This window comes from Mesoplodon mirus, assembly GCF_964341445.2.
Source record: "Mesoplodon mirus genome assembly, chromosome: 3".
Lineage (NCBI taxonomy): Eukaryota > Metazoa > Chordata > Mammalia > Artiodactyla > Ziphiidae > Mesoplodon > Mesoplodon mirus.
Window position 1 is genome coordinate 198,171,198 of NC_138978.1, and position 69,241 is coordinate 198,240,438.

The following is a 69,241-nucleotide window of genomic DNA, read 5'->3' on the forward strand; positions in this document are numbered from 1 at the left end:
ACTATTTCTATTGAATCCACGATGTGCTTTACAATTTTCCTCTCTGCACGTGGCTCCCAGGAATGCATTACGGAGAACAGCTGCGCTCCTGCATATAACATCCACATCTCAGGAAGCGAGCGAGTGCCCATCATGTGGTCCCTGAGACCATCCCTGGGCTTCTCAACTCTACCTCACAGAATTCCCGACGAGCATAGATTCTGAGGGTCCCTTCCTCTGCAGAGCAGAAGGGCAAGCTGAAAGTGAAGGGTGTGAGCTGTGAGTGCCAACTGCCAAGGACAGCAGAGGTGATGGCTGGAGGAGCCCGGAACACAAAGAAGCTGACCGGACTGCACTGTCAGTTCAGCACTGGATGTCCAGCATGGGAACCCTGAGTTGTCAAGAAGTGCATAAATGTGCTCAGGGTCTTTTGCTAAAGGGGGAAAGGCAGGGGTGTGCTGCCCTTAGAAAGATTTCCATCAACATGGTTTAAAATATTCAGTTCCTGTTACACACCAGATTCCCTGGCGCGGGCTACCTGGGCGGCATTGCCTGAGGACAATGCTACAAGAATGAAGCATCAGTACACACGCCCCAGGGAGTATGGGAGAATGCACACAACGTCCTAGGATAATAAGTCCACAGCCGGATAGTTTTAAGGGGTAGGCTACCTTACGGTTTTTCAGTAAGGATCTGGGTAGGATTCAAATAAGACTTAATTTACCTTAAATTAGCTAGTCTTCATTTATTCATCCATTAAAACATATTTTTTATTGAGCCCCGAAGATGTACCAGGCACCCATTTTAGGGGCTAAGTCTGGAGTTTCAGAGACATCCACTGTTCACCTGGTGTTTCCCCTGGCGTGCCCATGCCCTGGGGGGCGGGTACTGCTTTGTGGTTCTGCATCTCAAGTCTCATCCTGGTGTGGGCTTCAGGTCCTCAGCCCCTCCCTGCAGGTTGGAAGCTGTCTTGGAGCAGAACCTTTGGACCGGGCTGTGCTCCTTGCCGTCAACCTGGGAGCCCCCATCCCCAGGGCTGGTCTCCGCAGTGACCTCTGCACGGAGGCAGACGGGCATCTGGCTGTGCAGGGTCCCAGTCGAGAAAGACTCCTATTTCCTAGAGAGAAGTCTCCCTCAGTCCCGAGCTGAGCACGCACTCTATCCCTGAGCGCGCAGGACCGGGACAGAGGTCGGCTCCCCGGCGGAGGCCTCCCCTCGGCAGGTCGCGGGGAGAGGGAAGGGGGACAAAGGAAGAGAGAGCACGGTCCAGGCTCGGGCCTTGAAGCCCTGCCCCCAGAGCGCCCGGCCCGCAGCTCAGCGCCCCGGGCTCCGCTGGAGCGGCCGCGCGGCGGGGAGGGGGCGGCGCCGGGCGGGGCGGTATATCCAGTCCGGCGGAGGGCGGGCCCGCCAGTGCCTGGACCAGGACGCGCCGGGTGGAAGCGTCGGGAGCAGCAGCCAGGAGCCGTCTGGCGCGTGGCTGTCGCTCTGTGGGCACAGGGAGCCTCTGAGCACGAGAACAGCCCGCAGCCGCTGCCGCCCGCACGTCGCGAGCCCCGCACCTCGCACCTTGCCGCTCGCTCCCCGGGCCCGCGCCCCGCGCCCCGCGCCGCCATGAACAACTCGCCGCTCAAGACCGCCCTGGCCTACGAATGCTTCCAGGACCAGGACAACTCGACGCTGGCTCTGCCGTCTGACCAGAAGATAAAGACCGGTACGTCGGGCCAGCAGCGCGTGCAGGAGCAGGTGATGATGACCGTCAAGCGGCAGAAGTCCAGGACTTCCCAGTCGTCCACCCTGAGCCACTCCAACCGAGGTAAAGGCCGGATGCGCGCGTGGCCGGGCGGCGGGGCGCGTGGGGCGCGCGGGGCGCGCGCAGACCCCAGCAGCGCTCCCTCCCGCCGCCGGGTCCACTGAGCAGCCGCGGCCCGAGCCGCTCCGCGGCGCGCTCACGGTGTTGGGGGGTGGGGGCGCGGTGGGAGACGCAATCAGGGCCGTTCTCGGGGCCCAGGGCTTTCTGTTCCCCGGCCTGCTCCGGGGAACTGTCTCCGCGTCCTGTCTTACCCGGTCACCCGGGGTCGTGCGCCTCCCTCACCCTGCCCCATCTTGCCCGGACTTAGCTGCGGGATCCCAGTGGCTGGGGGGGTCCGGGAGGAGGGCGGTGCGTGGCTGCCGGGCGGGCAGGGAGTCACGGAGACCCGAGTGGAGGCCCAGGAGGGGCGGGGGGCCGGGAAGGTGGCGCAGGGAGCGGACAAGCCCGGGTGACTGCGCAGCGTGGGTAGCGGGAGCCTCGCACCTGGAAGAGGCATGTGTGGTTTCAAGGTTGCCCCGGGCCAGTGCGGACCCTGGGGACTGAGGCCGGGAAGGGGTCCAGGATGCCCTCTTGCCCGTGGCTGAGAGAAACCCACTTTCCCACGGGATTCGCCCTGACCCACTCAGCTTGCCTAGAAACAAGTGCCTTAGGGGCAAGTAGGGAATTCGGTGGGCAAGGTTGGGAATCCCTCGACCCCGACCCCCGGCTTGCTGGGCCCTCGTGGTGGGCACCTGTCCATCTAGGTGCCGGCCTGGCCAGCCCTCTGCCCTCCACGGTAAGGTCCCCCACCTGGGGGCGGCCAGGAGAAAGGGGTAGGACCCCTGAAACGCAAGGAGGAAGGTATGATACCTGACAGGGCCCTTTGCGGAGGATTTTTAGACCAAACGCTTTCATACAAAGCATTCCCAGTGAGAATTACACACAAATCAGGGCACCTTCTATTTATTTATTTAAATGCTAATAAAGACGCTGCAGACTGCAAACCAGTACAGGTCATCCAAGATTTATTTATTGAAAAAAAGAGATATATTGATCAAGTCAGGTGTTCATGAGAGAGCGGGGAGAATGGGGGTAGTAAAGAGGGGGGGACAAAGGAGATGAATCCTCACTGATTCTCCCACACACGTGTGTGTATGCGCGCACGTGCACACAAACACACACACACACACACACACCAGCTCACGATTTCAACCTCTGTGCCCCCGCCCAAGTGGCCCCTGTGTAGAGCTGAGGGGGAGAAAATGGCTGGCGGAGGACTCCCCTGCACCCCAAACCCAAAGGTCTGTGCGGCTGTGCCCCTTACCCTGGCCTGGGGCCCCTACTCCTCTCCTGCCAGACCCCCACTCAAGGTCACAGCCTCCAGAGCGCTTGCCCCCTTCCCTTTTGTTTGGTGCCTTGGTAGCTGCTTCCAGCCTTTTTTGGAAGTAGGTTTGGGAAACAAAGTGCCCCTCCTTTTGGCCACAGCCCAGTCACAGCTCAACCCAACCTCCTCTCTCCCTTGCTGAAGACTCACCTGTCCCCATCCCACTCCCGCTCCGTCTCTCGCCTGAGCTTGAGGCTCACAGCTCCAGAAAAGTCTCAGACCAGCCCCGGTGCCCCAGACACCCCCTCTAATTCCCCCCGATGGGGCGCTGGCTGAGCACTGTGCCCCTGGCCTCTCTCTTTGTGGGTGACATCCATCTCTCTTCTCTCCACTTCTCCATCCCAAGGTCCTCCGGGGGCAGCAGGCAGGGGTGGACTCTGATGGCTAGTGTGTCCCTCTCTGAGAGCTGACCCTGTAAGCATGTCCCCTCTACCCTTGGCTCTGACCAGTTTCCCCAGCGGCACTGTAGCTGGGAGAGGCGCCGTCAGGCCACCTGCAGCTGGTGTTTCTGGTTTATCTGGCTTTGTCTCTTCGACAGCGCCACCCAAGCGTCCCCCGGTTTGCTCTGTGACTGCCTCTCCCCGCTTTGGTCCCTCTTTGTCCTGTTGGTTTCACTCCATGTGTCTGGAGGGGTGATTGGCGGCTGTGAAAGGACCACGCCCCAGGCCATCCCCTTCGCCCCCTGGACAGACTCGAATTCTCTTTCAGTTGCCTGAGAGAGAAGAGCAGGTTTCTCTGGGGTCTTTGATTCTCCTGGCCCCCCGCCCTGAAGAAGGCCAGGTGTGCCCCACTGCCCGCAGAGGAGCTGCCTCTCTCTGTAGCCCACAGAGTACAGTCAGGAATCAGCCACCCAAGATCCTGGCAGTAGGAGTGTCTTTTGTTTGGAGCCGGCCCGTAGGGCTGCTTTCCATCCTGTCAGGGAGGGGCCTTGAGCCGCCGAGGGCTGCGTGTGGGACCGCATGGGAGAAGCCTGGCATGAACACCCGTCTCTGCCGTGCCCTCCCCAAAACCCGGGCCCAGACACATGGCCTACCCTGTCAGGCAGTCCCCGGTTAGGGAGGGGTTCTCTGGGGCCTGGAGACCCTGCAGGAGGAGGCTGCTCGGGACCTGCCCACCCATCTTTTCCTGAATGGGGCCCCTGAGCATTGCTGCCCACGCTTCCCGAGGATCCCCGTGGGCAGCGGGTGTAAGACCACGTGGGAAGCGGGAGGAACCCGGGGACGTGGCTGCCCAGCCGGAGATCGGGGCTGGGAAACATGACCTCCTTGCGGCGGGCGGGGAGCCCCTGCGGGGTGGACCGTGGGGTGAGGGACTGGTGCACTGTCATCTGGCCCGAGAGGAGACACTGCCATATTCATGCCCCTTATACTCCGCTTGGAATCTCTTCCTAAAGCTGAACCCAAATCTCCTCTGATCCAAGTCTGAAGCCACAGCTGCCACACACACACACACACACACACACACACACACACACACACACACACACACACACACACACACACACCTCGGTGGAACCAGCCGCCGTCTGCACATCACTCCAAGGAGTCCTAACCCATGCGCTCTGCCCACTGCCCCGTGAGCCAGCGTCAGCCTTGGGCCCGAGGGTTCTGTCTCCACTCTTCTCAGAAGCACCATTTCCCACCTGTGATGGTCAGAGGTGGGGGTGGGGTGCGCTGGGCAGGTGTCCTGCTCCCCGGGGCCCTCCTGGGGGCAGGCTTGTGCCCAGGGGAGCCAAGACCCCGTCTTAGGGCCCCGCTGGCCAGCTCCCTGGATTCGTGGGGGGCTGTGTCTCGGCGTGATCCTCCACCCAGGGAGGTTCTGCTGTCTCTACTCTCCTGGAAGGTGTCCTGCCCTGGCCGCAGGCTGGGCACAGGTGTCTCTTCTGGGCTTATTTCCTCGGGACCAAAGCTGAGACGGGAGGAAGTACGCGGTGTCTGTGCTCAGGCTGCCCCAGCAGGGAAGCATCTTAGCTAAACTTCAAGCGGACCAGCTCTAATGTCTTCACAATGCCTCCTCTGGGAGCTGAGGGCTTAGCCAGAATTTCCACCGGCCTGTTACAACACATGCAAAAATGCCGAGTATTCCGGGGTGTTCCCCCCCCCATCCTGCTCCTTTGCTAAGCTCATTGACAGAGATTAGAAAACAAATAAACAAAACAAAAGAAATTCCTCTCCCCACACACGGAATTGTAAATATCAATAAGCCACTTGTTCCAGGTTTAAAACCCTGGGAGCTACTTCTGCAATAGGGTATGACCCCGTAGAAGTTATGTGATGTTTGAACAAAACTAAATGGAGGACTGGTTTCCATGGAAGGTAGCCTCATGTGAGGTTCTTTGTAGGCACACATCACACAGGCACGCACGTATGCACACGTATACCCACCACTGTGCACACACACACGTGTCCTCACACACACACACGTGTCCTCACACACACACGTGTCCTCACACACACACACATTCACACACAGCCCGCCTCGCAGCCTGTGCAGCGGCAGGAGTCCATCTGGTGTCAGGAGGCTTGAGTTCTCTCTGATCTGTTGCCAGCTGGTGTGTGATCTCGGGCAAGTGGCTGCCCCTCTCTGGGTCTGTGCAACCGTAAGAGGTGGGGTGAGATCATCTCCAGATGTTTCACTGGAAGTAGATGTATAACTCACTGCTTCTGCAGACCGTTTCCCCAAACTGTCTGCAGCTGCAAAAAAGCTCCTCCCCTCAAGACAGGGCCCTCACGGTTTCCTTCCAGGAAGCATCAAATCACCAAAAAATATCCCCCAAAGCACTGTTCTTAAGCGTGATTACACATCGGAATAGTCTGGGAATTTTAAAGAATGCAAGCGCCTGGGTCCGGCCCCCAGAGGTTCTGGTTCAGTTAGTATGGGGACAGCGTGGGCATGTGGACTTTTAAAGGCTCCCAGGCTATTCTGATATGCAGCAAAGTTCAAGAATCCTTGTTCTCGTCCTCACCCTCCCTCACACAGAGACCCACTGTGGGGACCACCCCCATCACAGGCACACACCTCTACACACACACACACAGGGATGGACATCTAGTGTGGCAGTTGCTGGTGACGATGTTTTACCCTGGACCCCCCTCGGGGGACTGAGCCCAGGCCCCAGCATGCTTCTGCCCTCGGTCCAACACTTAGGCTTAGTGGTGGCCACACACAGGCCATGAGGAGGAGAAGCAGGATTCCAGCAGAGCTGGGGTTGAACACACCCCGGTGTGCTTTGGTGTTTCTGTTCTGTACACGTGCCCAGAAAAGGGCAGCGACTGTGCCCGCGTGTCAGGTGAGGTTGGGCTGAACTCCTCCCGTCCAGGCCAGGGCGGCGTGTCCACGAGCGCCCCGCCAGCCTGGGTGGAGGGCAGAACATCCCCTGCGTTGTTCGAGAGGCAGGAGCTGGGCTGCGGGACGGTCCGGGGGCCCAGACATCTCTGTGCCCTCTTCCGACAGGTCTTCTTATTGTCTAACTTAAACTCCTCTTGCTGTGGGCCTCGCCCTGCTGGGCGCCCTGGATGGGAGGGATTTAGGGGGTGAAGTAAAGGCGTTTCTGAGGCCGAGAGACAGTGCGCTTCCTTTCTGAAGCTTTTCGTGCTAAGGAACAGGTGTAAGTGCAGAAGCAGCTAGAAGAGGCAGGAGCCTTGTGAGAGGCAGGTTCACAGACACCCCTTTCTGTGAGGGCCTGTGGCTAGCAGGGACGGGGGTGTGGGGAGAGGCGTTTCGGGCAACCTCTGCCCCTGGGACAGCCCTTCGGCCAGGCTGGCCAGGGTCCCGAGGGCCTTCTCCAGGTGGAGTCTGGTCCTGGGTCGGGGTGGGTGGAGAAGGCCCCCAGCAGACACACACACAGAATGTACAGCACAGAGTGTGTCGAGCGGGTAGACCGAGTGCTGACACGGCTCCGAGGGAGAGTTGGGGCGCCGGGGTGGGAGGTGGGAGGTGGGTCTTCTCCAGGAGGAGCTGGTTTTGTGCAGGGTTTGGGCTCCAGGGAGAGGCTTGGCTGAGAAGGAAAGCAGGAATGTTTCAGGCGTGGCGGGTGTGACCCATGGAAAGCTTGGGGGTGGAAGGATGAGTCATCCCTGCGAAGGCTCACCCGTCCCAGGGGGGAAGGAATCCCGGGGGTCCTGACAAAGGGCTGCCCAGTGACACAGGGAGATTCAGGCCGCCGTGCAAGGCCGAAGGGAAGGGGCGCCGGGGTGCTGCCGTGGGCAGGATGGGTTTTCTGAGATGGCTTGTCACCCGGAGCAGTGACCCTCAGTGAGGCTTGCAGCGAAGGGAGCGGCTGGCGATGCTGGTCCACAGGGAAGGCAGACCTTTGCTCTCTGACCCCAGGCTTCTGAGGGAGGGCAGATGCCTCGAGGCAGACACACAGTTGGGCCACACGGACAGGCCCATGGGCCCTTCCAGCGACGACAGCGGGTGCAGTGCTCCCCGGGAGGTGGGGTGACTGTGGGGCAAGCTGGTGCTGGGACCCCCCCTCCCTTCCCACCCCTGGACCAAGAATCCTCCCTGAGAATATAGCCTTGGGCGTTCTGGCTCCAGTCTCTCCCCGGTTCACCTACCCTTGAGGGACCTCTTTGGATGGGAGGGGGACCTGGTTGAGTGGAGGCAAGGACCCCAGTCCCCTGCTGCGGTTATGGGGACACTGAGCCTCAAGGCACCAGAGCTGGGCAGGGGGACCGTACCTCACCGTACCCTGCACTGAGAGGACAAGCAGCCTGGGGCACGGGGACCAGGTGGGGGTCATCAGGAAAGGCTTCCTAGAAGTGACATCCAGAGAGGTCAAGGGGACAGTGGAGAAGTGCAGGCCGTCAGAGCTGTCCCATCACTCTCAGTGAGAAGCTCCATGTTCTTCCTCCTGAACTTGACTTTCAGAGGGTGGTACTTCCCAACCAGAGACCCCCCAGGGTCAGGAGAGGGAGCGCTCGCTTCTGCTGTGGGAGCAACAGTCTCACAAATGACGTGCCTCCCGCCTGAACCCCTTCGGGTATCTGGCACACTGCAAGGTGTGACTGCAAGTGTGTAAGGTCTCTGGACTCCCCACCCTCGAAGCCTCGGCCCAAGGGCAGCTGCCTCCTGCCAGAGAAGCAGTGCTGGCTGGTGTGATGGCAGCCACATTCTCACAAGGAGGCCAAGCCAAGCAGCTCACGGTGGGAGTCAGGTAGTTTGACCCCCAGTTGCAGGTGATCTTGGGGAGATGCCTTCAGGAGTTGCCTGGAAGGGCCTGGAGGCCTTGGCCCAACCAGAAGTGAGAGTTACAACCCACACCTGTCATCACCACAGTCCCCCCTGGGTCACAGGGACTGGCCTTGGGATGATAGGGTACTCCAGAGGTCATCTGCCTCCACAGCAGAGAACTCCCCACCTGTCACACAGAGGAGAATGAGAGGGAGGCAGGCAGGTGCAGGGTGTCGGGGAGGACATGCTTCACCTGATGACCAAGAGGGCGAGTGACATCACTGCTGACAGACTCCTTCCCGAGCAGGGCGGAGGCTCCGTGGGAGCCTGCCCTCCACGGAGCCTCCTGGGGACGCCTCTCCCAGAACTCTGTGTCTGTCACCACCCCAGATTTTCCATCCAAAGCAGCTGGCTGACCCACGCTTGCCCTTGAGTGAGAAATCCCTGCCCAAGTGAACCCTGCCCTGCCCTGCCCTGGAAGGGATGTCAGGAGTGGGCTGGACGGAGGGGAGAAGGACGGGACGCTGGCTGTCGGCCACCGGGGTTCCTGGCTGCGGCCCCTTTTCTCGGTGAGAGCGAGTTCTGGGGGTCCACGCCCATGAGGTTGCCTCCAGACCCTCCTGACGAAGGCAGCTTTTCCAGAGCTTCTGGAGAAAGGAAGAGGCACGAGCTCCCTGCATACAGCAGGGAGCTTGGAGTAATTCAGAGCCTCAGGGGCGTCCCTTCTGGAGCCAGGCCTGGGCCTGGGGCTTTCTGGGGTGGGGACACCTCTGGGGGACCCTGAGCCGGGCAGCAAAGGAGGTGGTGATGTAGCCTTTGATGCCCAGACTTCCTCCTTGCTGAGCCCTGTTTCTAGAGAAGAGAGGTCAGGCTTCTCTGAATGGCGTCAGGCACAAGTCACTATAATCACACAACCACGCGACCTTGAGGTACAGAGAGGCCACACCCCTCTTTCTATAGAAGAGGAAGCCGAGGCCCAGAGAAGGCAAGTGCCTTGCCCAAATGCCAGAGCCAGGACCAATTCCAACACCACTAGGCGCCCAGGGCAGGGGGTCTCTGCCACAGCTGGCAGCCCCCGTGGCCAGTTGATCCTCCATGATGGGGGGCATGGAGAATCAGGGGCACTGCCCCTCCTGTGAGCTGTTGGGGGTCACAGGAGGTGGCACCAGGCAGGGACATCGGCCACAACCCAAAGCTGCCCCTCTGCTCTGTCTTCTCCCCCCAGCTCAGATGCTGCAGCGCCCACCCCCAAAGGCTTGGGAATCTGAGGGGGCACAGCCGATGGGGAGGGGTGAATTGAGCCAAGTGGGATCCCGGCCGGACCCTTCCCCTGATGCTGGGGTCAACCCCCTCTCCCTGGATCGACTTTCCCCAGGGGCCATCGCTTAGTAAGAATGTAGGACCACCCTTGCTCCGGATGCCCAGGCCATGGGGCCATGGCTCCTAGTCTAGGAAATGGGGCACCAGGCAGGATGTGACCTGGGGTACGGACAGCAGGACAGCCTCTTGGGCGGGGCCCGGTTGCACGTTTTTAACTTGGGTTTACAGACGGTTGCGATTCAGTGGCTGTGGCCGAGGAAGGAAGGCAGCCTCGGCACGGGACACGGTGTGAGCAAAGCCCCGGGCAGGTCACTGTCAGCCACGCTTCAAGGGCAGCAGGACAGCAGGCAGAACTGGGCTGTCCTTTCGGGTTCCCAGCCATCCGGTGAACGAGCCTAGCGTCCAGGCTGCCTTCTGAAATCCAAAGCCACTTTACCCTTAATAATTGTGATGACACTGTGTCCTCCCGGGAGCCTGTCATCTGTGGGCCCCAAGCACTCGGAAAACAGTTAATTAATCCTCACCGGGCCTTTGAGGTTGGTGGCCGCTCCCCCTGCAGCAGCTGGGGCACCTGGGAGATGCAGGAGGGGGCGGAAAGCTGGGCTCGGGGACCAGAGTCCCGCGTGGCGTTGGCCCCGGACCCTCTGGAGCTGCCCTGCGGCCCTGAGGCTCTGGAGCTGCATGTGGAGCTCCGGGCTGTCGTCCATGAGTGGGAAGGCCGTCCTTGTGGCACTCGGAGTTGTGATTCCCTGGACCGGGCCGACGGGGGTCTGAGGCCCTCCAGGCCAACTCGTGACCTGTGGGTGTCAGCCCACCCCCGGCCACGGGGGTAGACCCCCAGGAAGGGGTCGGCCGAGGCCCTCGGAGCTGACCCTGCAGCCATCTGGCTGTGGAGGGGCGGGTGGAGAGAGGGGGAAGACGAGCAGAAGGCCGGTTCCCCGTCCTCCTCCTCCAAGGCCTCAGCCCTGGTCTCCTCCGAGGGCCGCAGGGCACCAGATGCAGAGGGGACGCCGTGGGCAGGAGGGCTGTGGGGAGCGAATGGCCTAACCGCTGCCTTTGTCCTAAAGGTTCCATGTACGATGGCCTGGCCGACAATTACAACAGCTGCGGGACCACCGGCCGGACCAGCTACTACGCGAAGTTCCTGGCGGGGAACGGCTCGTGGGGCTATCCGGTAAGGAGCTGCTTCCCGCAGGGCGTGGGTTCAGGCTTTGTGGAGGAGAAGGCGTGTCCTGGTTGCCGAGACAGTGATGCGGGGTGGGAAGGGTCCCCGAGGGGAGGCCCCCCAGCTCTGGCCGGGTCCGTCTGCTTGGCCATCATTTCACACGTGGCTCTTACAGCAGCCTCCTGTCTGACTGGATATTTCTGAATGTCTCAGATGAGAACATTTTAGAAAAAGCATAAAGAAAACATCATATTTAAAAAAAGTCCATTTCCCAATATATCTGATTTGATCATAGATTTGAAAGAAGTTTGAATTCTTATGGTCCAGTCATGTATAGATTAGATGTCTCTAGAAAAATCCCGAAGGGACCCTCTCCTCAGTATGTGCTGATGACCAAGGATGTGTGCCCACGGGGGAATGTGGCTTGAGTTTGTAAGTTGGACAAACCCACGTTCAGATTCTAGCTGTGTTACTGCTGAGCATGTGACCTTGGGCGAGATTCTTCTACCTCTGGGTCTCAGTTCCCCTACATGTAAAATGGATATAACAAAATCTACCTCTGGGGATTGTTGTCAGGACTAAACGAAATAATGTGCATTAAAAAAAAAACCTGATTGGGCTTCCCTGGTGGAGCAGTGGTTGAGAGTCCGCCTGCCGATGTAGGAGACACGGGTTCGTGCCCCGGTCCGGGAGGATCCCACATGCCGCGGAGCGGCTGGGCCCGTGAGCCATGGCCGCTGAGCCTGCGCGCACGAAGCCTGTGCTCCGCAACGGGAGAGGCCGCAACAGTGAGAGGCCCGCGTACCGCAAAAAAAAGAAAAAGAAAAAAACCTTATTATAATCATTCTTAAGAATTTTTTTAAAAAATTAGCATGAGTAGAGATTATCCTAGATCCTTTAATCCTGGCCCTGTCACTGTGTTTCTGTGTGATCTCATCCCGCCATGCCCATCCACCCATTACTGAACAAATATCTCTTTAGCCCTAACTCTCCACCAAGCCCCAAGGCAGGTGCCCTGGTTCAGCCATACAAGCCCACGCAGGAGTTTTCTCCTACTCCACAATCTGGGGTGTTGGGCTAGGTGACACCCAGGTTTTCTCCCAGTCTGCCAATTCTGTGACTTTCCTTTAGTTTTGCTCATTTCAACATTAGCCTGTATTGTTCTGGAAATTCTTCTGTGAGGCCCTTCAGGCCTGTGCAGCTGGGGATAAAGACTGCTTCTCCATGGGACTCTGGGCTCCGTCTGCTTGGGCCTCAGGTTTTAGCAGCTTTTGCTTTGAGTCCACATTGTGCACAGGTGTCGGGGGCCCGGGCAAGAGGGAGGTGGGAGGTTTCTGAGTTAGGTGTTCTTTGCCATCCGCTTGATTCCTTCCTACCCGCGTTCTTACTGGGGCTGATTTGGGAGGATTTTTGTCTCTCTTGCATGGTACAGGTCTAACTAGGTTTGCTGTGAATTTATTTCCCTCCCTTTTTCCTGATTCTTGATGTCAGTTGATACCCTCAGTGCTGATAACTGATAAATACAGTTGACTGAGCCCAGTAGGCTGGCAGACCAGACATAGATGTGAGTAAAGGGCTTTGACAGAAAGACTGATGACCAGGCAGAATCTGAGAAGATGACTTCGTAATGCCGTGAAAAGGATTAGGAGAGACCCAAGGAGGGCAGGTCCCAGGATGGGACCAGCAGTCAGATGAGTAATCATGCTGACTGCGCAGATGTTATGTGTCTTTACGACGTTGCGTTGCCCACTCAGAACTTGGCGCTTGGGTTCCCGCCCTGGGAACTGCTGCTCTCTGGCTCTGTGACTTTAGATCAAGCTCTGATTTCTCTGGGTATCGGTGTTCTCATCTGCGCGTGCTTCACCTCCACTCAGGGGTTGACGTGTTAAATGAACCGGGACGTGTCATCAGATGGGCAGTGAGGGGTTATTACATGTGGAGATGTGTAACCAGGGCCTGCAGGGAACTCGTTCTGAGGGCCTTCTTGGGAGAACCTGTGTGCAGCTGGGTTGAGCACTGCTTCTGGTCCATTAACTCGATCCTCACCAGCTCCCAGCTGCCCTTACGCCCTCCCTGTGGCTGTTTTCTGACGCCCGGTGAGAATTCCTTCCTTTCCCGAACCCCAAGGCCCAGCCCTCCTCGCTCCTTCTCTCTGCCGGCGGGATTTCAGAGTGACTCAGTCAGGAGCTGCCTGGGCGCGTCCCAGCTCGCTTAGCTCAGGAGGGGCTGTGGGACACGGGGATTTGGTGGAGGGAGGGGGATGGGTGGGAGGATTGATGCTGGAGCCGAGCACGTCAGCCATGATGGCAGAACCGCTAGTCAGGACTTAGGGGAAGGGGGGCAGGGGGCAAGGCAATAGAGGTGCCATGGGATTTTCCCAGGGATGGCATAGCTGAGCCAGGGGAGTTCAGTGCCCCCGCTCCCAAGAAACCAGCGCAGAGGGCAGGGGGCGGGAACAGGACACGCGGACCCTCCCCAGAGGAGCCTCCGCCTGCCCGGGGAGGACCGCAGGCACATCGAGCGCAGGTGTCGGTCGCTGAGCCGGAGGACTCCGGCTGTAGTGCCGTTGCCGGAAGTGTGTCTGGAGCCTCTAAAAACTTGTTTTTATAAAATATAATCGTTGTTACTGCCACTTTAGGGGCCATCTAAGAAAACCAGCCCCATTTCCGTGTTGTCAGGACCTGTGTTTGAGCAGAAATGATATTAAGCCCTCTGAGAGCCTCACTCCTCGGATTTGTCTTCAGTTTCAAATATCCAGTCAACTTCAAGTAACAAAGATTGGTCACCACTGACTGTATATTTTATTTAAATAGGCAAAGGATCTGTGGGCACTTCCACAAAGAAAGTTCTAAAAATGTCTAAAAAGCAGTGGTGTTACCTTATGATTTTACCTTATATTCTATTTCAGCAATCGTCTTCTAATTTAAAAAAGCAGATGAGATATATCTCATCATGCTCTCTATAGTCTATGATCCCTTATATCACAAGATAAGAAAATTGAATATAGACGGTCTTGTAATAGAATGAAACAAAGTCAGTCTGACACACAAAAAGCATCAAGGGACTTAAGGAAGAGAAGAACCGGTCCCGAGAAAGTCGTTGGCCAGTCGTTCTCTGTTCTCTTTTGGCCGCTCCAGCCTCCTGGTCCTCGGAGACCTTACCTGCTTGTCAGCATCCCTGGAGCCCAGAGGCCCAGGGAGGAGCAGGGGCGCTGGGGCCAAGGGTGGGGCACGTCCAGCCCCGTTTCTCAGATGAGCAGACTCAGCTCTCCTGTCCCAGCTCTCAGAACCAGACTCGGGGACTATTAGAGACCAGCAAGGTTGGCATTTCATAGTTGAGGACACTCAGGCCCAGCAAGGACGGGTCACACGGCTGGTTAACGGGAGAGCACACGAGACCCCTGGCCTCCTAACTCCTAACCTGATGGAGTTTCCTTTCATCGCTCCAGACACTTGCGCTCTTTTGTTGGTCATTTTATGGGATGTTTTCTGGCGTTTTGTTTTTTTTTTTCAGTCTCAATATTTTAACACGATAGCATGTTCTGGGGGCTTGGAACAGACGCATGAGTCCAGATCCCTTCACTTCCTCCCTTCCGTCCCCCAGCCAAGCCTCCTCTTTCCTTGATGAGTCAGCCTCACACAAGAGATGTGGGGCAGGGGCCCCTTTTTCCTTCCTAGACTCAAGCTGGAGCCACTCAGCTGTGGGGGTCAGGGTGGGCTACCAAGTAAAACATAAAGAAAAGCAATATTTGCGACATACTGATCCTACAATGTTATTTGTTGTTTACCTGATATTCAAATGTAACTGGGTGTCCTGCCTTTTTATTTGCTGGATCTGGCGTTCCCCAGGTCAGGGTGTATTTCCACTCATTCCCTGTAATAAAAACAAGACTCCCTAAGTGCCCCTCTCCTAGGTTGGGGACCCAGGCAGGATTACTTTAGGGGAGCAAAGGGAGGCTGACGGCCCCCCTGAGGTCCTTGTACGGGGCACTTTGACCACGTCCCCTGGGTCGGCTGACAGCAGGTTGAGGGAGGAGGGGGCAGGGAGCACTGAAGGCACAGCCCTTCCGTTCCAAAGCTGAACATGGGCTTCTGTCACGTGGGTTTGTCCTGGATGAAGTTGTGGCAGGTGGACATTTCAGCTTCCAGGGAAGGTTCTGGATTAAGAGGAGGGTCTCCTTTTCTACCGCCTCCAGCCCCAAATGGTTTTCCTATTTACAAATCGAGAAGCACATCTAGAGCGCTTACGTCCCTCTGGGCGTCACATGGAGTGAAATGTGCTTTGGTTATGGACGGGCCGAGAGCGTCTTGCCGGGAGCCGATCCCATGCGTGCAGCAGCTGCCAGGCGGTCTGGGCCAGGGTATCCCGTGGGGGCATCGTGCTGAATCCCTTCGCCGTGCTCAGTTACACCAGCCCAGCGCTCGGGGCGGGGGCAGGCCAAGACTCCCCAGGAGAATGGCCAGAGGAAATTCTGCCTTCATCCTGGTCACTGACCCCATTTCTCTACTTTAATCCAGGGTTAAGGGAATTTCCTTGTGGTCCAGTGGTTAGGATTCCGAGCTGCCACTGCGGGGGGCACGGGTTCAATCCCTAGTCGGGGAACTGAGATCCTGCATGCCGCACGGGGAGGCCAAAAAAAAAATTATTAAAAAAAAAATCCAGGACTTGCTAGCAAATCTTCCTCCCAGCCTCTTCTCAGCTGTACTTGCTTAACTGATGTGTCAGTATTTGATGATCCCATCACGACAGGGTCTCCTGGACCACGTGCTGGGGACCCTCTCCCTGAGGGGGACTGGTCCTGCCCACCCCAGACCCAGAGACACCTGGGTGGCCCTCTTCTGTAGATGAGAGGGCTGAGGCTGTGCCCAGCTCCGTGGGGCGTGGGAACCCAGGCTCTGGTGAGCCACGTGTGTGCAGGGTCTGCAGGCGGCAGGGCCCAAGGCCGAGGGGCTGCCGGAGAGAAAACAGCAGGACTCTAGCCCTTGAAGCAGAGAAAGGTCCCAATAAACACAGACCCCTCCCATGGCAGGTGGTGTGGAGGGACCAGCCCTGGGCCCTCAAGCTGGTTGGATGACCCTCAGCAAATTCTTAACCTCAGCTGCTTGCCCATCTCTGAAATAGGTGAGAATTCCTATCTCATAGGGCAGTCGGGGCTGCAGACAGGACACGCCCGATCGGGTAGGAGGCCTGGATTCTGGGCTCAGCTTGGCTGCTGCAAGCGGGGGGGAAGGACCTGGGGGGTCTCCACGTCCTGAGACCTTTTCTCATCCACGGAGCAAGGCTGTTAGACTAGACCTAGCCAAGGACTCCTTCAGCCCCGACTTTTCAGGGTGCTGTGCGGCTCGAGAGCTTCCTCTGGACGGCGGCGGGACCCACAGCCTGGGGCTCACGGTGGTCTCCGGGGCCTGCAGGTGGGTGAGGGCTTCCGCATGACCTCCCCGCTTTCATCTGGGCACCTCCAGGCCCCGGGGAAACGGCAGGTAATTAGCCCTTGCAGCAGGATGGAGAGCTGGGAGTCCCTCATTGCCTTTAGCTTTACAGAGGGGAGGCGGGCCGCCCCGCCTCCTGCCCTGCTCCCCTCTCTCAGCTGGGTTCTCTGGCGGTGCCTGCCGGGCCTGGTCTGTTTGGAAAGTCTGGGGAGAGAAAGATGGAGGGGACGCGAGATCCTGCCCCGCGAGGAGGGAGTGATCCTCGTGCCTGCCAGCCCGGCGTCCCCCTGCCAGCAGTGACTCACCCCCACCCAGCCCCGCGGCCCCCAGGCTCTCACCCAGCGAGGATGCTGCTGCCGAGGGACAGAATTTGTCCGAGAGAGGAGGAGGCGAGGGAGTGGGGGCCGCGGGCCGGCCCCCCGCCCCCCCCCGGGCTCCCTCCCTGTAGGAGCAGCGCCCGGCTGGGCATCACTGAGGCTGGAGACATCCCCTCTGTTCAAACTCATACGCCCACGTCAGGGTGTCTCTTGGAGTGACCATGTGTATAGGGTAGCCCTGCTTTCTGTGCCGGACGATCCTGCTGCCCCCGGGCCGGAGCCTCCTTCTGGGCTGCTTTTCACCGAGGGCTGACTCTAGCCTCTCGGAGAGGCTGCTCTTCCTGGCTCAGATCTGGGGGGACAGGGACTCTTTAGAGGCCAGGGGTGAGGTGGAGGGAAGGCCACTGGCCTGGGCGTGGGGCTCCCCAGCACTGCCCAGCGACCGCTGCTGGCCCTGCATCCCTGCCGGGCCCCAGGTGCACCGTCAGACTGGCTCCTCGGCTCTGGCGTCCTGTGTTGTGTGTCCTCCCTGGGGGGAGAGAAGTCGGCACCACGCCTGTGAAGGGAGAGGACCCGGCCCACAGATCAATGCAAGCGGAGTCCCAGGACGGGCTGCAGGCAGGGAGCTGGGACCATAGCCCCCGGGCCGTCCTTTGTGAGTGCTCACAAGGCACAGGCATCGCTCCGACAAAGGCAGCTCCAGAGGCCAGGCCCAGGAGAAGACAGTCACCTGTCACTGTCCCAGTTGGTGGACCCTTGTGGGGAAGGGAGGCAGGCACTTGGTCGCAATGTCCAGAGAGATGTGTCCGTGCAGGGGACTCAGTGTGACCACTGTGTGGTTGGTGGGTGGGAGCATTGGGCTTTGCCAGCCCTGGACAGTCTGCAGGGGCCCCTCCCAGATGGGCTCGGGAAGGAGTTCCCCCTCCTCTGAGGGAGGACCGAGCCTGGTTTTACGTCTTCCTTTGGCTTTAATCCACCTGTCACTTCCGGTCAGCGTCTTTCCCCAAGAAGGAGGCTCCCCTGTGATCTGCCTTTGTTCTCACCTTCCTTCTCACACACATGTCACAGTAGAGCCGCTGAAACTTTAGAGGGAAGATTTGAAGAATCAAGGGCAATTGCAAACTTCTTTATTTCGCTCCAGAAGAAAATTAGTGAGTTTTAGTTTTGCCTTTTTTTTTTTTTTTTAAACTCCTGACAAGAACTAATCGTCTGAGCCAACAAGACTTTAAAGCCCTAACACTCTAGTTAAAAACAACTAACAGGGGACTTCCCTGGTGGCGCAGTGGTTAAGAATCCGCCTGCCAATGCAGGGGACATGGGTTCGAGCCCTGGTCCAGAAAGATCCCACATGCCATGGAGCAACTAAGCCCGTGCGCCGCAACTGCTGAGCCTGCGCTCTAGAGCCCGCGAGCCGCAACTACTGAGCCTACGAGGCGCAAGTACTGAAGCCCGCATGCCTAGAGCCCGTGCTCCGCAACAAGAGAAGCCACAGCAATGAGAAGCACGTGCACCGCAGTGAAGCGTAGCCCCTGCTCGCCGCAACTAGAGAAAGCCTGCGCGCAGCAACAAAGACCCAACGCAGCCAAAAATAAAGAAAGAAATTTATTTAAAAGGAAACAACAACAACTAACAGACGAGACACCAGTGTGAGAGAGGGTGTGATGAAACGCAGGGGTTTGCAGCATGAGCTCCTTAACCCTCTCCGGGCCTCAGTCTCCTGGTCTGTCATCGGCGGGTGGGACCAGGTGACCACCCAGCCTTCTTCCCTAGCACCAGCCCTGGTCCCCAGGGTCCTGGAGGTTTGGGGACGGAGCCCTGGGGTGCTGGGTTAGCAGGCAAGTGCCGGCTTTGCCAGGACCACCACCTTCATGTTTGGGGGGCTGTCGGTGGGAGGAAGTCCAATCCTCAGAATCCCTTGAATTATGGAGCGGTTTGAACGTATACAAGGTAATCCTGTTTCCACTTCCCGACCTGATCCTTCCACCTTTGTGAGATCTGGACGGGTGAACTGGTTCCTGTTATTCCGATTTTATCAACAGGGAAGTCAGGCTACAGAGAAGTGCGGGGGCTTGCCCGGGAGGTCCCTCACCAGTAGAGGGCAGAAGTGGGTCCAGAGCCCAGTCAGCTCCGCGTGGGCTGTTGGGGGACACGAGGAGGAGGAGGAAGGGTCAGGACCTTGTCTCCTGCCCGGCGGGCGAGCGGCAAGGGCTCCAGAGCCCGGAGGGAGGAGGGGCCCTGAAGGAGGCCGCCAAAACAAAGCCCTGGGCAGGTCCTCCAGTGCCTCTGTTTTGATTGCAGCTGCCTTTTGTCACCGGGCTCCGCTGACAAATGCAGCAGCCTTTCCCATAGGTGGATGAGGACCTCACCCCTCCCTAGGGTGGGGCTCAGCCGCCCCCCAACCAGGGCCCCACCCTGGCATGCCGCTACCAAGGACTTCCAGCCGCAGGAGAGCAAACTTAGCTGAAAATGAAAATCCATTGGGGCGGGGGTTGGGGGAGAAGGTGGAGACACAGCTGGGGAGGGGCGCAGCTTTGGGGGCTCTAGCAGGGGGCACTCCGCGCACACACCTGCATGCACAAGGGCGTGGCCCGGAGTGGGGTGAAGACAGCCTCCTGGGTTTGTTCCGAAGCTCTGAGCTAAGCTGGGGAGAAGGGCGAGTGTGACTCCAGCGGGGCTGAAATGACACTGAAAGTCAGAAGCCTTACAAGGCTGGCTCTAGTTGGGGAAACGGAGAAGCTCAGAGAGGTGAGGTGACTGCCCAAGGCTGCACAGCCACTCAGGGAAGAACCAGGACTAGAACCCGACCTCTGGTACCCCTGCCCAGTGATCCTGGTCACACTGTCACAGGAAGGGACCCTGGCCACTGCAGGCAACAGAGTTTCATCTGATCGCTGCTGTCAGAGGTTTTACAAAATCATCACACCAACTATTATTTACTCATTTTTAATGAACTACCTTTTAAATTTCAGTGCATTCATTTTGAGAAGAAACTTTGTATCAGTAACTTGAGAGAAAAACAAAAGTATCCTTTGCCATAAAAGAAGGCTTACCATAATTTAGAATCAATAATAATAAATAGAATGAAAACAAATCATTGTTTAATTCCAAATGGGTAAGGCTTTTTTTCTTTCTGCTCAGAAAGGGAGGTTGGCAGATGTTAAAGACACATCCTGGCACCAACCTGGACCTTCTCCTCACGGTAATCAAAGTGAAAGAGAAGGAATTTTCTGTGAGCCTCAGCGCTACGTACTGGCTGTGCCCTTAAATGCCCTAAAGTCACCTCACGACTGCCGATGGAGCCTGGACCACACTTGGGGGGGTTCTGGGTCGTAAGCTCATCATGCAGGGTAATTTTCCCACAGCTGGTCCAGCGGGTCAGGAAGAGCCGAGGGCCAAGGAGAAGGGTGACCAGGTGGCGCCCCCTCCCCTCACCGGTGACTGCCATGTGCCCAGCTGAAGGCCTTTTTGAATGGAGCATTTAGATATTTTCTTTTCTTTTTCTTTTTTTTAATATTTATTTATTTAGGCCATGCCAGGTCTTAGTGGTGGCATGCTGGATCTTCGTTGTGGCATGTTTCTTGGTTTTTTTTTTTTTAGTTGTGGCATGCAAACTCTTAGGTGCAGCATACATGTGGGATCTAGTTCCCCAGCCAGGGATGGAACCTGGGCCCCCTGCATTGGGAGCGCAGAGCCTTACCCACTGGACCACCAGGGAAATCCCTTGAATGGAACATTTAAAGATGAGGATTCCGGCCAAGGTCTGTGGCCCTCTGTACTAACCCAGGGCCTGCTGGGCACCAAGCCCTGCAGGATCAATTGCTCCTGGGGAGGGTCGGCAGGAGGCCCCAGGCTCTCCCGATCTCCCTGCAGCCCTGAGCAGCTCTGGGAGGCCCACAGAGCTGGGGGAAGGGCGAGGTGCCATGGGCAGAGGCCTGGAGGGAGCTGGGGGCCTCGGGACAGGCCCTTCTCCTCCCTCTGACTGCCCCCGAGGCTGGGAGGGAGGTGGCTCAGCTTCTAGATCCCCAAGAAGCTCAGAAGACTCGGCTCACTGCAGGAGACTCCGGGCTCGGCCTCAGTCAGCAGTCTTGACGTGATGTCCTGATCTCTCAGGGCAGCTTGTGTGCACCAGGAACAAGCATGGGTGCAGGGCATGGGGGCCCGCACTCACTCCTCCATGCCCTCCCTCTCGAGACCCCCCCACCCTGGCCAGCCCTGCTGTGATCACAGGCCGCTTCGCCCGTAGGCGTCTCTCGGGACAGAGGGCCTTCCAGCCGGGCTCTGTGGGCAGTAGAGCCTTATCACGTGTCACACAGCCGTTCAGCCGCACTCTTCTTAAACGTTTCCCACCATCAGCCAAAGAGGAGGAGCAGGCATCTCTTGTGTCTGGGGCTCTGGGGAGGGGTTTCTAGGTGATGGGCCAGCGAGTAGCCCGAGGTGGTGGTGGAGCCTGTCCTGCAGAAGCTCTGGGCCATTTAGACTTCACTCATGTCACCAGACTCTGGTGGCCAAGTGGCTGGAGGACGAACACCGGGAAGGTCGGAGGCCTGGGTCCTGGTTCAGGGTCTACCCCATCTTAGCCTCAAGTTCTCCGAGCTTAAGAGGTGCTCTCAGAATACAGACGCTGCTGCCTGTCCTGGTACCTCCTCGGCTAGGCGGAGGACGGAGGCTGTGAGGTTGCAGCAAGAGGATGAATGGGAGGGCTCTTTACAAACTGTGAAGTACCAGGCCTGCTATGGGGTTCTTAGGATAAGCTCAAGGCACTTCCAAAGACCTACCCGCCTGAGTCCACCCCCAGCCAAGTGGTGTGTGTCCCACACAGGCAGGTGTGCACGTGGAGTGTGTGTGTTTGCGCACGTGGAGTGTGTGTGTGTGCACGTGGAGTGTGTGTGTATGCACATGCACACAGACTCGTCTTCCAGTCGGGGCTGTGTCACCAAGCCCTGGAGGGCCCAGCCAATCGTCCCTTCCTTCCTGTGAAATTTTTGGCTGTCTCCTCAGTGGGAGTGGGTTTCTCACCAAGGAGTCTCCAAGGAGCTCTTTTTTGGCCAAGGAAGAATCTGCTCCTCAGGATGTTGCCGTCTTGCAGCGTCTGGCCCTCCTCTTATGGCTGGCAAGTGCCTCCTGGCTCAGGGCTCGGGTGGCAGTTCAGGGGCACCCCCAGTCTCCCTGCACAAGGTGGGGTGCCTGGCCCAGTGGGAGCTCCCTGACCCTCAGGTCCGCTGCCTCAGGAAGCGGGCACTTCCTCGAGGTTCCGGGAGTTCTTTCACGTGGGAACCTTGGAGGGGCCCTCACCTCCCCAGGATGAACCATCACGGGGAAGAAAGGGTCGGCCTCTGGGTTCCCAAGGGACCACAGAACACAGGGCTCCTGGGGGGCAGGAGGACCGGGCCTCGGACACTTCTGAGCCCGAGAGAGGTGGCCGAGGTGCAGGCATCCTTTGCCTCTTGGGACTGTTGAAAGCTGTCTCTGAAAGGCAGACACCTGCCAGTGGGTACTTCCCAAAGTGAAGCCTGAGGTTTCCACGAAGGAAACCTGAGGTCCTTGTCGCACAAACCCATCCTGGCGGGTCAGGAGCTGAGAAAAGCCCACGTCTCAGGTGTGCAGGGGGAGAGGTCCAAGAACAGAGTTTCAGGAAGTAGTTTCTCCCACAGTTTAGTGATGAAACAGGGAGCAGGATGTGAAGGCAGAGCTGGGTGCTGGAGCTGGGTGCTGGGTGCTGGGAGCTGGGTGCTGGGTGCTGGATGCTGGAACTGGGTGCTGGATGCTGGAGCAGCTGGGTGCTGGAACTGGCACCGTTGTTTTTTCAGACATCACGTCACGGAGACCAGCTCTCGGCAAGGTGCTGGGGCACACAAACGCACTTTGTGCCCCCCGTTCCCGCCCCGTCGCCAGTAGCAGCAGGAGCCACGGTGGGCCTGACCCTTGCCCCCGGCCTGAGAGGCAGACTTGGAGCCTGGAGCCTGGAGCCCAGGAGGTCAGGTGGCTTCTTTCCCCAGAGTTGTGACCTCTGTCCCTAGAGAGAGCAGCACCTCCGTAAAAGACCCACAGGCTACAGCCTGGAGCGTCATAGGCGCTTTTCTACTTGGGCTTCACGGTCCAGATACTTCAGAAAACTTTTCTGAATTACCCACGACAGTTCTTACTCCTGCCCTGGTCGCTGGGAGTTCAGTCCTGACCCTACAAGGTTATAAGGGATGTGCCGTTATTTACCAGCTCCCTGGTGAAACCTCTACTCTCAGAATGAACGTCAAAACTTTCTTCTTTTTCATATTAAAAACATTCAGGTGATAAAAGATGCCCAGCCCCCGGCATTGAATTTCAGTTTCAGATTTCTGTGGTGCCTCCCCTGAGCCTGGGAGCCGGGCCTCCATCAGTGTTGTCCAGTTCGCAAGCCGGGGTCCCCCCGGGTGGGCACTGCTGGTCACTGGGTGCGGGTGACGGACTGTCGGGGGCAGCTCCCCCCGCCCTGAGGGACGGCCTGGCCGGGGTGCCCACAGAGCCTCCTCCGGGCCCACACGGCAGGGCCTCCGAGCCGAGGGGCTGCTCCGTCTGTCCTCCACGCTCCGCACAAAGCCGCGTGCCAGGGGAGGAGGGGAGGGCCGGCCCAGGGCGGGACCCCTGCTCCTAGCCAGAGAGGGAGCGGTGCCCGGGGGGGTGCGAGGACCGGCACTCCCCCCGGCCAAGGTCCCACCTTTGGTGACTCAGGCCGGTGGTTACCACGCTGATGCAAACTGCCGAGCAAGCAGCTGCCCCATGCCCAGGGGAGCCCCCCACACCCTGGGCCCTAAGTTTCCCCCCCCGGGAGCCCTTGCTGGGAGGGGACCTGTGCCCTCCAGACCCCCCGGGGCCACCACGCAGCGTGGGAAGACCCCCTGCTGCGGTGCCATCTCAACCGCACCCCCAGGGGGAGGGAGGCTTGCTGTCTGCCTGCTGCGCCGGGGGCCCGGCTGGGTGCTGAGTGGGGTGGCAGGTGCAGGGAAATGGCCGATAGGGTCTGTCCCTGAGGCATCTGTAATCCGGATCCTTTCTCAGGAGCCCCCTCCCTGGGCCACGAGGGTGAGGACCCCGTGAAGTGGCCCACGCGCTGGCTCTCACGGGAGGGCATTGGACGTGACTCTGAGCGCACCTGGGCAGGAGGGTCTGGGCGTGTCCGCCCAGAACAGGTTTGTCCAGCCCTGCCTGCCTGGTGAAGCTTGGTTTCAGAAAGGGCTCATCAGCAGACACAGACCCTCTTTTCATCCGGGCCCGCCTGGCGCGCCCCTGGCTGCTGCAGACCGAGTGGGCCTCGTGGGGGGCCGCCCGCACTCAGTGCTTTGAGGCCCTGGGTCCTGGGCTTCTGTTGCTTTACTTTGGCCCAGTCGCCCTGTAGGACCGGCTTCCTTGCCTGCAAATGAGAGGGTTGGCCTCTGCGAGCTTGCTGACTTCGGGAGGGATAGAAAGAGAGATTACATTGAGGGCCCAGGGCGGGGTGAGGGCACTCAGTGGGCGGCAAAATCCCCCTTTTCCACAAAGGAAGGGGAGAGGGAGAGAAAATGGGTTATAAGACCAAAGTCACTAGCAGAGCAGGGCGGGGCTCCGGGAGGCTCCCTGGATGGTTCCAGGTGCTGAAATGTATCTCTCTGGACACACTGCCCAGGCGTCCCTGAGGCTGCCCGGCCCAGCCTGCTCTCTGGCTGAGGGGTCAGCTGTGCTCCCGGGAAATTAAATGTCTAGCCTCTGGCATGTTTTGATCCATGGGCCATCCCACCCGAGGCCAGAGTTTCCCAAGGAAGCATGAGATGACCAGACCACAGGGTGCGTGTGTGTGTGTGTGTGTGTGAGTGTGAGTGTGAGTGAGTGTGTGAGACTGTCCTTTGTTGCCACAGCAGAGGATGCTGCCAGCAGATGACTCTCTGAGCGTGGGAGTGGGTCCCGGCCTGGCCAGCACCATCCCGTGCTGCCTTTCTCCCTGGTCTAGTCCGGCGGCTGCTCAGGATCCACAAGGCAGCGTTTGGAAGCGTGTGGGGTGTTCTCACTGGTCAGAGTGGCTGTGAGGTGTTACTGGTATTTAGGGCCTGGGGGCCAGGGCACCAGACCTCCCACATTGCTTGGGGCATCCTATACCCCACACAGAATTGTCTGGCCTGAAGGCCGACATCGCCCATGTGAAGAAACACCAGGCCGTTTCTTCATAAAGCCACCCATCTGGGTGGACCAGTCTCCTCTGTTTTTCTGAAACCCATGGAGGCTGTTCTGTGGCCATGGGGTGAGAGCAGCCTGGGCCCAGGAAGCCAGCGTGCACCCCTTTCCCAGGCCGTCCTGGCTGCCTGGATTCCTCCCCCTTCCTGTGCCCACCCGGCAGCTCCTTCGGCAAGACCCAGAGGCAGCCACCCTGTCCCCAGTCTGAGCGTCAGAGGGACACTTACATCATGCTCTGTGCTAAGCGCCTCTCAAACATCCGTGCACCGAATTCTCCCAACGGCCCTGCACACCAGGCACAATGATGCCACTTTACCAATGAAGAAACCAAGACGCACAAGCCCAGGGCCGCTTATCGGGCAGTTGACATGGGCGGAGCTCAGCCCAGGCCATCTGGCTCCTGAGTCTGTGTTCTTGGCCCCCGAGACTCCCTCTGCTGCAGAAGTCTCAGCCCACCGAGCCCACAATGCCCCTGTCATTTCAGGCGGATAGAAGAAAAGGGGCAAAGGGCACAGGCGTAAGCTAGGCCACGGGCTGCCTGCTCTGGGAGGGCTTGTCTGCGCCTTGGAGGGGAGCCCAGGCCCCCTGTGCGCTAGGAGGGGATGGTGCCCGGCCGAGAGGAGCCCTTGCTCACGCTTGTCAAAGTGACAGCAAAGGTCCTGAGGGCGGGAGAGTTGTCCACAGCTGGCTTGGCCACCGCCAGCCCGCCAGCAGGCCGTGCCACAGGAACCAGGTGGGGTGCACGATGCGGCTGTGGCTGAGAAATGCTGCCCCGCGGGGCCTCTGCCTCCCCCCATACCTGCCCTCCCGCAGCACAGCCGACACCCCGGCCCCTGTGGGCAGCGCCCCCCGACCCCTGGCCAGGGCAGGAGAGCAAGCCCTGAGCTTTGTCAGCAGGACGGCATGTGCGCTGGGTTTGGGCCAGGGAAGCGTGTGGCCTCTGGCGTCACAGTCTGGGGTGACGACCAGGAGTGTCATCACTGAGGACCAGGGGGGCCCAGCTTTCCCTCCACGGCGCCGTGTCATCTTCCTTCCCCAGAGGAGGGTGGGGTGTGGCCGCCAGCCTGAGGCCTGGAGGCCTAGTTGCGTGTTTCTCGTGTTTCTCGTGTGCCATGCAGGCTGCCCACTGAGGATGACCAGATGGCGGCCACCCCGCTGGTCTCTACCTCTTCTTGTCCCTTTGTGCCCACCCTGCCCCACACACCAGTTCCCTTTGGAGTTGGCTGGCTTGACCCAGTTTGGGGGTGAATGCCTTGCCCGCCTGAGTGCATAGCTGCCCGCGTGGGTGGAGCTGACCAGAGCACCTTGGCCAAGGTTGACAGTGGGTGGCTTCTGAGCGCTGGGTGTCACTGCTGATGGAAGGTGACCCACAGGTGGTCTCCTGCTCCAAAGGCTTTCCCTGCAGAGAGGGACGGGGCCCGGCCAAGGGCCAGTGGCTAGATCTGGAGTGGAGGGGAGTTCCCAGCCGCCCGGCGACTCCCCTGTGTGTGGGCACTTACACACACACACACACACATGCACACATACACGTACATGCACACACGCGCACATACATGCACACACATGCACACGCGCACACACACGCTCACTCACGGGGTGGGGCGGGCAGGCTCTGGGCTGCTGGACTGGCCCCAGCTCATCCTGGCAAAGCTGAGTCCCAGGTCAGCACCTGTGCGGAGACATTTTCTCAGGCTGCATGTTGATCCTCTAGTCTCGGGACAAGTCAGAGCAGGCAGACCCACCGCCCGTGAGCTCCTGGGAAAGCTCCTTGGACGGCCCTGTGAGGGCTTCGCCCCCACCAAGTCTCCGGCTTTGCAGGCTCTTCCCAGGGCACCTGACTCCCCAGCTGGGCTCACACAGAGCCCTGGGGGTGCCTCATTATTATAAGTTTCCTGCTGGATTGAGCCTTGCCCACCTCTCCCCTGCTGCCAGCCTGATGGCACAGCCTAGGAGGCCGCCCTGCACCCCTGCTGCAGCCCCGGGCTGGCCTCCATGGGTGCAGGAGGCCCAGGGAGCAGTATATTTTCCCCCTCTGGCCTTCGAGGGGTCCCCCTAGAATGCCTCTTGCCATTTGCTTCTTGGCTTGGCAGACAGGAGGCAAAGATGGGGAGTTTAGCAGAGAAATAACAGTGGAAAGAAGTTCTGGCCAGAGTAGGAGAAATTTCCCCGTGCGGAGTACAGGCGGCCAAGGCGATCAGGAGCTGCTGGTGTCTGGGAAGTGCACGGGGCGGCAGGGCGAGGGCCTGGGGGCTTGCGTTCAAGTCCCACTGTTGCCCTGCCCTCTGTAGGAAGGCCCCCTCTCCTCCCTGGACCTCTGACTGCCTTCCTGGACCGGGCCCACTGGGACCGGATCAGTGGCTGTCAAACTTTTTTGGCTACAACGCACAGTATGAAGTACATTTTACATGATAGCCCAGTCCTTTCTACCTGCACTGCACTCTGATATTTTTTATTCCAGTGTATATTATTCAATCCCATTTAAAAAAAAAAAGATGGTCACAGTCTGCTAAATTGATTTCATAATCCATAATGGGTCACAGCCTGCAGTTTGAAAAGTAGTCTGAGATGCTGACCAAGGTTCCCTCCACACCAGACGTCCCGGGATTCTCTGAGCATCATCACGGGGGCAGCCGGGGGCTGAATCCCGAGGCCGGCTGGACCCAGGATCCCGGGTTGGGACCCTCGGCTGAGCCTCTCTCCCCTTCTCTGGCCAGATCTACAATGGGACCCTTAAGCGGGAGGCAGGCAACAGGCGCTTCAGCTCCTACAGCCAGATGGGGAGCTGGGGCCGGCAGTACCCCCGCAGCAGCTGCAATCCCCCTGGCGCCGGCAGCGACATCTGCTTCATGCAGAAGATCAAGGCCAGCCGCAGCGAGCCCGACCTCTACTGCGACCCCCGCGGCACCCTGCGCAAGGGCACGCTGGGCGGCAAGGGCTGCAAGACCGCCCAGAACCGCTACAGCCTCTACAGCATCTGCAGCGGCCAGAAGGGGGTCAAGAAGTACCCGGTATGCCCGCCCCCCTGTAGCTCCAAGCAGGACCCCGTGTGCGTCCACCCCAGCTGCTGCACCAAGGACCAGTCCTTCAGCCACTCAAGGGCCAGCTCCAAGTGAGTGTCACTCGGCGGGGCGGGGGCGCGTGTGGGGCATGGGAGACAGACCGTTAGCCCGGGAGGTTCTCAGCCTGGAGACACTGAACAAACCTGTCGAGTGTGTGAGTTTTCAAGGGTCACAGGTAATGAACAAGCAGAGGAGAATCAGAAGCTAGCTGGGCCAGCAGTTCTCAAAGTGTGCTCCTCTGGCCAGTAGCCTCAGCATCACCGGGGAACTTGTGAGAAACACTACTGTCAGGCCCTCCCAGACCTCCAGCTCAGAAACCCTGGGAAGGGCCCGCGGTGTGTGCGTTACCAGCCTGCAGGAGACGGAGACCCTGCCAGGGTTTGAGAATCCCTGGGCTTGGGTGTGTAAACCTCTCCCCACATTGTGAAATAGCAAAGGCATGTGCCCTGGGGTCAGCAATGGGAAGGAGCCGGGTCCATCTTACAGGGCAAAAGACATAAAACTGGTAAGATCTAGTGCCAGGGGTGGGAATGCAGGAGATGGAGTGGGAGTCCTATAGAGAGCCCTGGGCACAGGGTGGCTTGGGGATGGCCGCGGTGTCTCGAGGGTCTTGAGGCCCCTGCCCTCCAGGGCTCAGAGCCCCATGGACCTCGGAGCTGTCCTCTGTCACCACTGAGTGGTCCTTTATTCATGTATTTGACATTCACTGAGCGTGTGTGGTCTGTGGTCAGAGCGGGGAGACAGCCATGAAGAGAACGACAGCCCAGGGCTATCCTGCAGCTGCAGGATTAACCCCCTGCCATGGAGCCCACGAGCCTTGCAATCTTCATCTCTCACCCTCAGAGCCCTTCCAGGCTAGAACCTGAGGAGAAACAGGCACAGAGACATTAGGTAGCTCGCCCAAGACCACACAGCCGAGGCCACACCCTGTGCCCTCCCCTACTCGCCACGCTGTCCCGATCATAAGCAGAACCGTTATAAAGCCGGCCCTCTCCTGGCTACTCAAAGGCCGTCAGGGGTATTTAGGATGCTCCAGAGAACTAAGAAGCCTCTCTCCATGGACAGGGCAGCGCCTGGCCCTGGCTCATTGCCCCAGACTGGAGGCCCCAAGAGGACAGGGTCAGGTGAGCCATGGAGGGCGTGAGTGACAGGCCATTTGGAGGTGACGTTCGACTGGCAGATTCTGGGCGACAATCTCTCAGGATGGGGGAGACTGGGGAGCTCTGCCCCATGGGTGATCCTTCCAGAAACGGAGTCGGGCACCCGCTACAGAAAGGCATGAGGCTGGTACCCATGAGGAGTGTTTCTCCCTCTAGAAATGCTGGGAAGATTTCTAGGGGGGGAGGGCTGGGTGCCAGGAAGGAGCTGTCCCCGCTGTCTTGTGGGACCCAGGACACGGGCAGCTGGGGAGGCAGCCTGTAGTCAGCACCCTGGGAGCTGGTGTGGGTCCTGGAAGAGAGGTTTCCTTTCCCTGGGAAGACAGTGGGTCTTCAGTGGGTCACGGGGGTGGTGAGGGGAAGGGATAGAGACGCCCCTGAGCCCTGATCAGGGCACAGTGCAGAGAGCAGTCTTGCTGGAGCAGACCCACGTTAGGGCTAGAGAGTGTGCAGGACACAGCAGAGCCAGACTATTAGGTTAGAACATGATTGTTCTAGTTTTGTGGCTCAGAAAAGCTGATTATCGGCCATTTAGTGTGGTTCGACCTGACACGTGCCCTTGGATATCAGTTTAAGCAGTTTGAACTTGAACTTGCAGTATGAGAAGCTGCTGATGGGGACAACACAGTGAACAGAGCTTTAAGACTGCTCATCTGGGAAAGGGGTGTAACATTTTGGGTGGGAGTGCTCGGAGAAGACACCAGCTGCGGGGGTCTCACTGCAGTCCCAGTGAGAGTGACCGTGGTCAGAAGGAAGGCAGTGGCCATGAGGATGGAAGAAGGAGTAGGTGTGAGAATTGTTGTGTTAGAAGAATTAGCTAGACTTAGAAATGAAGGGAGGAGAGAGAGATGGATGCGTGGATGAGTGGGTGGGTGGGTGGATGGACGGATGGATGAATGGAGAGAAGATGGGTGGATGATGGATGGATGGATGGATGGGTGATGGAGGGATGGAGGGAAGGAGGGAAGGAAGATGGATGGATGGATGGAGGGATGGGTAGATGCCTAGATAAATGGGTAATGGATGGATGGAGAGAAGATGGATAAATTGATAGATGGATGGATAAATGGATATGTGGATGGAGGGAAGATGGATGGATGATGGAGGGAGGGAAGGAAGATGGCAGGGCATGGATAAATGGACAGGCCCCCAGCCATTCTCTTCCATGTTCCCAGTACCAGGCACAGACATGAGAGATGGCAGAGTGGGTGGAGAGCTTCCCCTCAGGAATAGAGCGGAGCTTTTTCTCAGGGCAGAGGTAACTTGCTGCTTGGACATGAACCCATGACAGGGCCTCGTCCCAGCAAGTGTTCACGGTGGGGTGAGCCTTCCCCCTCCTCTGGAGGAGCTGTCCACAGCGGGGCCTGGGGCTGCCTCATTCTGGCTCTCGGGCATGCAAGGGGGATTCCAAGCCCCCGTAACCCTCCCACACCCCACACTGCCCGTCCCCACAGGATCTGCAGCGAGGACATTGAGTGCGTCGGGCTGACCATCCCCAAGGCCGTGCAGTACCTGAGCTCCCAGGACAAGAAGTGCCAGGCCATCGGGGCCTATTACATCCAGCACACCTGCTTCCAGAATGAGTCTGCCAAGCAGCAGGTAAGTGGCCTGGGCAGGGCCTGGGCGGGGCAGCCTGACCCTGCACTTGAGCTGGTGGCGGGATTTGCCGTTGGCTCCTTCTCCCCCCAGCCCAGCTGCCTGCGGCCAGGAGTGGGCCTGGCACTGCCCGAGATCAGAACGGGCATCTTAACCCTCTGTGGGAGCACAGCCCCTGGTGGAGGGGACGCCACTCGGCCATGTTTCCTCTGTTGGTCGTGGAAGAGACACTTGGTGACGGCCACGGGTTCCAAAGAGACCCCTGCCCAGATTCCACCAAGGAGGGACGTCTTCTTCCACTTCAGCTTCCTCCCCCTACCCCTCTCTCTGTTTCGGTCTCTCGTCTGTCTCTGTCTCTATGTCTCTCTCTGCCTGTGTCTCTCTATGTCTTTGTTTCTGTCTCTTTGTCTTTCTCTCTGTCTCTGTTTCTCTTTCTCTCTGTCTCTGTCTCTCTGTTTCTCTCTCTCTTTCTCGGTTTCTGTCTCTGTCTCTGTCTCTGTCCCTCCGTGGTGCCATCCTCTCTCACCAGGCTTCTGTGGTGGAGAACAGGGCTGTCTGTGCCTCTAAGCGTGGCTGGCAGGAAGGACTCATCAAGTCCTCCACTGTCAGCCCAAGGGTGCAGTCCCGTGAATGCATTTCCTAGAGTGGGCAGGGTCTGTCTGCATCCAGTTCCTGCTGTATGAGGAGGCGTTTCCACGGGGGTCTCCCCGCCTTAGGGCTCTGAAGTGTGTTTCCATGCGTGTTCCCGTCTGGTCCTCACACCAGGCTCCCGAGGTGGAGAGCAGGGCTGGGGAGGAGGGCCTCAGGGAGTCCCAGCTAGGGTGCGAGAGAGCTGGTGGCTAAGTCCTGCCTTTGCTCCGCGTCTGGCCGGTCACCCTCCCTCTGCGCTGCGTGTTTATTTCGGCCGCCCTGGGTGTTTCGGCCGGGGTGAAGCTGCTCCAAGTGGAGGGTCGTCAGCCCGGCCTCACTGTCCTGCCCGGCGCTGGGCGCCCTGTCCCGCAGGTGTACCAGCTGGGCGGCATCTGCAAGCTGGTGGACCTTCTCCGCAGCCCCAACCAGAACGTGCAGCAGGCCGCGGCCGGGGCCCTGCGCAACCTGGTGTTCCGTAACACCACGAACAAGCTGGAGACTCAGAGGCAGGGTGGCATCCGCGAGGCCGTCAGCCTCCTGAGGAAGACCAGCTGCACGGAGATCCAGAAGCAGCTGACTGGTGGGGAGCCCGGCCACAGAGAGTGGGGCGGCTGGGAGGCGCTGGGGCGGCCACAGCCCAGGACAGGGTGGGGCGTGGGCGGCCTCAGGCTGACACCCCAGGAGTCCCATGGGACCAGTGCTGGCCAGGTGGGTCGTGTCCAGCTGGTGACCCTGGGTATTGTGTCCCTCTATCCATCCGTCCATCCACCATCTATGTGTGAGGGATAGAGGGCGGGGGTGGAGCGTTGGTGTCCAGGCAGGACCCGTACTCAGCAGACCCTGGGATTTGCAGGTGAAGGGGAGAGAGCAGGGCAACAGGTCTTCAGCGCCTGTATCCAAGGCTTGTGCCAGCAAGCGCTCAGGGTGGGGACACAGGGCACAGAAGTCACAGAGGAGACCTTGAGTGGGACGGGGAAGATGGGACCACATACAGAGCAACAGTAAGAGTCTCTGGGCTGACTTTTGGGTGGAAAACAGAGACGGTGAGAAGATTCTGAGGGCTAGCATTTGTATCAGAAAACACTGATGAGTCAGACGTGTTTTGATCAGCTTCCCTACGTGTAACTTTGACCTGCACAGAGAATTCTAGACGCTCTGCCCTCAAGAGCCTGCCGTCTAGTTGAGACGTGGGCAGGTGGGCTCACGGGATGCTCAGATGACAGAGGCCCGTCCGGGAGGTGGTGTCCAGCCAGGGGTGGCACTGGGTCCCTGGTCTTCCTGACCCTGGCGGTCCCCACCCCCAGGGCTGCTCTGGAACCTGTCCTCCACCGACGAGCTAAAGGAGGAGCTGGTCTCGGAGGCCCTGCCCGTCCTGGCTGACCGGGTCATCATCCCGTTCTCCGGCTGGTGCGACGGCAACAGCAACGTGCCCCGGGAAGCCGTGGACGCTGAGGTCTTCTTCAACGCCACCGGCTGCCTGAGGTGAGGGCGGGGAGCGCAGCCCGGCTCAGCCCAGGCTCAGCGGGGCAGGGGGCCGACACCAGCCTGGCCTCCTGGGCCAACTCCCAGACGTGGCTGCGTCCCAGCTTCCCTGGGCCTGATGGAGGCTCAGGACCCCAGCACCTCTGCTGAGGGGGTCTTCCTTAGGAATCTGAGTGGAAATGCTTGGATCTGAAGAGCTGAACTGGCTCAGCTGTTTCCCCTTCTTCCACCCCACAAAATGTGCCTTTCTTTTTTTTTTTTTTGCTGTACGCGGGCCTCTCACTGCTGTGGCCTCTCCCGTTGCGGAGCACAGGCTCCGGACGCGCAGGCTCAGCGGTCATGGCTCGCGGGCCCAGCCGCTCCGCGGCATGTGGGATCTTCCCTGGACCGGGGCACGAACCCGTGTCCCCTGCATCGGCAGGCGGACTCTCAACCACTGCGCCACCAGGGAAGCCCCTAAAATGTGCCTTTCTTGTGCTGTCCTGAAGAGCATTTTTAGACACAGGTCTGCTGATGGGCTCCCGGCCGGGGTGCGAACAGCATCTGCCGTATTCCTCGGCGTGAAGGTGGCACTGCTCTGCCCAGAGTTCCCTGAGTTCTGCCCCAGGGTGTGGCAAAGGCCCTGGAGGCTGTTGGCGGAGGGACCTAGGCGTGCTGCTTCTAGGGGGGTGGGCAGTATGGAGGTGGAACTGTGGAGCAGACCCCCCGAAGGGTCACACCTCACTCTGCCGGGGTTCGTCTTCCCCAGCTCCTGGGAGCCCCAGAACAGGGGTACACTTGGCTTGGGCTCCTCCCTCCCCGCCTCTGGCGGCAGCCTCTGGGGAGCAGAGAGGCTAGGCAGAGGCAAAGCCGGGGTGCTCGAGGACTTTGTGGGGTGGCAGCGGTCACACCCCACCTGCACCAGGCAGAGGGGCCCAGACTGCCCGGGTGGGAGAGAGCCCACGGCGGGGGGCGGAGCACGGCTTCCACGGGGAGGGACGCCCAGTCCCCTGCCCAACAAGTGCCACGAGGGCAGGGTGTATGCCTGGGCTGCCAGCAGCACCGGAGCCCTGGACACAGAAAAGTTACGGGCCTGGGGACCAGGTGGGCAAGAAGGGTGGAAAGAGCCGAGCTCCAGTGAGACCCCTTCCCAGCCTCAGCCAGGACTGAGCAGGATTGGCTGAGCGACTTCTCTTTCCTTCCTTGGTCCTCATTTCTGTTTCCCGCCTGTTCCTTCCCTCTTCTCCCCCCCTCCCCTCCCCCCTGCATCTCCTCCTCTCCCACCTGTCCCCCCCCACCCCTCTCCACCCGCCCCATGTCCTCCACAGGAACCTGAGCTCCGCGGACTCGGGGCGCCAGGCCATGCGCAACTACACGGGTCTCATTGACTCCCTCATGGCCTATATCCAGAAATGCGTGGCGGCCGGCTGCTATGACGACAAGGTGAGCGCCGCCCCCAGGTGGCACCCCTGAACCTAGACTCCTCTCTGTCTCCAATCAGTGAGGGCGGCCTGGGACTCCAGGTCCTGGTACTTTTCTCTCCCAGATTCCACAGGGCAGGTCTGCACTCCTGGGAGCCTTTAAGGCGTGGCCTGGTGGCCGGAAGGGACCAAGAGCCTGGCCAGCAGAGGGGACGTCTGGATGCTGAGCACCCCGACCCTTCCTTGGCGGGTGGCGCCCGAGCAGTGGTTACAGGGGCAGGTCCTCTCCCGCACTTAGAGGCCTTGTGACTGTGACACTTCCCTCATCTCTCTGTTCCTCAGTTCACATCGTATCTACCTTGGGGGTTGTTTTAGAGACCCAGTTAATAAGCAAAACATGAAGAGAGCTCCTGGCTCAAGGCAAGCTCTCTGTGAGCATCCGCTGCCACCCCCAAAGGCCCTGGTAGAGCCACCCTCCCACCCCCCAGGACTCTGGACACCTGCCCAGACAGACAGAAAGGGGAAATCAGGGCAGGAAGGTAAACTGGAGGCTGAGGTCCTTCCGCACAGCAGGACGGAGACTGGCGAGCAGTCCCCAGGGGGCTGGCCGGGCGTCACGGCCCCGGGGTCCTGCACGCGGTTTCTCTGGGGAGGGATTTTGTCTCCTACGACCTCCCCTGGAAGTGACAGCGGCTTCAGGAGACAGCCTGTCACTTGACTGCTCAGGCTGACCCCAGCAGCACCGTGCTCTGCTCTGGATGGGACACCCCCTCCACCTGGGTGACCCCGGGCCCTGGAAGTCAGGGGCTCCCAAACCTCAGCAGGGCCGAACGTTAAGAGGGCAGATCTGCTGCTTCACCCCCGAGCCGGGAGGGTTAACGGAAGGAAAGCGGCAAAGATCTGGGAGCAGCTGCCACTGGGAACGTCTTGGACCGTGGCGGGGTCTGCGCTGGCCCAGGGCAGCCCGAGGGGCCCGCCCTCTCGTTGGAGGGATTGTAGCAGCAGGGACTGAGCCAGGCGTTCGGGGGCCGAGCAGAGGCTCAGCGCCGTCTCTGCTCGGCCCCCAGTCTGTGGAGGATTGCATGTGCACCCTGCACAACCTCTGCTACCGCCTGGACACCGAGGTGCCCACCCGCTACCGCCAGCTGGAGCACAACGCCCGCAATGCCTACACCGAGGAGGCCTCCACCGGCTGCTTCAGCAACAGGAGCAACAGGATGATGGTGAGCGTGTGTGTCTGTCCGTGCGTCTGTCTGTCTGCTCCCGCTGCGTCCCCCGGATCCCACTGCCTCGTGCACCCCACGCTGCTGGAGCCTGAGACCAGTCCCCGGGGATAGACCCCTGCCCGACCTTGGCATCTTACGACACTGGGGGGGTGTGTGCTCTGGATGTAGGAGCTGCTCAGACCCCCAGAGGCCAAAAGCTCCAGCCCCGTTTGCAGGCCTCGTCTCCCTTGCTGTGTGACTAGTCAAGTCTCCCCCTCTTCATCTCACCCCTGAAGATTGGGGGGCAGCCTGGCTCCCACCGCCTCCTGAGCCCCCCAGGTCTACCCAGAAGCAGAGGGATGCTGCGGAGGGAGGGTGGCTGCCATCACTGTGCCGGCGGTGGAAGCCAGGCCCTGGACCACCGTTGTTGGCCCAGGGAGGGTCAAGTTCAGGCTGTGACTCTGGGAGGGGTGGAGGCGTCAGGGTGTGAGACCCACAGCAGCCTCATAGCTGGGTGGGGGCAGAGCTGGCCGGGGCACCGAGGATGCTCTGTGCTCCGTGGAGACGGCAGAGGGCACAGTTGCCCCTCGCCCACCGGGGAGCAGCTGCAGTGCACAGAGGAGGGGGCAGCGGGCGCTTCCTCATCTGGGAACCATGACCCTGAGGCTGGGGGAGCAGAATGCGTGGGTTCGGCCCCTCTCGACTTGCTTCTTGTCCCCAGAACAACTACGACTGCCCCCTTCCTGAGGAAGAGCCCACCCCCAAGGGCAGCAGCTGGCTGTACCACTCGAACGCCATCCGCACCTACCTGAGCCTCATGGGCAAAAGCAAGAAGGACGCCACCCTGGAGGCCTGCGCCGGCGCCCTGCAGAACCTGACCGCCAGCAAGGGGCTGGTGAGCGCCCCCGCCCGCGCCTGTCCCTCCACCCGCAGTCCGGGCTCGGCTCCCCGCGTCCCCATGTACCGGGGCCTGCCTGAGTCAAGGGTCTGGCATGTGTAGGCTCTGGGCCAGGCACTGGGGACGTCGATTCTGGGGCCCCTCCCACCGTGAACGAGGCGGGCCGGAGACTTCCCTCCTTCCCTGGGCTCCAGGCTGCCCCGGGTAAGGTGCAGGTGCATGTCTGCCTGGGGCTTTGTTCTTGCAGTCACCCAGCTGGGAGCAAACATGTGTCTGTCTCTGCTTCCAACACGGAAGAGAGAAAGTTCTGGGGTCTCTCGGTTTGGGGTAACTGGCCCTCTCCGGCCTGCCGGGCGGCCTGGGGAGCCCAGCCGAGGCCTCAGTCGTCCGTGCCTTCTCTCAGATGTCCAGTGGCACGAGCCAGCTGATCGGGCTGAAGGAGAAGGGCTTGCCTCACATCGCCAACCTCCTGCAGTCGGGCAACTCAGACGTGGTGCGGTCCGGAGCTTCCCTCCTGAGCAACATGTCCCGCCACCCCGCGCTGCACCGGGTGATGGGTGAGCGCCGCGTGGCTCAGGCCAGCCCCCACCCCCTCGAGAGGGACCCCCGCTTTCCAGAGCCCACCGATAGGTTACCCTCTGACCGCTCCCTGGGGTGGGGGGCGGAGCTGGCCCAAGAGAGGCTCGGGCATGGGACGGGGCAGGTCACCTGAGGATGGGGCGCAGGTGTGCGAGGTCCCGTACGGTCCCAAGCCCCGAGTCGGAGCCGCCAGGCCTGGGGCCCCACGGGAGCCCTGGGTCACCTGGCCCCGCGCCCTCCCCTCCTTTCTCTCCCAGGGAACCAAGTGTTCCCAGAGGTGACCAGACTCCTCACCAGCCACACCGGCCACACCAGCAACTCAGAGGACATCCTGTCCTCGACCTGCTACACCGTGAGGAACCTGATGACGTCGCTGCCGGGGATGGCCAAGCAGCACTTCTCCAGCAGCATGATCAGCAACGTCATCAACCTGTGTCGCAGCAGGTGGGCAGGGTGGGGGCCCCCTCCGTGCCCTCCCCGGCCCCGCGGGGTAGCAGTGCTGCCGCCTGAGCAGGCCGAGTGGTGCCGGGGGGCCGTGCGGTGCGGGGAGGCTGACCAGGAGGGCAGTCCAGAAGCTGAGCTCCAGCGTCCAGGCCTCGGGCAGCACACTTCCCGGCCAGGGGGCCGAGGGACACTGTGTCCTCGTGGGCCAGCGGGAGGCACCGAGCGGCAGACCCAGCCGTTCGGGAACTGCGTCTGCTCCACGGACCCCTCTCCTCCGAGGACAAGGCCAGGGGGTGGGACCGGGGCCCCAAAGACAGTCCCGGGTACCTCTAGGTGGGCAGGGGCCCGGGGTTGTGCCCGCTGTATAGAGTGACCCCCCGTGGGGCTGCGCTCTCGGGCACCCAGAGGCCGCCCCACGAGGAGGTGAGGAGGGGACGGAAGGGGGTGTTCGTTCATCCTCAAGTTGATGGAGTCTCACCCCTGATGAACTTCCCCCCCGTGCAGTGCCTCCCCCAAGGCTGCAGAGGCCGCCCGACTCCTCCTGGCCGACATGTGGTCCATCAGGGAACTGCAGGGGGTCCTCAGACAGGTAAGGGCCCACCCCTGCCACCCCTGCCGGCGAGGCTTTCCTGCTCCTTCCCGGCACTGACTCGGGTCCGCGTGGCTCAGGATGGGGGAGGCCGGCCCCTCGGTGACTGGGATCCAGGCGCTGACACATCTCAGCCCAGGGCCTGCGGAGGCGCTGAGGGGGTGGAGGACAGGAGATCCAGGAAGTGCCTCAGAGGCGTGAGGGTGGGGGGTCTTCTGGGAACGACCTGGAAAGCAGGCGGACCAAAGGCCCATCACGCACCTGGGGCACATGTGCGCTCCGGCTGGGAAGGCGGGTTTGGGCTGCCTGGCGAGACCCCATCAAGTTTAGACGAAAGGTTTGCTTTTGGCGCTGGGGAGCCCTTGAGGGTTTGGAGGAGAGGGTTACATGCTGAAACCAGCCCTAGGAAGGCTCCCTCCATGCACTGCAGGGCGGAGTGGACACGAGACCAGGCTGCTGGATTTGTCCGGTGGCAACCTTGCCCCTCTGGCCCCAACACCTCCCCCCTCCCCAGCCGCGCGGTCGGGTCCAGGTCTGGAGGAGCCCTTCATGCCGACCGACCTCCTGTCCCGTCTCGGGGGCAGCCGCTCTGTAGACCGAGGTGTCAGCAGCGGTGAGGGTGGACGTGAAGGCAGGGGCGGAAGAAGCAGGCGGGTCGGGCTTGCGGCTGGAGACCCTGCGGTGACGTCTAGAAACGGCTCCGCCAGGGAAGGGGGGAGGCTCAGGGGCTCTTGAGGGACGCGGGAGGGGAGCCCTGATGGAGAGGCGGAGTCTGGGGTCCGCGTGCGGGGCCTGGGGAGAGAGGCCGGGCTGTGTGCAGACGGCTGCGTGTCCACGTGGGAGAAGCCACGGGCACGAGCAGCACATCTGCAGAAGAGTCCTGGGGGACAAAGGCGGAAGCAGGGAGAAGACCCTCCCTGGAGGCCGAGGGGAGAGGGGGCAGGGAGGGAGGAGGAATCGCTGGCGGGGGGCAGGCCGCGGTTCCCGGGGCTCCTGATGCATAAGGAGACGGGAAGAGGAAGGGCCTGGATCTGGGGATCCAGAAGTCTCTGGTGACTCTAGGGCACAGCTGTCAAAGGGGGGAAGGGGAACCCCATGGGGCCCACGCAGGGGGAGGGCGGGGGGCTGGGAGGGGACCTGATCACCTCAGTTTGGCCAGAGGGCAGGGAGACAAAAGAATGGGTAAAAAGCCGCCTGTTTAATGACATTTCTGCAGGGAAAGTGAAGGAGGAGGAGGAAGGCCGGGGGCAGGGGGTGGGGACAGGGTCTTGGAGGGTCAGGAACTGACTGACCAGGCGGGGGAGGGGGTGGGAGGACAGTCCCCTGGGCAGGAGGAGGACGGCTCTTCCTCCAGCGCAGTGGGGAGACGGACGGGGCCGTGGAGCCACCGTGGTCAAAGGTGGCCGGGGCCGTGTGAAGCCACTGCCGGTGGTGGCCCTTGTCCTGCTCTTTTGGGCAGGTGGGCTTGGCCACGTGACAGCTGCCAGGAAGGCCTAGTGGAGGGGAGGCGGGTGAGAGGACCAGGGAGCGCTTCTTCCAGCTGCTCCAAGGTGGCCCGAGGGTTGGGCTCACCCAGGTACGGAGGCGGCACCCGCCCGGGACACACAGAGTCCCCTCGTTAGGCTCTCCTGGGCCACGCAGTTGGAGCCAGCTTTGACCACAGCCGCAAAGGGACTGGGCGGGTGCTTTGGTGCTCATCCACCTTCACGGGGCTGTTGCATCCCCAGTGAGGCCGCCATGGGCTTGGTCCCTCCTGCAGACCAGGGAGATGGGGCCCCGGAGTTGGCCGTGACCCGGCCAGTTGGAGGACAGAGGGGCTGGGACCCAGGACTCGCCTCTCCTGGGACCTCCACCACATCCCGCCAAGCTTGGCAGGAGAGAGCCTGCAAACCTGCAGGGGACGGGGGGTGGTGGGGGATGATCACGTGACCCGTGCCCAGACCAGGTGGGACCAGGACTTTGAACCGCCTGCCTTGGACCCCTGTGTCCCCACCGGTCAGTGAGCGCTGACGAGGCTCTCAGAGGCCAGGGCTGGAGCCAGGCGCCCCTTCTCAAGGGCCGCCCTCAGTCACTCCAGAGCATTTATTGAGCACCTGCTGTCTGCTATGAGACATACAGGAGTAAGATTCAGTCTCTGCTCGGCATGCACTTGGGGCTGGTAAGGCTGGAGTTGGCAGAACACACAGGTAGACAGAGCCCATGACCCTTCCGCCCCGCCGGGCATGACCTCCCTGCCAAGAGCTCTTGTCGGGATTTATTTTTTTAAAAAGCGGGGCCAGTCAGAGGAAGAGACAAACAATTTTTCTAATCTGATTTCGGTGGCTGCTCTGTTTCTAGAGTGACAAGCCCTAGCTAAACCCTCACACCTTGATTCAGATTTCTGTGATGTCGAGTAGGATGTTCCATTGTGCGGAAGGCCAGACCCATCTCACTAACTCGTGAGTGTCAGTGACCTCATGCTCATCACGCGTTTAATCAGGCCAGCTTTAGCCCCGACACACGTGCAGAGTGTGTCCGGAGAGCTTCGCGCAAGCTCGAGGACGCTTGGGGGCAGCCTCTGACCGCGTGGACGCCCACACTGGTCCGTCCTGTGATGTTTCATATAGCTGTTGTTTCTCCTCCACAGCAAGGTTTCGATAGGAACATGCTGGGAACCTTAGTTGGGGCCAACAGCCTCAGGAACTTCACCTCCCGATTCTAAGAAGAGGCTGCCCAAGCAAGTTCGGCTTGCAGGTAAGAGTCGGCCCATCCAGGGCAGGGGGTGACCCCAGGACCCCTGCCACCGCCTCAGCCAGTCCCAGAGAAAGGAGCCAGGCGGTGCTCCCCAGGGATGCAGAAGCATCCTTCAGTCCAGCTGACACACGGTGAGGCTGTCTGTGAGGACAGCCGTGTAGACTGCCTGGCCAGTGACCATCCCACACAGGATGTTAGGGGTGTGCAATGTCCTGGTAGCATCGACAGGCCAGAGGTCTGGCAGAACCGCTGGGTACAGCCGTGTGCGTTGCACACTGCACGACCCAGGTGGTACCATTCACGTGGACTGCAGTGTGAATGGCGCCCCTGCAGTGACACCATGTGTCGTTTTGGGTTTGGGCTTCTACAGCTCATCACCTTCTCCTTTTTATAATCCACCTTCCAGTCTCTGCAACATGCCTTGTGTGGACAAGCTTGTTTGCAGCTGATGATTCTAGGGACCAAAACCTCAGATCCGATATCTGTGACAAAGGCTCATAAATAAGCCTTAGCCTTCATTAGACTCACCTGGGATGCTTGCTAAACTGCGCACCCCTGGTCTCAGCCCCAGCAGTTCTGATTCAGTGGCTCCGGAGCGGGGTCCAGGAAAATACATTGTTAAACAAGCATCCAAGGTGATTCTGATGCAGGTAAGCCCAGGACCACGCTTAGATGCTCAAACCAGACCTCGTCAACCCTCGAGGGTCAACAGAAGCAGGCAGCCCTGGGGTGGAGCCATCTGCAAAGAGCCAGGGATGAGAACAGGGTCTTCTGAGCTGAGGGGGACTTCCTAGTGCCCCAGCTACCGCCAGGACCCCAATTCCAGCACCCGGGGAGGGTCCTGGTTGGGGTAGGGGCTATAACTTCAGTCCAGATGAAGGTTCCCTTAGACCTCAGACACCCGCTCCTGGCAAATGGGCCCCAACAACATGAGGACAGGAAAGGAGAGGAGACCAAGACCAGCAGATGCCTGATGCATGCGGTCACGGCGTTCGGTGCTGCGCTGGCCCCCAGTGGGGGTGGGGGTGGGGGGCAGCTCTGACCCAACAGGAGCAACCTATGAACGTGTCGAGGGCGACCCTGACCCCAGGCTCAGGCCTGGGCACATCTGTGCGGACGTGGTGAGAGGGGGACAGCCCTGGCGAGACTGGTGGCATGGCTGTCCCCCTGTGGGCACTCACTAGAGGTCTTGTCCTTTTCCAGACGTGATACAATCCAGCTGAGAAGACTCGGGCCTTGCTGGAGGGGTATTCTGTCCAGCTGCACAGTATTGGGAAATGTTTAACCACAGCTGAGAGCAAACCGGGACGCTGCGGATGACAAAAATACTTTTAAATTCTTTTTTTTTTTCCTTGGGGGAACTGACAGGATTGGGGGTTGGGGAGGGTTGGGGGGCCTTTCTTCAGTTAAGGGAGCTTACATCTGATGTCAATACTTCTTTTGCCGAGAAACGGTACATATACATGTGTATAGTGTGTGTGTGTGTGTGTGTGTGTGTGTGGCCGTGCACACGTGCGTGTGCGTGTGCTGAAAGCAGGACCTCAGACTGCATAGAGCTGTGTGAGCTGCTGGCCTGCAGCTCGCGGTGGTGGAGGGAGTCGCCCTCACGGGCGCGGACGATGTGTGCTTTGGGTTTAGCTTCCCCGTCGTCCTGAGCTGTGTGTGCCCGGGCAGGGGCCACGCCAGTGCCAGGCCCACAGGGACCGCTGCAGGGGGTGGGGCGCGGTGGGGCATACGTGGGGCCGGGGGCTCAACCCCCGCTAAGAGGCAGCTCTGCAGGAAGGGAGGTTGGCGGGGTTCGGTGTATCTCCTGGGAAGATCTAGTTGTGCGCTTGTGCGGCCCAGCCCCCGGTGCCACGCGGCCGTCTGCAGGACGGGCCAGGACAGGCACGCTGGCTTTGCTGTGTGAAGGCTGTCCCGAGGGTAGGTGCCAGAGAAGGAGGCTGGCCATTCTCGCGGGCTGTGTACCCATCAGAGCAGGCTCAGCCTGGGAAGCCCCTGCCTTCCGGGGGCTTTGAATCCACTTGTTGCAGGAGAAAGAAGGCAGAATGGTGCTCAAAGCCCAGGAGCTGTTCAGGGAATGGCAGCTTGGTCCTCGTGTTCCCAGCGGAGGGGCAGGCTGGGCTGGGCAGGGAGTCAGCCAGGAGGATCCTGCCCTGTGCGCCTGCCAAGATCCAAGTGAGGGAGTGTTTTGGGTCCCAGGAGACTTGGGGAAAGGAATTTGGATAGACCGGGGAGGGGAGCCGCCCCCGTCCCAGCCAGAGGCCGCTCACTTCTTCCCCGACCCCAGCCCTCTGCCTCCACTTTGTGCAAACCGCAGGGGATGTGATAAGAGGCCCACCAGGGACACCGGCCACCCCGGACCCCAGGCTCCTGTGCATTTCAGATGAGACGTAGAGGAGGGGCCTCCGGAGAAGGGCTGTGTAAATGGTCCTTGGTCTGCACTGTAGCACAGGGCAGGACACGGCGTCCCCGCCGAGCGGCACTGGTGGTGATCGGGGGAACTGGCTGCCTGGTCCTCCCTCCTCCCTCCTCCCCGCCTGGAGTTCCCCCCACGGCCCGTCCAGCCCCACTGCTCACCCCAGCAGTCAGAGCCTCTGCACTGAGGACCCTCCTGATGAGAGGTGTGGCGGCAGGACACGACCAGGGAGGGGGTGGGGAACGGACCCCAGATGACGGGCCACGCAGCCACGTGTCCTCCGGTGCTGGGTCTGTGCCGCGCCCTCCCCGCCCCTCGTGGTGGCGGCTTGCTTCTCTCTCAGGACCCGTGGGGAGCTGGTCCCAGTAGACTGTCCCCTCTGCCAGCCCTCAGGGCCCAGAGGAACTGGTTTCTCAAAGAAACACGTACGGAGCCAGGCAGTGTTGTAAGCACTCTGGATACATCAGTGAACGGAGAGGCCACACCCCCGTCTCACGTTCTCCTGGAGGAAAGAGGGGCCCTGGGGTCCCTGGCTTTAGGGGTCCCCAGTGTGAGAGGACCGTCCAGTCCAGTCAGGGCGAGAGGGAACTAGCCGGTGACCCTGTGGAGGTGCCCCTTCCCTCAGCTTTCCTTCCCCCGCAGGGTTAGGAGCCGGGGCCCAGCTTCTGCCTTGGGGATGGGCGGGTTTCCAGACCCCCGTGGGCCAGGTGGACAGTCAGGCCAGGCCTGGTTTTGGTCACCTCTCTCATGACTTCTGAGGCCAGCCAGCTGGGCCTGTCACTTTGGAATAGGCGGACCTTGGAGGGGCCTGTGGATAAATTTCCTACAGAAGGAGCACGGGGTCTGCTGAGGCCCAGCTCAGGATGTGAAGTCCACGTCAGCCGCGCGCTGCCGGGCTCGACACCCGGAACAGGACAGTCCAATGCCGAGTGGAGGAGGACCCTGTCCTCCCTGTCGCTGCCCCGACCCAGGGCCTCCTGCACTTAATACAGACCTGGTCACTGGCCACCAGCAGCCAGTCCAGAGGGGCCGGCCTAGCAGCGCAGACTCAGCAGCTCCCGGGACGCAGAGGCTGAGCTGCTCCCATCCACCCTGGAGCCTGGCTGAGGCGGGGGCAGCTGGGACAGTGAGGAAGGGGCTCTGGATGGGCAGGGAGGGAGGGTGGGGCGCTCTGCAGCCCGTCCGCCCCCCCCACCGCGCATGTTTGCGGAGGAACCTAGTGCTGGCCAGGCCTGTTTCCCTGGGGGGTACACTATGCGTTTGCTTTTTTTGGAAATATAGGAAATCAATAAATTGCTGCCATTTCTTTGAACATTTTCGAGCAGTGGATTATTGGGGGAGCTGCTGAGGACCGAGGGGCCACTCACTTCCTCGAGGGATCCCCTCTCACTGACCCTGCGCCAGGCAAGGACTGAGGGCACCATGGGGGGGGGCACCACCCGTTCCGAGGCCCACATTCCGTGCTCGTCTCCAGGACACTGGTGTGGCTGCCCTGATCTTACAGATAAGTCACATGGGGCTTAGGGAGGGGATAGACAAGCCCAATGTCCCACAGCTTGTAAAGGGAAAGCCACCCCCAGGGGAACATGTCCAGGCAGGCACCTGGGGGACGTGAGCTTCAGGGCTATAAAAGGAGCCCACGTTTACTGAAAGCATGTTCTCCCTGGGTCCTGCAGGATGGTCTGGGGCCCCCTGCCTCAAGAGGCTCTTAAGGGACATGGCAGGCACATGGAACTTTCTTTTTTTTTTTTTATATAAATTTATTTATTTATTTTTGGCTGTGTTGGGTCTTCGTTTCTGTGCAAGGGCTTTCTCCAGTTGTGGAGAGAGGAGGCCACTCTTCATCGTGGTGTGCAGGCCTCTCACTATCGCGGCCTCTCTTGTTGTGGAGCACAGGCTCCAGACGCGCAGGCTCAGTAGTTGTGGCACACGGGCTTTGTTGCTCCGCAGCATGTGGGATCTTCCCAGACCAGGGCTCAAACCCATGTCCCCTGCATTGGCAGGCGGATTCTCAAACACTGCGCCACCAGGGAAGCCCACATGGAACTTTCTAAGTCACAGGGCATAAGCTCCAAGTGGTGGTCAGACGTATGGCTGTGGGCTCCCGGATGGAGGAGGCTGGAAAGGCTTAGGGAAGGCTGGAGAGGACTCTTCTCAGCCTGGGAGGGCAGTGCCCTCTGTGTAGAGCCCATGGCCCTGACCTCTGGGTCATCCCTCAGTTGGTGACAGTCAGGGAGGCCAGGGAGGAGGGCTGTACCTCAGCCTAGTGGGAGAAAGACGGCCTGTCTGTGGCCCAGACTGTTGATACACGAGGTCTGGGGCCACCAAAATGTGAGATCAAACTACAGATTCAAAACCAATAAGCATTTGGACTTCACTGGTGGCGCAGTGGTTAAGAATCCGCCAGCCAATGCAGGGGACATGGGTTCAAGCCCTGGTCCGGGAAGATCCCACATGCCAAGGAGCAACTAAGCCCTGTGCACCACAACTACTGAGCCTGCACTCTAGAGTCCGCGAGCTACAACTACTGAGCCTGCTCACCTAGAGCCCTTGCTCCGCAACAAGAGAAGCCACCGCAATGAGAAGCCTGTGCACCACAACAAAGAGTAGCCCCGGCTCGCCGCAACTAGAGAAAGCCCGCGCGCAGCAATGAAGGCCCAGTGCAGCCAAAAATAAATAAATTAATTATTTTAAAAGTGGCTGCTTAATTAGAAAAAAAAAATCAGTAAGCGTTTAATTGGTGAGCTGTCACTTAACCGAAGCGTACACACAGGAAAGCGCACGGTTTCAGCGTGGGCGGCTCTGTGAATCTCTGCCAACTGAGCGCAAGTGCCAGCCCCCAGATCAGGAACAGAAAGTGACCGGCTCCCAGTGGCCCTCAGGCCCCGCTTGTGCCTGTCCTGCTCCCCAGGGCAGCCCCTGTCCTGACCGACCTGTGCTTCTTATAAACGGAGTCGGCACGCCCTTCGGCCCTCCCCGCAGTTCATGGTCGCGGGGCTCGTCCGCTGCTGCTCCGGGTCACAGTCACTGCTGTGAAGCAGCCCTTTCGCGACGACCCTACGATGCAAAATACACTGTTCCGTCCCCACCGTCCTCACGTCCAGCGTTTACGAACATGGAAACCACGTGTGGATTCGTTGTCTCCCTGCCCAGGGGTGCACACAGGTGATGTGATGACAGAGAAAGTAAAACCGACGGTAAAGAACTCCGATCTATATGGTCGGTGGTGCGCTTAACGTGTACGGGTGCTGAAGGGACGTGATCTAGCCGTCCCTGGTCAAGACGGCGCAGGCCCTTCCGGCCCCTCAGAGGATTTGCAGATGGGAGTGGGAGGTCTCGGGGATCCCAGGGCAGAGGGAGCACAGAGCGGGGGCGCCAGGAGCCGCTGCAAGCCTGGACTGTGCAGAGGGGTCTCCTGAGTCTCCCAGACCCCAGGTCCACGTTGCCCACAGCCAGTCCGCCCCGAGCTGTGATGCCATTTCTTCCTAGAGTCCAGGCTGCACTGGAGACCCTGCAGGCCTCACTCATCACCTCTTAGCACGCAGGGCGTTCTGCCACCCAGCACGCCCAGAGAAAGACTGAACAGAACTTATTCATCCTAACAACAGGCTTTTTACTTGAGGGACCACAAAATAACCCTGTTACCTTGCAAAGCCTTTGGGTGTTCGTTTGCTTCCCCTGGTGAGGCAGGCAGAGCTCAGGGGACTAACGTCCCCTTCATAGAAGAGGAAACAGGCCCAGGGAGGCTGGCCCAGAGCCACACGGCATGGCTGCAACACAAGTAACGCGGGACCCGGCCTCCTGGGGCCCAGCCCACGGGGACATCCCAGTGTCAGAGCTGAGGACCCCGTAAACAGCCGGACACGGGGGCTCCGCTGTGTGTCGTTCAAGCTTCAGTGATTCGGGCGCTTGTGCTGCCTGAGGCCTCCTAGGATCTCACGTCTGGAGCCAGGGCTGCTGGGCCGACGTACTGAGGAAGAGAAAGTTCTGATCCATGGAAGATCAGATCCCAGAAATACTGTGAGGGTCACCCCGTCTGGGGCCAGCCGGTCTGCTTGGTTAGAATATGGGGCTAATGAGAGCAAGGCCACAGGGCAAACTATGCCTCAGTGACCCCAGCAAGCATCCCCCAGCCTAACTGGTCATCCTTCGGAAACTGCCACTGGCTCAGCAAAGGACTAATGTCGCCGATCAGCATGTCAGCCCTCTCGGGGATGCACGTCAATACCGATCAGCCGCCTGACGGTGGATCAACAGGGACCCCATGTAAGAAAGGACTTCACGCCCTTTAGCCAACCATTTGGAAGTTTCATGACTGGTGAATTAATAAAAAAGCACTTTGGCATTTATCAAGTGGTTCTGAATCTCTGGGCCATAAATGCCACCCCTTCCACACAAGGCCATTAAAATCCCACCCTCTGCACCTCTCTCAGAAAGAAAACTTCCCCTGGGTCTCCATGACCAAGGGGACCCCCGCTGAGCCTAGTGTGTCGTTCTGGACCTCCCCAGGCTCGCATCCCTGCATTCTGGGGCCTGAAGTTGTCCTGGAGGACAGCTGGGCCACGGGGACAGGTAGACGTACAGAGCAATAACCACACATTAATCACCTAAATCTTTATATCGATGCCACAAGGTAGGCATGACCACTCCCAGTTCACAGATAAAGAAACTACGGTTCAGAGAGGCTGAGTAACTTGTTCAAGGTCACACAGGTAGTAGGTGACAGACTTGGAATTTGAACATGGTCTGAGGCCCAGGTTCCCACTCTTCCCCCCTTCAGCTGCATGTAGACAGCAGTTGCCCACAGTCAGGCCAACTCCCACACTGCCCTCTGGGGACTGTGTGAGCCCGAACCTCGGCCCCCACCTGCCCCAGCTCCCGGCCAGGCAGGAGCGGGGGTACCCAGGGTTGGTGCCCGGACCCCACAGCCTCCCACCTCAGCATCTGCCTGAGGCGGGAGGCCTGGCCGATGAAGCTGGCAAGTCAGGCGGTGAGGACTGGCCCTGCCAGCTCCACCTCCATCCAACCACAGTGCCAGCAGAAGCCCAGGCTGCCACCCGCCCTCCAGCTGAGCAAGACAGGGCACTCCCCTCTGCCCTTTTACAACTAGCAGGGGTGCCAGCTCCAGGCCAGGCTGGTGGATTTGAGAGAACCATCGCATTTGGGACTCAAAACAAAAGCTGGTGAGGACAATCTGCCCCACAGACCCTGGGCAAGGCGACGTCGCCTCGACCCCACGGCCGCTGTCCAGGGGGCGGTGGGGAGAAGCTCCCCCAGTGTCAGCTTCCCACCTCCCGAGGGTGCAAGGGTTCCTCAGCACCAGAGAGCCTCACATGAAAGCCTTCGTAACTGGTGTATGTGCATACGTGTGTGTGTGCCTGCGTGTGTGTGCACGTGTGCATGCATGTGCGTGTGCATGTGTGCATGGTGTGTACACGTGTGCGTGTGTGCATGTACATTGCTTGTGTGTGCATGTGCATTGTTGCATGTGTGCATTGTGTGTGCATGTGTGTAGAAAGGAATCAGATTAGCATTTCCCTAAGTTATTCCCACAGGACGTTCTTAGGTGCTAAGTGACAAAGGAGGTCTAAGTTTTGGAGACTCTAAATGGGGTTAAGCAGTTAGCGTTCTTCACTCAGGACCCCCAGAAGCTTTAAGTGCTTGCACACGTGGGAGCAGAGAGAGAGAGAAAGAGGGAGGAGGTGATGTGAGCCCCCGCCCCAACCTTCTCTCCCTGCAGGGAGCCAGTCTGGGCCACAGTCTGCCTCAGCCCAGGTGAAGGGAGATTCTGGGGCCCCAGGCAGACATCCCCCTGGAGCACGTTAGTGGCAGACCAGCCAGGCATGGCCTGAGGGGGCCTCTGCCTCAGCTGAGTGGGTCCCACGACGGGGACGGCCTCCCAGGGGAGTTGGTGTGTCCAGGTTTCAGCCAGCAGGAGAGGCTAGTGGGCAGGCTGCTGTCAAAGGCGGATTCAGGATGGGGCCCGAGCAGACCTGCATCATTATTTACAGAATTTGAGACGCCCCCTCCTCTGTCCCCAGTCAGCCTGACCAGCTGACCCAGATTCCCAGAATCTCTGTCTTGTCGGGGTTGGAACAGCAAGAGTGACCTCGCTCAGTAATTCTCAAGCTGTAACGTGCATGTGGCCCCTTGGAATCTGGTTAAAATGCAGGCTCTGAGCCTCTGCGTTTCCACCAGCCCCCGAGGGGTGCTCCTGCCGCCCGCCTGTGGACCACCCTTAGCAGCGAGGTCCTAGCCAGTCCAGGAAGGCTCCCTGGAAGGGCAGACCTACTAGAGAGGGGAGACCGGAAGGAAAAGGTACCAGGAAGCAGAGCTGGGGCTGCAGAATCATAGGAAAGTGGGGAGAGCCTGACAGCGAGGGCTTTGGGGGCCCGGACTTGAAGCAGGCACGGGGTGGGAGGCCCAGAGGAGGCCCAGAAGGTGGACGCCAAGGCCAAGCAGCCGGCCAAGTCTGCCCCGGACTCCACGGGGAGGGTGACAGTAATTCACATGCAAGGCCTGGGGACCCCACCCAGGTAAGCCCTAATTCCTTGGAAGAGGGGTGTGCCGTCGGCTCCCCCCAAGGCTGGGGACTGCAGGGCAGGGCAGGGTGGGCCCATCTTCCCATGACCAGCGGCCCCAGGCTTGACTCAGGAGGGAGAGGGCAGGCAGGAGGGGCGGCCAAGGCCCGCCCTGTGCCCGGGGCTGGGTGAGGGGAGCCTAAGCTGGGGGAATCTGAGGGGAGGCAGAGGGGGCTGGGCACCCCCGGGAAGGAGAAGGACAGGGGACACACACAGTATCCGAGATGCCAGCAAATACTCCCAGGCTTCCCCTGTGCGCCAGCTGCTGCTCCGAGCTCTCAGATCTAAAGAAGCTCGTTTCGTCCTCATAAAGACCCAGTGGTCACGTCACCCCGTTTTACAGACGAAGAAACGGAGGCACAGAAAGGTCACTTAGCAAGTCTGTGATACAACTGGGACTAATCCACGGCGGGTGGCTTCAGAGGCTGTGCCCTTAACAACAGGCTCCTGGGCTCCCCACTCCCCACCTGCCCCACCCACCGGCCCAGCCCCGGCCCAGCAGATGCAGGATAGGGTCTGATGGACAGAACAATGGTCCCACTGTCGGCTGGCAAGGCAGCCCGATCTCCTTCCTGGGAAAAACTCCTTTCCTACTGGTCCCCACAACCATTCACTCAGGGCCCTGCAGCCCTGGCCTCTCCATTTCACCAGCTGAAAACTCTGTGAATTCCCTTCCAGTGATAAATTCTTTTGAGTGTCAAATATCCAACTGCCCAGGCCCCGGGGCCACGGATCTCTCTGTTCCTTTCCCAGCAGCAAGATTCTCTCTGACCTTTTCAGAGCACTGGGGATGGGTGGCCCGTCCCGTGCCAGCCTCAACTCCCTGGGGATAGACGGGCATTCATTCATTCATTCATTCATTCAACAAACAGTTCCTGCGCACTTCGTGTGCCAGCCACACTCTTGATGCTGGGGATTCAGATGGGAATTTGGCAAAAAAGACAAACCCTGGGTCTCTTAGAGCTGACAGTGAATGGAGAGAGACAGAAGAAAAACAAAATAAACCGTGAAAACACACATTCATTATGCAGACAATGAATAATAAAAGGGGAAAGGGACCGGAAGCGCCACGGGGAGGGGAGGGCACGGCAGGGTTAGCCTTTGTGCCAGGGATGCCCACCTCCAAGAGGCGAGGCTTCCTTATGAAAGTCTCATTTTTATCTCAGTAACGGCCACAACCGAGCCCCAGGGAAGCCCCTTCCCTGCAGGGTGGTGGGTCAAGGCCCCGGACTTAGCCGTTTTGGTTCTTTCAACCGTCACATCTTAGTTTTGAAGACTCCATCCTAACCCACCTCAAACGCCTGCTTCATATTCAACTCACAGCGCCCCACCTTCCCCTCCGCCAGCACGCACAGACCTGGGGGGACAGGGCCTGCGCTCCGCCATCCCCCATGCCTCTTTACCCGCGGACCCCACTCGTGGAGGTGGGCCAGGGAAAGGAGACGGCGGCTCTTCCCTGGTCCCACGGGTATCAGGCCATTCCCCCCGCCTCCACGTAGAGGCTCCATCGGGTCCTGTGCTTCATCGTCTGCAGGCTCAGAGGGGCCGGAGGGCGACCGAGAGGTGGGTCGTGGAGGGGCCAGTCCAAGCGGCAGACTCACCGGACTGCAGCTCTGGGCCATGCTGTGATGTGCCCACTTCTCTTCAGGGACACTAAACCACGCCCGGGACCCCACGGTCCCAGCCCCCCAGCTTTCCACAGTCAAGCCCCCCAAACCGCCTTCTCTTGCCCTGGGGGAGGGGTAGCTACTTTGAGCCTTTCTAGAGCTTACGGTGACCCCTCCCCATCCTGTCCCCTGCAGCTGGTCCCACAGCGCCCTACGTGCACCTCGGCCTCCATGGACGGGAGAAGCCCTGGAAAGGCCAGGCCTCCCCAGCCGTGGTAGCCAAGGCCCTGGCCAGCGGCCCAACCTGTTTCTTCCAGCCCGTCTCTTCTGACTCTGGGAGGATCTTGAGCCCCATCACAGCCCCCCGTCCAAGCTCCCCCAAGCCCCACCGGCCACACACAGTCACCCCTGGGCCCCATCCTGGGTCTGGGGGTGTCCAGGGCACACACAGGTGGTGTGGTCTGCCCCACGGAGGACGCACCCAGGGTAGAGGCCTCGCAGGCCCTGGATCGTGGCAGAAAGCCGGGGTGCCAGGCACCCCGACTGTGGCTAGAGCAGCAGTGGTGGGGGTGCGGGCACTGTTTCGAGTCCTGGGCCACAGGAGCCCTCATGGCAGAACGCAGGATGGCTGCATCCCGAAGCCCACGGCTGAGCCCAACTGCGTGTGTGTTTCTCCTGTAGCAAGACTTTCCTGGTGAAGGAACCTGAACGGGCTCAACTTCTGCGGCAAATGCCCATCTCGCTGTGGTGCGTCTCTGAGCAGCTCTGGTTCAGGGCAGCTGGTCTGGGGGCACGTCCCTCGGGCGGCAGACTGCTCTTCCCACCAGGCCCTCCCGGGTCTGCGGTGATGCTGGAGGGATCAGGTGAGGCGGGCCTGGGGAGTGGATCAGAACCTGCGCACTGGAAACAAAGCAACCTGCAGGGCACTCTCGCCACAAGATTCTACACCAACGATCTCAGAACCCCATCTCCTCATCTCCTCCACCCCCAGCCAGGACCTCAGCTGCCCCACCTGCTGCCCCACCGTCGCCACGGTAACAGCCTCCCACCTGGACTCCCCACGTGCCTTCTGGCAGCTTCACAGCCAAAGTGATTTTTTTTTTCATTATTCTAGGTATATTTTATTGGTAGTATCCTTCACTGTTTGCAGATGACATGATACTATACATAGAGAATCCTAAAGATGCCACCAGAAAACTACTAGAGCTAATCAATGAATTTGGTAAAGTAGCAGGATACAAAATTAATGCACAGAAATCTCTGGCATTCCTATACACTAATGATGAAAAATCTGAAAGTGAAATCAAGAAAACACTCCCATTTACCACTGCAACAAAAAGAATAAAATATCTAGGAATAAACCTACCTAAGGAGACAAAAGACCTATATGCAGAAAATTATAAGACACTGATGAAAGAAATTAAAGATGATACAAATAGATGGAGAGATATACCATGTTCTTGGATTGGAAGAATCAACATTGTGAAAATGACTCTACTACCCAAAGCAATCTACAGATTCAATGCAATCCCTATCAAACGACCACTGGCATTTTTCACAGAACTAGAACAAAAAATTTCACAATTTGTATGGAAACACAAAAGACCCCGAATAGCCAAAGCAATCTTGAGAAAGAAAGACGGAGCTGGAGGAATCAGGCTCCCTGACTCCAGACTACACTACAAAGCTACAGTAATCAAAGTGATCATTTTTGAAACGTAAACCAAAGTGTGTCCTCCTGCCTGAAACCTTCCGTGACTTCCCATCACACTCAGAGGAAAATCGACCCCCTTCGCCCGGCCCCCAGGACCCTGCCGGCCTCCCTGACTCCTCTCCCGCCTCCTCTTGCCTGGCTCTTTCAGGCCCTGGGTCACACCAGCCTCCCTGCCCTGCGTTCCCTCTGCTCCCCGACAGCTCCGCTCTCCTCCTCTGTGGACGCCTGTTCACCCTGGGCGCCAACCCAGCCATGGCTCCCACGTTCCACATGTGTGTGTCTAAGTGTGTACATGTGCGTACCTCTATCTGCATATTAGTATCTATCTGTTCATCGGCTTAATGTGTTTACTTTCTCTCTCCCCGGTCTATGAAGACCTGGAGCACCTGCCCTGTTGCCAGTTCTGACCCCGACAACAGTCACGACCTGCCCTAGGCTCTGTGCTCACTGCGTGTGTGTTGGATTCACGGAAGGATGGATGAGCCTCACGGTAGAAAGACTGGTCGTCAGGCAGACCCGGTGCTCACGCTGATGTCACGTGAGTGAGGCGAACGTCTCGACCTTTCAGGATCAAAGTTGTTCTTTTTCTAGTTTCAGTTGTTTGGGGTTGATTCAGTGCTTTGACTATACAAGCTAGTACAGCTATCATGTGACAGTTTTGCCTTATTTTCCCTCCCCGTCAATATTTGATGTTCAGGTGATCAATTCCTGTACCAGACAGGCTGGATGAGGATGACCTCTTCCTCCATCCATTCACCATATGGGGCCAGACACTGGGCTCCACAGATGACTAAGCCAGGGCCCCAGGAAGCTCCCAGGGTAGAAGGAGAGAGATGAGAAAACCAACCACCACAGCGGAAAGGGGTGAGGCCGATGTTAACCTGAGCAAGGACAGCTGCAAGACCCCACGCTCACCAGCCAGACCGCCAGCAGGGTGCCCGGGGAGCCATCAAAAGCTTGCAATACACAGATGTGAATGTTATTTCACACTCTGTTTCCCACCATCAGGACTGCTGCACGCAGACTTTGCATCATATAATCAGAAATTATTCAAACATTTGTTGGCTAAAATACAGAAGCAATTGCTTGAAAATACGCTTTTCTTGGTTTCTATCAGATACCCAATTTGGTACAAAGTGTACCATGCAAATAATTTAAAAATCGTAATCAAAACCACAAAGGTCCTGCCCTGCATGGCCTTGGATCAGTCACCCAACTTCTTTGAGCTCCAGTCCCTCATGTAGAGGGTGTTATTTATGGGGGCCCTGACTCGGTGTGGGACTGAGATGGCGCACGTGAGTTACGCATGGTGCCCCGGCACACAGCAAGGGCCTGATGTTGATCTAACATCATTTGTCTGTGTCATCGTGGAGCCGGCTTATAAGTGATGCCCACTACTCACCGCCTGCCCTCAACCCCAGAAGGTAGGAGATGTGGAGCCAGAGGGGTGACTACTTCAAGTCCAGAGGAAAAAAAAACTGCTTGTCCATTACCACCGAGCAGAAATGAAGTGACCCCTCCCTCCATTCTCAGCAACGTGCACCCGTGAGCTGCTCCTCTGGGGAACTGGCAGGGGAGGGGTGGGGGGGAGGGGAGGGGTGCAGCAGCTTGTGCTCAACAGGGTCTCCCGACAGTCCCCCTGCAAGCCCAGCACGTGATCTCAGCCTCATCTCAGCACTTCTCAGCCCGGAGCCTCCAGGGACCCACACTCCCTCCAGCCGGCCCTCCGTTTTCCTGAAGAGCAGCCCTGCCCGCCTCCTGCGGGGTGCCAGTGCTGGGCCCCACTTTATGCGGAAACTGCTTTGGGACTGGGGGAGTGCCGGGCCACGGGGCGGGGCTGCCCCCTGGGGCCTGGGCGCTTAGCGCCAGGTGGAAACAGTTTTCTCCTGAGTCTTCCAATGGGAGCCATTTAAATTCCTGTAGCCATTGGGGTGGAGGCTGAGAACCGGGGATGAGTGGGTGGGTGGAGCTGAGGCTCCAGGGAGGGTGCGGGGAGGGCGTGGGGCGCCCAGACCTCGCCTCTGAATCACAGGTCCAGAGTGAAGGGCCTTCAGCGTGGGGCTCTCAGGGAGGCATCGCCCGGGAGGCCACAGGAGCTGGTCTTCCCCGCAAGACTGCTGGGGAAACCGTGACTCGAGTGAGGCCCCGAGGGATGGACAGGAGAGCGGGAAGGAGGGCCGTCCAGGGACAGGGAGGAGAGGGCGGCGGTGGGAGAGTGCCGGACATTTGGGCAAACAGAAGAGCTTTGCTCCATCTGGCTGGACTGCGGGGGCTGCAAGCGTTCCCTGGGGCGTCCCTGTCACCCCAGCAATACAGGGCAGCCAGGCCCAGCCCCTCCACCCTGGGGTCCCTCTCTGTGCAGTCGGGGTGACCCAGCAGCAAAGCAGTGACAGGTGCTTCCTGATACCCCCCAACCCCGTACTCACAAGGATGGGCTGTCATTACCCCGAGAAGGGGGAGGTCCCTGACTGAGTCCCCGCCCCTCTGGGCAAAGACCCCTGGAAGTCCCCATCTGCTGCTCATTCCAGAGCCACCTTCAGGCTGGCCTTTCCGTGCTGAACAGGGCACATCCCCTGTCTGGTCCCCCAGCTCCCAAGGGGGCAGAGAGGCTGCCAGGAGGGGCTGCTGTTTCTGGGCTGGCAGGGGGGAAGCAGAGTCCAGCCCTGCCCTCCTGCCCCGCACTGACCCAGGCCACCCCAGCGGGCTCCCAGGGTTCCCGGGGGGCAGGGGCGCTCTGCAGCTGGGGAGGCTTGGGGTGCTCCCAGCAGCAAGGCCCGTGAACTAGGCCGTCCTGGCTCTGGAGCCGTAGATCCGGTTCAAACCCCAGCTTTGCACTTACTAAGTGAACGCCCTCAGACAGCGCCTAAACCTCTGAACCTGTTTCCCCATCGACAGGGGATGTGGCCTGGGGACCGTGGGTGGTTGGCCAGAGAGGACACGTGTAAGGCCGCCAGCACAGGCGTGCACGGGGCAGAGTGAACAACACATGAGGGCGTGTTGTGTGTGGGGAAAGGGGTGGGCCTGCCCTCTCCCAAGCATTGCTCCAGTTCACACTGTCTCCGCCCAGGTCGGCCTGGCGGGCAGGCTGGACTTCCAGGGGAAGCGAGCCCAGAGAGGCCAGTGCCACGGCGACCCCGCAGGGACACAGACACCTGGGCCAGTGGGAGAGTCTGGCCAGGAGGAGCGCCACCAGCACCCCCTGGCCCCAGGGCGGGCCCTGCCCCACCCTTTCAAGAAACCAGACTGCAGTATCAGGGGTGGAGCCCCAGCTGGGAGCCAGTTCTGCCACTTCCTGGCAGGATAAGTGGCGCCGACCCAGCCAGCGCCAGGCGGGGACGGCCAGCAGCAGCGGGGTCATGCTGCCCCCAGCCACTGGGATATCTAAAGGAGAAGGCCTGACCTGGAACCCAGAGAGAAAAGAGGCTTCGGGGAGCTCCGTAGACCCCGCACGAGGAGGGCCGGCCAGGGCCCAGCGCTGCTGACCTGGCTTCCACACACCTTGAGCCCTGGAGGGGGCCGGTGACAGGTTACGGCCAAAATAGCAGAGACAGCGGCCCACATTCATCACACACTTGATGGGCCGTGTGCTGGTTACCGCACAGGTGCGGCTCAGTTTTTCAGATAAGGGAACTCAAGCACAGAGAAGGCAAGTAACTTGCCCAAAGCCACAGAGCTGGGAAGTGCAGGGCTGGACTTTGACGTGGTCTCCAGCTGGAAGCGCTGGGTTTCAAGGCAAGCAGGCCCCAGGAGAGCCCGTTGTTGTCTCTTAGCTTTTCCACCTTGAAAGTGGGCACAATATGAACCAGCTGTGCCCTGGACGTGCACCAGTGTGGAGAGAGAACCTGAGGGACGGGAAGGGTCTCCGTCCCTGACCCAGAGCCTCGGAGCCCGGAGATCATTTTCCCTGAGCACGTGCGTACACAGGGGGCCGACAGATCCCCGAGGCAAGGGGTGTGGCCAAAGCAGGGCGAGGTGGGGCCCGGAAGGATTGGGGCGCCTGGGGTTCGGGAGACGCTGGGCACAGCAGGGGTCAGGGTGTCTGGTGGGCAGCTGGTCAGGACACCCAGGCCGGCTCCTGGCCATCCCCCACCTTTAGCGTCTGGTTCTGCCCCTGCTGCGTGGACAGCACAAGAGTGATGGAATAAAGGAAGAGCTGAGGGGGAGGCGGGTGCGCCCCCCCTGGGCACCGCCACATCCTGTACCCCCCTTGGGCGCCTCCACATCCTGAGTCCATCGAAGGGTTTCGGTGCACACGTCCTGGTCCCCCCGCTTCTCAGGAGAGAATGGGGAGAGCGCACACCCTTGCCTTGGACTTGGAGGGGCCTCTGCCCTAGGCTCTGGGCCTGGCCCTCACTCACCCTCTCCTTGGTGAGCCCGCCTGCCCAGACCCTTCGCTTATGGATGGTGCTTACGGAAGGGCACACAGGGGCCTGCTGGCCTCCAGCCAGAGGCGGCACTCGGGTCAAGGGTAGGGCTCGTTTCACGATGCCAGGGTGGGGACTGGACAACCTGCCACAGTCAGAGCATGGCCAGCTCTGCATGGGGATGGCGCTGGGGCACCCGAGGGCCTCTCCTGGACACCGGGGGGCCTCAGGAGAAGAGAGAAGCGGGACCTGGCCTCAGGGAGGTTCAGAGCAAGGCAGCGAGGCTGCCCTCCGCGTCCGCGTCTGCATGGGGTTTTCAAAGGCAAGACCGTGTCCACTGGAGCAGAGAGACGGGCATGAGGACCCTGTCGGGAGGGGAGGTGCAGCGCTCAGCATGGAGACCTCGCCATCATTCCGTCCTGCTGCTCCAGGGAGATGCTGGGACACAGGAAGCACAGCCCGTGGGGACTTGGTGGTGGTTGGAAAATTCTGGTGTCCACTTCTGGGCTCGATGCCCCTCTCTCTGGTGGCAGGAGAGGGGACCATTACGGAGGAGGGGCTGGGACACTGATGCAGCTGTCGACTGGGGAGCGTGAGGGGGGCCGTGCCCAGGAGCTCCGGTGGGTCTCCTGGGGGCAGAGGTGAGAGCCCCCCGTGGGCCCGAGGTCCTGCCATGTGCCTCCCTGCCCTTTCGGGCTGGTGCAGCGGGCCCTCCTGGTCCCACCACAAGCCCTCGGGCTCCGTGAGCGCGTCAGGCTGGCCCCTGCTACCAGGGCCTATGTCTGTGCTGCACCTTTTCCCTCCCTGCCCGTCCCACCCCCTGACTTTCTCCTCCTCACCCTCTGGGGCCTGGTGAGGACACCATTTCCTCCAGAAAGCCCTCCTACCTGCCAGGGCGAGGCCGGGGGGCCCTGGTCTGCACTGCCTCAGCCCCCGTGCACCCCTGCTATCGCGCGGAGCTGGAGCCTTCTGCTGCTGTGTCTCTCCCCGACGGGGCTGCGCGCTCCTGAGGGCCGGGCGGCCCTGTCTAATCACAGCGCCCCTGCCTGGCACAGCAGCTCGCATACATTTGGGGCTCAGGAGACCTTTACTGAATGAATCAGTGAATGAACAAGGAATGAGGCCAAGACCCCAGGCCCCACCCCTCCCAGGTGCCCTGGGACCATAGCCTCTTCATCTCAGCATCTACCATGGGGCTCGGCACACAGCACAGGACAAAGAGGCCCACACGTCTCTCGATCATGGAAGGGCGATGCCCAGAGAACAGGAAACTTGCCCTCCGTGCGTAAGAGGTGGCGTGACCGTGACAGTTACAGGCCAGGGTGTGCAGAGCAGGGAGAAACGAGCTCACTCTGCCAGGAAGAGGGTGGGAGGCCCCACCCCACCCCGAAGTGTTCACAGTGCCCCTTCCGGTGGAGGAGTGAGAACTGAGCGGAGGACCCTGCACGGAGGGACAGCTGCGTGCAGGGGGCCCCAGAGCGCAGGGCTGCCCGCCCCCTCCCCCGCGGCTTCCGCGTCCTCTGCCGACTGGACCAGGGCCCCGTCCTCTTCAGCTCAGGGACCCTGCGACCCCGGCTCCCAGTTCAAGCCCAAGAGGACCTCCAGATGGTGGGGGGAACCAGGGCCCGCAGACGGGCCCAGGCCTCTGAGGCGTGAGAAGCCACCTGATGAAACGCCTCCTTCCTCCGCCCACTTCTCGCACCCCGGCCCAGAGAGGAAGACAGCAGGTGTGCACAGAGGCCTCATTGTTCCCGGGAGTGACTCACTCGTGAAGCCTGGGGGCCCTGAGGTGCCGCCAGGGGCTCCCATCACAGCCTCTCTGCCCTGCGGCCCAGGCTGGGGAAAGCATGGGCATCCCTGGGCCGCGGTCGAAAGCCCTGGTCCAGGGGCCTGTGTCCCTGAGGGCTGCTGTCCGCCCCGAGTCCCTGGGAGGCCAGGGTGTGCCTCAGTTTCCCTCCTTCTAAAGAGAAGTGACAGGATGCCGTGGGTGCTTGGTGGCCTTTATTACTGGCTAGGGTGGGCGTGGGGGCGTGGTGGGGCACGAGTGCGGCTTCCAGCTGGGCCAGCTCCTGGTCTATGGAAGGAGTCGGCCTCCGGGGCTGGAGGACCTGGGGAGCCGGGGGTGTGCAGGGCGGGGACACAGCGGGGAGCAGATCCTGGGAGAAGGAGGCTCGGCCTCTGAGGAGGCTGCCGCTCTACTTCCAGCGCCCGGTGACTTTGGCCTTCCCACGGGTCTTGGAGCTGCAGGAGAAGCAGGGCCCAGTCAGACAGGACGCGGGGCAGCCCTCCATGGTGGGTAGGTGGGGGGCGTGGGGGGCTGCTGAGGGCTGAGAGGGGCAGGGGGCCACCTGGAGCTGCCTCCAGAGGCTCAACAGGGCAGCAGCCTCAGGCAGGGGGGAGCTCTTTGACCCAACAGGAGAGGAGGAAGGGGTGCGAGGCCTGGGAGACAGGAAGGACGGGGAAGGGGGCAAGGGGGGGATGGAGGTCGGATGCTCACACTTTCTGGTTGTCATTGATCCTGTTGCGGAGAACGTTGATCTGTAAGAAAAGGAGGAAAGAGAGAGTGACCCCGCCGGCACCCACTCGGCTCAGGGCCCGGCTGGCCTGGGGATGGGGTGGGCAGGACCAGTGGGCTGAGCCGCTCTCTTGCCTGGCGCCTGTGCTGCCGGGACCCCGCTACTTCTCCCAGGACCGCACACTAGGGCCCCGGGCCATCACGGTGAGAAGTAAGGGGCTGCGTCCCTGGGGAGGTCCCCACCACCACCTCCACCGGGAGGCCTGGCCCGTGCATCCTGGTCCCCTGTCGTACGTGCTCAGTGGGCTGAGCAGCTGCCACGAGGCCAGAAGTGGGGAGACCCCAGGGCTGGAACCCCAGGAAGTGTCTGCTCAGCCCCAGCGAACCCTCAGACTCCAGAAGCACCAGCCAGCCCAGCGGTGGGCGCTGAGCACCGTCACACGAGGCAGCGGGCGGGCAGGTGAGCAGGACGGTGTGGGGCTGCGGACGGGGCCGGACGGCTCACCTCGTATTTCTGCTGCTTGAACTTCTCCTGCAGGTCAAACTTCTCCGCTTCCAGGTCGTAGATGCTCTGCTGCAGCTCCTTGGCCTTCTCCCTGCACAGGCCGTGGGCGCAGGCAGTAAGGAGGGGCCCCGGACCGCTCCCCTTCCCGGCCTCCCCCTGCTCCAGGCCTGCCAAGGTCCCCACCCCGGCTGACTGCAGTGCCCGGGACTGAGGACGGGGCACCGGCGCCGCCAGGACACAGCCCCGAAGCGCGGAGCGGGGGGCGCACCGACACCGTGCGCAGGTGGGGAAGGGGAGCGGGGCTCTGCCGCCCCGGCCAGCCCGTCGCGGTCCCGCCAAAGCCGCCGACGGAATAAGTGGGGCGGCAGCGCCCCCTGGCGGCTCCGGCGAGCCGGTGCCCCTGCCCTCGGCCCGACGCCCCTCGCTCGCGGGTGCAGCCCCAGCGTGCGGGCCGCCACCTCAGCTGGTCTTCCCACCTCAGCTGGTCTTCGTTCAGGTGATCGATGGCCAGCACCTTCCTCCTCTCGGCCAGAATCTTCTTCTTCTTCTCCCGCTCCGTCTGCCTCTTCCCACTTTTACGCTCCGTCTGGAGGGGGTGAGAAGCAGGGGAATGGGTTAGTGAACACCCCCTCCTATCCCCACACCCCCAAACCCAGCGGGGACAGAGGCTCGGCCTTGCAACCCCCAGGCCAGCCACTGCCTGGGCTCCCCAGGAAACAGACAGGTGGGGGCTCCCTGGACCCCGACCTCCCCACATCTCCCCCCAGCCCAACGCCTCCCCCTCCTGGGGCTCCCCAAACTACGAGGAGGAGGAGGGTTTGAAGACTGGCACCCACCTGGGCCTGCAGAGCCAGGACAGCAAGAGGAAGACCCAGAGAGAAAGATGCAAACAGTGACAGAGACAGGGAGAGGGGAGGGCACAGGGACACAGGCAGAGACACGGGAAGGGAGGGTTCAGCCGCGCTGCAGGCCACCTTAGTTACTGGACGTGTGTCCGGGGTGGGGTGGGGATGTTTGACAGCAGGGCCCCGCCCGTAGGGTCGCCGTGGGGCGCAGGGGCCAGGAGGCTGGCCCAGTTCTGAGCTGGGGACTTGGAAATCTAAGAAAATGTTCGGATGCGTCCGCTGCACAGACAAGTTCAATTTCCCATCTCTCCGCCCCTGGGAATGGAGTATCTGGTGGGGATGGGCACCAGCACTAGGGCGTGGGAGTGAGCTCCCAGGAGCAAACCAGCCTGCGTCTAGGCAGCACTTAGCCGCACTCCAGGGTAGCTCGTCTGACCCTCTCAAAGCAGGCGGGTGGACATTAACCCCATTTGACAGATGAGCAGACTGAGGCCCCAGGATTGCATGAGGCCACACACGGTGGATGTGAGATGGGGCACAGGGCCTGCCGGCTCCACCAGCCGCCGTGGGGCTAGGGCTGGGAGGGGCAATGGTGTTCTGCGCTCTGCCCACAGCGCTCATCCCAGCAGCCCCTCCCAGGGAAAGCCAGCTGCGCGAGAGCCAGCTTCGGGTCTGGCGTGAGAACTCGGTCTCGCAACAGCAGCTGGACATCTCTTCCCAGGATCCCGTGCACAGTCACTCCTCACGACACAGGACGCCTGGAGGCCCCCCACCTTCTGGATGTAGCCTCCAAAATGCATCATGTTAGACAGAGCCTTCTTCTTCCGGGCCTCATCCTCAGCCTTCCTCCGGTTCTCCTCCTCCTCTCGGCGGGCCCTCTCCTCCTGGTTTCCGGCAGGGAGGGAGTGGATTAGGGATGGGGGCCGGACACCCTGATTCTGGGCTGGCGCTGGTGGTCTTTGTGGCCACGCAGACTGTGCTGAGGACTGAGGGCACTCCGGGCATGGGGCCTGGTGCTGGAGTTTGTTGGCCGGGGACATGGGACTGAGCGAGCGGGGTCCCAACTCCTGACACTGAGGCCCACCACAGCCAGGCCAGGAGCAGGAGGCCCCAGGGGTGGGCGGCATCACTGAGGCGGGGCCCCTAGCAGCAGCACAGGACGGGGGCCACGGCACCTCAGCTCCCAGGGGGCGCGCTGGGCAGGGATGAGGGTGGGGGGGGTCCTTAAACGCTCAGTGCCTTTCTGTCTAGTTCGCCCAGACAACGCCCAGCGCCCAGCGGGTGCTCGCTGTCCCTGACCGAGTCCCTGTCTGCGAACAGAGGGCCGGGCGGGGGTCGCTCACAGCCAGGCGGGTCTGCCGCTCTTTCTCCCGCTGCGTCCGGATCCGCTGCTGCTCCGCCCGTTCCGCCCGCCGTTTCTCCTGCGGAGGGAGCGCCCGCTATGGGACTGACCTCAACGCCTGAAAAATGTCGGGTGGGCTTCTCCGTGTCCCCTGAGTGTCCCCCCACTGGCCGCTGCCCTGTGCTGGAGACAGAGGCCACGTCCTGCTGTCGGCCAAGCAGCACAGGAGGTAGAGAGGAGAAAGGAAGCCGAATAGCCTCTCGTCCCCGGGAGCATGGTTCGGGATTCCGGAGGTCACCGCATCTTCCCTCCGTGAGTGGCGGGGCAGTGTGGGGGGGTGCCCGGGGGGAGTGAGGTGGGGGGCAGAGATGATGACTCAGCTCCAGCTCTCGGGGGTGGGGGGGTGGGGGGGAGGGTGCTGGGGTCTCAGAGGCTCTCGTTGGACCCCCCACTCCCGGCCCCGGGAGGCGCCCAACACCCACGATCCTGTCCTTGAGGGAGACCAGCTCCTGTTCCTCTTTCTTGCGGTTCTCGAAATGCGCCTCAATCAGCGTCTGCAGCTCGTTCAGGTCTTTCTCCATGCGCTTCCGGTGGATGTCCTGGGGGGGGCGGGGCTCAGAGGCTGCCCACCGCCCCCATGCCAGGGGGGAGGGGCCGCACCCAGGACACTGTCGGGCACTGTGTGCCCCCCGCCCATGACCACCCCTCCGCCAGGAGGTCCCGAGCTCTCTCCCAGGGGGCCTGCCCTCTCCGAGACCCCACTCACGTCGAAGTCCACTCTCTCTCCGTCGGGAATCTTGGGCGGCACCAGGTTGGGCATGAACAGCCTGGTGGGCAGACGGAGGCATGAGCACCAAGCCCTCCCTGGACCAAGGAGCTGCGCTGCTTGGGTGGGCAAGGTCCTCTCCTCCCTGCAGAAACGTGGCCGCCACCGCGCAGCCACTGGCACGGCAACACCAGCGTGGCATGCACACAGGAGCCCCCAGGCCGCTCAGCACCAGGGTCCCACGGCGCCTGCACGTGCCGTCACGTTTACCCACAGATTAGGGACCACTCATCTCACTCAAGGAAGCCGAGACTCTGAGACATAGCGCCTGGTTCAAAACCACCAGCCAGGAAGGAGAGAGGCTGCACAGGTGACAGCTTGGCTGACCCACGGGACCTCCCCAGGAGCCCAGGAGGCCGCGCTGGTCCCCACCCCCTCCCACACTCGCCGTGGGACTCCAGGCCCTGGGCGCTGGGCCTTGGTTTCCCGTCTGCCTCGTCTGTGTGGGGCTGAACCGAGACACTGCAGCGCCCTCACCAGCAGGGGAACGGGGAAGGGGCTGGACTGTCGGGCCGGGCTCGTTTCAGACCATCCACTCAAGCCGGAAGGCACCGCGGGGAGACGCCTGCGTGTGCTGAGACGCCATCAGCTGGCGGCGTTGGCATTCCCGAAACCACCATCCCACCCAGCACCCAGAGCTCCCAGGCAGTGTCACGTGTGTGGCAACAAGTTGCCCTGTGTGGCCCTTTGTGACGCTCTGAAGCCACAGGCCGAGGCTGACGCACTTTCACGCTTGGCTCCCCCGAAGTTTCTTCCCTCTTCCCCCCGGTCCCACCTCAGCCAGTGAGGATGCAGTCCTAGCTCTCCAGTCCTAGCTCTCCTGGTCGGACACGGTGTCCACCCAGGGTCACAGCTAGTTCATCATCTTCCTCTAGATGGACACAGTGCTGACGGGGGCAGGGCCCGGAATTGGTGATGGAGTGTGGGTGGATTTCAGCCCCCATCCCCGCCCCACACACACACCCTGGCAGCAGACGGCAGAGACTCCTGTGCAGTGCACAACCTGTGAAACCCTACGTGGTGGGGTTGTGTGGCCCGCTGTGCCACCGGGCGCTGTGGTCCTGTCCCGGTTGTTCTCCCTCATGGGCCCTCTGATCCCAAGGCCTCACCACTCACCTGGGCCTGGGCTTGGCCTCCTCCACTGGGCCATCTGGAGAGAAGAGAAGCACACGGCCACGGGGTCAGGAGGCCAGAGTCTGGTCCCACTCTGCCCCTGAGGAGCCGGGCACCTGTGGGCCTCCGTTTCCCCGTCCACCTGGGAGTCCCTCCCAGCCCCGGGTTGCAGGAGCACCCAAAGAACTAAGCCGCAGGGCTGCAAACCCCACACTCCGTCTCGGGGTTGCTCCCTGGGGGAGCCTCGGGAAATGCACGCACGCACAGCCCTCTCGTTCAGCAGTGCTGGCCTCACAGTGAGGAGGGGTCCAAGGCACGGTCCCTGGGGGTCCTGGCCCCAGAGTCCCCTCCCGAGCCTCTGCCTCCTTGGTTGCCCCCAGACCTTCTGGCAGCCCAGGACCAGGAAGCTGATGGGGTGCGACCCTAAGACCCACTGGCTGTGCCCCTCCAGAGGCGTGACTGGGGCCACGTGGGCCCCTGGGGAAGGCCGCCGGCCAACAATGACCACAGCAGTGACCCACACCACGACCACCCGTGCCTGGGATCTCCTCCCCCAGACTCCCCACCCTCGAGTGGTTCAGCCGGGCTCCAGGCGCCTCGTGTGTGGACGTGGCTGTGACCACTGCCCTGCCCTGCCTGGGCCCTTGGACATCTCCGCTCTCCCTTGGGCACCACCGAGGCAGCTTCTCTGCAAGGAGGAGCCCGACCTCCAAACACGCATGGTCACCGAGTTCTGTCCTGCCTTCCCCAGCCCCTCCCCCACCTCCCTGGGGTCTCCCCCAAGCTGCTGGAGGGGCTCCCCGGCCCCCCAGCACCTCCTCCCAACGCCCAGCGGGCCTCACCTTCAGCCTCTTTATCTTCCTCTTCTCCACCTTCTAAACAGAACATGAGAAATCAGTAAAGGTCCTGGTTCTGAGCTCAAACCCCTGCCAAGAGCCTCCCCGCGACAGGTCCTCAGCCAGTGTGCCCTGTGGGGGTCTGGGGTCCGGAGCTGTCTGTCTGCACCTGCCCTGGGCCCAAGACCACCAGGCACCAGAGGGGCACGTGGCCAGCGTTTACTGACAGGGTGACCGAGGGCTGAGCCCCGACAGGACGAGTGGCCGCCCAGGCTGCAAAGCTCGGTCCAGGCGGATTTCTTGCTGCTGTAGGAGTGGCTCTGGGGCTCTCGCCACCCCGGACTCCAGGACAGAGCCCCCCGCGCCCTCAGCCCGAGCGGAGCCTCACCTTCCGTGTTGGTCTCCTCCGCGTCTGTCCCGCCTCCAGCCTCTTCTTCCACTTCCTCCTCCTGCTCTGGAGAAGTGAACCAGACACAGTGAAGACGCTCGTGTTGGCAGGCAGAGCTCGGGGCGGAGGTGTGGGGAGGGGGCCAGCGACATCCAGGTTCCACATGAATTTGGGGGTGACTGATGTGACAAGACAGGGGCTACTCTGTTCTCGGTTTAAACCAGAAGTCCGCAAACTATGGCCCAATCTGGCCCCCAGACTGTTTCTAAATAAAGTTGTATTGGAGCACGGCCCAAGCTGCTTTCACGCAACAACAGAGCTGAGCGGCTTCCACAGGGACCAGGTGGCCACAAAGCCTAAAACAGTTACTATCAGCTCCTTCTCAGGGGCCTGGAGACCGGCTCTGCGCCTGGAGGCCTCTGGGAAGGCCAGGCGGGTGCTGGGCGGCACCAGGGAAGGGGTGGGGGCTGTCTGCCGGGCTCTTTCTGTCAACTCAGCCCCCCTTCCCCACCCCGTGCCCCGATGCGGCACTACAGGGGTCAGGGGAGCGCCTGTCCCGGGCTCAGACCCTGGAGACCCTTCATCTGTATTTGAAAGAGACCAAAGCAGAACTGCGTGTGGGTGAAGGAGCCGCCCTGCGTGTGGACGTATGTATGGTCCAAAGAGTCAGGGGTTTCTGTTTTCATCCACTTGCTTGGCAGGGTGTAGACCCCGCCCCAGGCAGGCACTCCGAGTAGATAGACACATTCGACAGCATGGCACCAGGCACAGGGATCCGCCTGCAGGGCGTGCTGATGAAGACCTTGACTGAGGCACTACATGTGGTGGACCCCTGGCAGGGGGGCTGGAAAGCCTGGAGGTGGGGGGGTGAGGCCAGCACGGAAATGTCCACACCCCCTGCCTCCACCCCCTGCCTCCACACTCACCTCCACCCCGGCCTCCACCCCCTGCCTTCACCCCCTGCCTCCACACCCACCTCCACCCCCTGCCTCCACCCCCTGCCTCCACACTCACCTCCACCCCCGGCCTCCACCCCCTGCCTTCACCCCCAGCCTCCACCCCCTGCCTCCACACCCACCTCCACCCCCTGCCTCCACCCCCTGCCTCCACACTCACCTCCACCCCCGGCCTCCACCCCCTGCCTTCACCCCCTGCCTCCACACCCACCTCCACCCCCTGCCTCCACCCCCTGCCTCCACACTCACCTCCACCCCCGGCCTCCACCCCCTGCCTTCACCCCCAGCCTCCACCCCCTGCCTCCACACCCACCTCCACCCCCTGCCTCCACCCCCTGCCTCCACACTCACCTCCACCCCCTGCCTTCACCCCCAGCCTCCACCCCCTGCCTCCACACCCACCTCCACCCCCTGCCTCCACCCCCTGCCTCCACACTCACCTCCACCCCGGCCTCCACCCCCTGCCTTCACCCCCTGCCTCCACACCCACCTCCACCCCCTGCCTCCACCCCCTGCCTCCACACTCACCTCCACCCCCGGCCTCCACCCCCTGCCTTCACCCCCAGCCTCCACCCCCTGCCTCCACACCCACCTCCACCCCCTGCCTCCACCCCCTGCCTCCACACTCACCTCCACCCCCGGCCTCCACCCCCTGCCTTCACCCCCAGCCTCCACCCCCTGCCTCCACACCCACCTCCACCCCCTGCCTCCACCCCCTGCCTCCACACTCACCTCCACCCCCGGCCTCCACCCCCTGCCTTCACCCCCAGCCTCCACCCCCTGCCTCCACACCCACCTCCACCCCCAGTCTCCACCCCCTGCCTCCACACCCACCTCCACCCCCAGCCTCCACTCCCTGCCTCCACACCCACCTCCACACCCAGCCTCCACTCCCTGCCTCCACTCCCTGCCTCCACACCCACCTCCACCCCCTGCCTCCACCCCCTGCCTCCACCCCCTGCCTCCACACCCAGCCTCCGCACCCGGCCTCCACACCCCCTGCTTCCACTCTTGCTCTAGGTCTGAGTCCTCTCTGAGGCCTGGAGAGTCCTCTTCTTTGACCCCTGCAGGACCCTTACCTCAAAGAAGATCCTTCCAGAAGGGGTGAGAGGGGAGGGCTGGCTAGCAAGGACATGGCCAGGTGTGGGGTCCACCTTCAGGCCATCTTGTTAACACCTCTCCCACCCCGTCTGATGTTTCAGTTCCCACCTCACCCAGTGGGCGCCCAACACCCCCAAGGGGAATGCCCCAGCTGCCCCCACATCCTCAGATGTCAGTACAGAAAGTTCCCGCTAAAATTCCGTCTGTGTCTGTGCCCCCAACCCCGCCCCGTCCACCTGCAGCCATGCTCACTTGCAGGCTGACATCCCGTCCTTTCTGCTAGGGCTATTTCCAGCCCCCCAGCTGCTCTCCCCATGATTCGGTCCCCAGGCCCCTCCCACCCCGGCCGCCCTGGCCGGGGGCTGTCCCCTAAGAGGGAGGAGCCAGCACACAACAGTGTGTGTGCAGCAGAGCGGACATCGGTCCCCTCTGGATCCTGGACTTGGAGCGGGTGGGGGACTGTCCAGCCTCGGTCCCTCTCGGGAAGCACGGAAAGGGGTGTGGTCCCAGCCGCTCCACAAAGGTCCCCACCCCAGTGCAGGCCCCTCCTCATGGGGGCAACTTGGGATGACAGGGTGGGAGCACAGGGACAGGCAAAGCTGCACCGCTGTCCTGTCCTCTCTCCGGGCTTCCTCTTCTGAGGTCGGGGAGCGGCAGCCGCGAGGGGAGAGGCGAGACAGGTTAGCCTGGCAGCAGGAGGACGGGGCAGGAGTGGACTGCACGTGGTGGCACGAGTGTGGGCCGTGGAGCCCAGGCCCTGACCCACCAACTCCTAGACCCGCTCCGGTGGCTTCCCTGAGCCTCAGGGATCAGCAAAGGGGAAATAAGTGCACTCCCTTCTCGGTGATGCTCGGCTGTGCCCGGGCCGTGGGGGGCACTCAGGGTATCTGGCCACTTCCTGTTTCCAGACCCCAGGGCCGCCGTCCCCCTCTCACGGGGACAGAGGCCCCAGAGTGGGAACAACGCACCCTTGTCAGACCCCTCCACACCCCGACCCCGAAGGAGCCTCTCAGGGACCCACGAGACACCTCCAGTTTCCAGGAGAGCCGGGCACAGGGCAGACTTGGAAGGAAGCTGCCCCATGCAAGGAAGCACGGCCCAGCACTCCCACTCCAGGAAGGCCGACAGCCTGTAGAACGATTATCTCCTGAAGGAAGCAGAGGCCCTGGGATTGTCCATCCTGTAGGCTTAGGGACACCCTTCCAGACCTCGCTCTCTTGGTCGCTGGCAGCCGGGGACTTAGCTACCAGGGAGCCAGGTGTGGTCCATTCACTGCAAGCAAGACGGACGCTCCAGGGACTCAGACCCCCATCGCAGTGGAGAATTATTTTGTTAATTTACAGCCAAATCCTGCTGTGAGTAGCAGGCAGATTGGTACCAAATCCAGAGTCTATGGCTCAAATCTCACCCCCCAAAACCTGTTGCCAGGAGCTGGCAAATCCCCCAAAGCAAAGGAAAACCCACGGTATGGAGAGTCTCTGTAGGAAACACAACTGAAGGTGGCGCTAGATTTTTGATTCAAAAAATATTCAAATAGCCTCTGATGTGAGTGGTGTTCCTTGAGAACTGACTCCCAAGGCCCCCCCGGGTTCTCCTGTGAGTGTCTCTGTGTCTCCTCTTT

At 60.8% G+C, this 69,241-nt stretch overlaps 1 protein-coding gene across 1 annotated transcript; it reads left to right on the forward strand.

The window, feature by feature from the left end:
• The first annotated feature begins 1,405 nt into the window (after positions 1 to 1,405).
• PKP1 (plakophilin 1) lies at positions 1,406 to 44,072 on the forward strand. Its single transcript, XM_082613523.1, has 14 exons — positions 1,406 to 1,792; positions 10,715 to 10,821; positions 27,451 to 27,845; positions 30,407 to 30,551; positions 31,551 to 31,758; positions 32,483 to 32,660; positions 33,968 to 34,082; positions 35,128 to 35,283; positions 35,987 to 36,160; positions 36,567 to 36,720; positions 37,000 to 37,186; positions 37,691 to 37,775; positions 40,402 to 40,508; positions 41,712 to 44,072. Exons 1-13 carry the CDS (start codon positions 1,591 to 1,593, stop codon positions 40,474 to 40,476), a joined length of 2,181 nt encoding a protein of 726 aa, XP_082469649.1. The 5' UTR covers positions 1,406 to 1,590; the 3' UTR covers positions 40,477 to 40,508; positions 41,712 to 44,072.
• The last annotated feature ends 25,169 nt before the right edge of the window (positions 44,073 to 69,241 follow it).

Bases quoted from the DNA above. Each gene is read 5' to 3' on its own strand.
- PKP1 (XM_082613523.1), top strand. From the start codon at position 1,591: ATGAACAACTCGCCGCTCAAGACCGCCCTGGCCTACGAATGCTTCCAG. The intron at 27,846-30,406 runs GTGAGTGTCACT...CCGTCCCCACAG, and splicing joins CACTCAAGGGCCAGCTCCAA to GATCTGCAGCGAGGACATTG. The intron at 37,187-37,690 runs GTGGGCAGGGTG...CCCCCCGTGCAG, and splicing joins ATCAACCTGTGTCGCAGCAG to TGCCTCCCCCAAGGCTGCAG.